This window comes from Megalobrama amblycephala, linkage group LG2, assembly GCF_018812025.1.
Source record: "Megalobrama amblycephala isolate DHTTF-2021 linkage group LG2, ASM1881202v1, whole genome shotgun sequence".
Classification (NCBI taxonomy): domain Eukaryota; kingdom Metazoa; phylum Chordata; class Actinopteri; order Cypriniformes; family Xenocyprididae; genus Megalobrama; species Megalobrama amblycephala.
The window spans coordinates 9,570,215-9,642,303 of record NC_063045.1 but is presented as its reverse complement, the minus strand read 5'-3'; the positions used below and the strand labels follow the sequence as shown (position 1 = coordinate 9,642,303).

The following is a 72,089-nucleotide window of genomic DNA, read 5'->3' as shown; positions in this document are numbered from 1 at the left end:
AGGCTATATATGTTCACACTGCAAATTTAGTGCTGTTTTTTTTTTTTTTTTTTTTTTTTTTGTGTAGCTGTTAACATTGTGGTTTAAAATGTGGCCAATTCATAGACCTGAACTGACCCGAATGTGCAAAAGAACGATAAAAATAGATGTCACGCAGCATGCTGTCATACGGCAGTAAATGGAGGATATTAGAGTAAGTAATTACAAGTTCATTTATAGTGTGATCTGCTGCCGAAGCCAACAAATTTACGAGCAGACAATTTAAAAAATCAAAGATCATTGAGTAGATTCGAGCAACACGATATTTTCCACAAAATCTAAATCTGCAAATCGTCCTCCGTCTCGTCGCTGTAGGCCGTGGTCGCTGTGGGCAAGGCTTCGTCCCATAAAAAATAAGGAGAAGAAAGAGGAATGGCGACAGCACACAGCCCTGCTTCACTCCTGTGTCAATGAGGAAGAATTCAGAGAAGTCTTGGTCAGTGCGGATGCAGCAGCTCGATTCATTTTAAATGTTGCAGAAGAGGGCAATGAAACAAACCAGGATGCTGTATGAGCGAGCAGTTTTCCAAAGCGTACCACAATGTATGAATGAATAAATGAATGAATGAGGCATTTATATAGCGATTTCCGATGTTCACATTGAATCTCAATCAATGTTAAGGATGCCACATTTTTAATATAATAATTTTATTGGCATTATGTCTTGTGTGATGTTTTTACAGAAAGTTAAAGAGGGGGATCATGTGGTGTATACACCTGTCAACACGAGAGGATCACAAATTCTGTTGCCGGAAGCCAGTGGTTATAGTTTATAAAGTTTTAAATATGGATATTTATGGATATATAAATATGGATATATTTCTTACAAAAACCCATCACTTCTCTTCAGAAAGCCTTTATTAACCCACTGGAGTCGTGTGGATTACCTTTATGATGAATGGATGCACTTTTTGGACTATTAAGAGCCATTACAAAGAGCCAGAATTTTTTTTTTATAATATATCTCTGATTGTGTTCGGCTCAAAGATGAAAGTCATATACACCTAGGATGGCTTGAGGGTGAGTAAATCATGGGGAAATGTTCATTTTTGGTTGAACTGTTGCTTTAAAAGGATACTCATCCTCATGTCATTCCAAACCCATAAGACTTGTTAATCTTCAAAAAGCAATAAAGGTATTTTTAATATTCTATCATCATTTTATGTCCATTCTTTGAAATGTTTTGACATTCAAGAAGAACACACCTCATTGGTTCCTGTGCATCAAGTATGCAGATTTGAGCTTCTAACTCAACTAATTATGGCCATATCTGTACAAAACATCCCTGTTTCATTTTGTACAGAAATAGTTTGATCTGTTGGGTGGACAGACAGCTTCTGCATGAGCGTGTGACTGCTGTGAGATGTTTGTGTTTGAGGTGTGAGGCGTGTGCCATGCGGTTGAAGGGTATTTTTTCCATTTCTGCTCATATGAAGCTCAACATTTCCGCTCTGCACAGTTTTATTATGTAACACTGATTTTGACAGATAAAAGATTCTGTCAAATTAGACGGTGACATTATTTTGTATATTTGTATTTATATTTGTATTTATTTTATATCCAACAAAAAGTGTTGTTTGGTCTTTGTAGGTATGTAGCCTGATACTGAGCTGTAAATATCATGTGACTGATGACAAACGATACTTTTGTACTATTCTATGCCATTTTGTAGTATAAGGGGCTGTTTACACAACACCATTTTCAACTAAAAACAGAAAACTTTTTATGTGTTTTGGCCATTAATTTACACAACAATGCTGTTTTGGGGGCCTGAAAACACAAACGTTTGGAAATGGGTTTCAAAGTGCAAGTTTTTGGAAACGATATGGGTCTCGTCTCCGTGTAAACTACAAAATTTGTTAAAACGGTATTTATTAAAACTGTGAAGTCATGTGCATTATATATTCAGTCAATGGGGCATAGTGTTTATTTACAAAGTGACATCACCAACTGGCCTAACTTTAAAGCTTACTCTATTCTTCCCCAGTTCACCGACTCACTTTCATGTATTTCGGGAGAAGTGGATGAATACACGTGTTGTAAATCCAACAGATTGCACAAACTAACATGGCGACGCCCATCGAGCATAGCTCATCTGTCATGATCATTATAAAGATGTTTAAACACCAAAACACATCCACTTTTACATATTTGGCAATCGGAATATCAGATATATCATGCTATATTTAACAAATTTGTGAATATTTTGAATAAAAAAAGGAGAAATTAAATAAAAGCAGATCATCAGTCATACAGTGCTGAGGTGTGTCACAAAACAAGCAATCGATGATGCGTCACCATGGAAACAATAAAGTGATGCGTTCTAAATAACGGTCGCCTTAAAAAAACTCACGCTGCATTCACACGGGGCGCCGGCGTTAACGCTTCTCATTTACTTTGAATGGGTAACGTCATGCGTTGCCGAACTGAATTGTGGATTCTGTCGTGTCACTTCACTTGCGTTGCAAGCGGCAGAAGTTGAAAGGTGTGTTCGAGCTCATGCGGCGCTGCAAGGTTTCCCGCTTGCAGTCGAGGGAGGAGCTGAAGACAGAGCCGTCAAGTCGGACAACCTGGCTCCCGTAGTTTCCTGCGTTTACGTCAGACATGGCAGATCACGCGGTGTTCGCTTTCTTTATAGCAGACTAAGTAGAAGCGATAGAAATTCCATTATTGTTGCATGAAATTGAGCACAACGATCACCTAAGGTTAGTAAAAGGTTTAATGTAATAATTATTTTTTTTTTCAAATAAAGAAAAACAATTCTGATGGATTTCAATTCTGATTTATATATCAGCTCCATAAAAGTGACCAGAATGTGTTCCTGTTATTATGTCGAAATTGCAGTCTAAGTTGTCAGCAGTTTGTTTACTATAAAGATAAAGTATGATCCACATAGCTATGAACAAATTAAGGAGTGTAATGTTGAGTAGGATTAGACACTATTTTGCCCACACACACAATAAAAAACGTTTGTAAGGTTGACATTAAGTTATTATTAAACAATATTTATTTTAGATTATGCTGTTGAATATTGTAAAGGATGTGTATGAAGAAAAAAGGGCAAAATAAACCTATAAACAAAAACTATATTAATAATACTATAAATATTAAATAAAAAACAATTAAACAGGCATTATAATAAACGTAAAAGCATGTGATCATGGTCTGGCCAATCGTAAACACATGTGACATCATCAGAACTCTATGCAGCCGCTCTGGAGATTCTACGTGGGCTGAGCCAGCCAGCTACTCTCGAAACGCTCGCGCGGTACTTTAAAACCATACGTCACAGTCACATGCCTTCAGTGCCAGCTCAAGTCGGACAAAAGTACTAACCGGAATGCACTGCTTCAAGTCAGCCGCCGATCGGTCTGCGTACGCCGCATGAAGTCGAACACACCTGAAGATTTCTCAACTTTTCAAGCGCCAACGCAGGCATCATCCAATCAGATCGCCCTATGAAAATACCCTAGAGCAGTCGCTAGCCAATAGCGCTCGTGCAACACCGGGAAGTAATGTGATTGGCTGTTATCACTAACGGTCGCGTCAATACAAGCTTCAGATACGCCCTCCGTCAAGCGTTGGCGCTGACGCCTCGTGTGAATGCAGCGTCATGCTGGGGGGTCAGCCAGAATATTTTAAACTGGGTTACATGCGAAAGGGTTAATCGATTAATTGTTAGCCTTAATACTGCAATAAGAGAATGCTGCAGTGGCATATAGTCAACAGCATGACAGGGTGCGCAGTGCTGCTCAAAATGCCATGTTCCACACCAAATGAATGAGAAGGGTTTAAATCTAAATAAAGAACAAGTAGGAACTGGCATAAAGTTGGTTTGACATTGGATGTTCGATATTCGCAAATTTAGGGACCGCCTCGAAAGTTACATCTGACATTGGTATGCATGTTTCTAACTTCAATAACTTTTGAAGAGAATGACTTACAGTCATAAAACCAACTGTAAAGTGTTCACCTAGGTGTCAGCTATGATGCACACCTTTTATATTTTTGTGCCTTTATGCCAGTAACTGACTAAAGGTTCTAACATGCTCATTATGTGCTGTAATACTACTGAAAAAATAATGATCCCAAAACTTATTATCCATATGGAATTGCCAGACAGCAATCTTTTATGAAAATCATTAGCAATCATTTATTGATGTCTGACTCCATGAGGACGGATAGTGTACGCCGTGATGTTTTAAAATATCGGTTTAAATGTGTGTAATAAATGTAAAAAAAAAAAAAAAAAAAAACTATTCCTAAGGTCATGACATAACAAGCGGTATCTCTTGAAAATGACCAATCACAGGAGCGGAGACATCTGACATTTGATCCCCACCTCCAAAGTCTCAAAAGTCAGCTTAAGATGCGTTCACGTGGCCTCGTAATTCCTGTAGTTACGAGATTCTAGCTTGTAAAAAGCGTTCACGTCCTCGTAGAGCTCGTAATTACAGATTGTAAGCTGGGATTTTTTTGAAAGCTCCCAGATGTACCACGTGGCCGCTGTACCACCTGACCACTGCAGATTCATAGGCGTTGATAAGTGGTGCCATGGAAACGTACAATTCCCAGTCCAAGGACATGAACAACTCCGAGGCTGCGTTCCACTCCAGTTTTAGACACGCACTCGCGAACTTCCCTACACACTTCCCCTCGGTGGAATCCCTGCCGCCATTTTGAAGTGCGTTCCACTTCGTGAAGTGGACGAGGGAAGTTTACATGGACAGACCCTCGCTCCCTCGATTTTAACCGAGGGAGCGAGTCTACTTCACATGTTCACTTCAGGCAGCTCCATAACCCACAATGCAACACAATTATGACGTCACCGCATATCGCGTTTAATTCACCCTACCACAAACAATTCTATGATATATTAATTATTTTTTTTAAACATTTAAAACACACATATATGCATATAGAATGCTGAATTAAACAAATTTGTAAGGGGAAAAAATAAATAATAAATCAGCTCCATTGCAGATTCCAAGTGATCAAGGGCTTAGGACGTTCCAGTTCAGCCCATTGCAAAGGTTCCGCAAGAAGTGGGCACCCGTGCAACGTAAGCAATGACGTACATCCGAGTCAACGAGACCGAGGGAAGTTAGCGAGGGAAGGGCATTTAAAAACCGAACTGGAACGCAGCCCGAGTATAATGTCACGTGTTGTCATCTCAAGATTCCGGTAAATACGAGGTGGCGTGAACGCAGCATATATGAGCGAGGAGGGGTTGAGCAGTTGAGAAGGCATAAAGAGGGTCGAACGCAGGGTTGCCAGGTTTTCACAACAAAACCCACCCAATTGCTCCTCAAAACTAGCTCAATCGCATTTCAGGGGGGTCCCACGGTAAACCGCGTTCCGGGGGGTAAAATTTGCATTCTAGGGACTAAATATCACATTATTTTGGGTCGATTCAAAGTTCTGCATAATTAAGGGTGTGGTCACTTGAGTGACAGGTCAATTCATGGATTTAACACTTTTGTGGACAAAAAGTACTGTTTTTGTTTTTCAGTAGACGCTGATTTTGCATGTCCCACACAAATTACAATATTATTGCAGCACGGAGCATCTATCGTAAAAAAGACACCATAGATTGACAGTATAAAGGCCCCAGTATACTTCAAACGAAATCAAAGAAAGAACTGATGTGATGTCATTTCGAACAAAATCAGGCCAAAACGAAGTTCGTTTTGTGTCCTTTTTGGAAGTTCAAAACGGCTTGCCAAAGCAAACTTTCAGGAAAAGTTCATTCCAGCACCAAAACACCTTTGGTCCGTGATGATAACGTAACAGGAGGTGTGCGCCGAGGCTCCGCCTTCACTCGCGTATGAAGCGTCTCTGACTCATTTGATCTGTAGAGTTGTTGAGGTAAGATCTTATGGAGTTTCTTTTGTGTCTTTTTTACTCAAACAAACATATTGTGTTTGAGAGTAAAACTAATTATTTTGTAATTAAAAAATATATATATTGCAAAAAAAGTCTTCTTAAGGCTCAAAAATAAAGAAGTTGATAACAGAATTATTTGCAGTGCGTGTAAATCTTTGAAAACCTTTATTTTTCCTTGTGCACTTCGAGAACTTTTCATCCCAAACCCACACATTTTGCTCTCTTTTCTGCTGTCTTTTTTGCGGGTCAAAATATTTTGCTTGCGAGGTGAATAGGTTTGCAAGCTGAAAAGTTTTGCAAGTTGAAAAGTTTTGCGAATTGAAAAGTTTTGTTTGCACGTGAAGCTGTAGCTCAGTGGGCGGTCTCTACCAACCAGGATGAAAGGCATTTTTCTATTGGTCACCCTCGATTGAAGTGACAAGTTGGCCACGCCCACTACAGTTTCCAGCCTCTGCTGCTGCCACCGAGAAGATAAGAGAAGCGAGAATGGCGAGCAACAGGTCGTTTACTGGGTAAGATAACTAATTTAATATCATAAACGCAGTGACAAGTGAACTGAATGATTCTCTCTTCTTATGCTGTCCCATTTAAATACTTAACGTTGGCTAGACCAGTCTGTAGTAAAGGTTGACATAATGTGGTGTAATACTACAAAAAAAAAAAATTATAATCATAACCTTTATCTCCATACCAAAATCCCAGATGGCCAGACAGTGATTCATCTTTTATAAATCGTTAAAATATTAATGTCTGTGACGCTGTGACCATGGAGACTGTTGACTTGGGTAAAGTTGGTTTTATATTCGCACATTCGGACATCCGTATTCAATAGCCTTGTTAATCACACTACATTGGACATTCAGTGGACATTCACAAGTAAATATGCCATTAAAACAATACTTGCCTATTTTGATCGACTGTGAAAAATGTTGTAAGTTGACAATCGTTGGTTGTCAATATCATGTCGCTGCTTAAAATTCGCAAACATTAATATATTGCACATTTATTGGAAAGCCTGAATTTATCAGAAGTCTGAATGTGCGAATATAAAACCAACTTTACCGAAGTAGACTGTTGTATAGACTGTAAGTATTTTAAACGTGTAACTTTAAAATGATAAATGTTTATTATGAATAAATAGCGCTCATAAACGGCCGCGGAGATGGCATTCTCAAGTCAAACTAGCCGGGGCTTGGACCACTTGGGTAAAGTTGGTTTTATATTCGCACATTCGGACATCCGTATTCAATAGCCTTGTTAATCACACTACATTGGACATTCAGTGGACATTCACAAGTAAATATGCCATTAAAACAATACTTGCCTATTTTGATCGACTGTGAAAAATGTTGTAAGTTGACAATCGTTGGTTGTCAATATCATGTCGCTGCTTAAAATTCGCAAACATTAATATATTGCACATTTATTGGAAAGCCTGAATTTATCAGAAGTCTGAATGTGCGAATATAAAACCAACTTTACCGAAGTGCTTGGACCCAGAAGCGGCGTTCCTTACGTCACGAGTTAACAAGCGGATATTTTTACCCCAGAACCTAGGCCCAACTCTACGAACATCGAAAATAGTGCCTCTCAACCTTTACGCTGAGAAAATCCAAATGTGATTATGAATGTCAGCTCAGCTAGCAACATTGGACATCGACCACACGGCAAACGTTACTAATGGTGGCTCTGGCTGCTAGTGTTGGCTAACGTTAATAAAATCTAGTCAACGGCAGCATAAGAAGAGAGAATCATTCAGTTCACTTGTCACTGCGTTTATGATATTAGTTATCTTACCCAGTAAACGACCTGTTGCTCGCCATTCTCGCTTCTCTTATCTTCTCGGTGGCAGCAGCAGAGGCTGGAAACCGTAGTGGGCGTGGCCAACTTGTCACTTCAATCGAGGGTGACCAATAGAAAAATGCCTTTCATCCTGGTTGGTAGAGACCGCCCACTGAGCTACAGCTTCACGTGCAAACAAAACTTTTCAATTCGCAAAACTTTTCAACTTGCAAAACTTTTCAGCTTGCAAACCTATTCACCTCGCAAGCAAAATATTTTGACCCGCAAAAAAGACAGCAGAAAAGAAAGCAAAATGTGTGGGTTTGGGATGAAAAGTTCTAGAAGTGCACAAGGAAAAATAAAGGTTTTCAAAGATTTACACGCACTGCAAATAATTCTGTTATCAACTTCTTTATTTTTGAGCCTTAAGACGACTTTTTTTGCAATATATATATTTTTTAATTACAAAATAATTAGTTTTACTCTCAAACACAATATGTTTGTTTGAATAAAAAAGACACAAAAGAAACTCCATAAGATCTCCGCGGGTGAAAACATGAACAGACTAGATAGCTGCTTTATAGTACAAAATGAAGTTGCGCTTGTAAAAAAATGAGGCACTAACACTGTTTTTCATGTTTGATACTGTAAAGCTGCTTGATTTTGAGCAATCCATTGAATAAAGTGCTTTATGAAGACGTGACGTGACTGGAGTGCTAATTTGCAGAGCTCGTGCTAACATTCCCATGCTGTTATGATTAGACCCTTTTCTTATGCTTTCTATAATAAATGCTTAGTGTTTTCTCATTTTTGTTGTGTTTATTTTGTTACTGAGAAGAAAGTGCACGGCACATATTTACATATTCATCTAAACGTCGCTTTTAGCAGTGTGGGCGGCGTCAGATGTTCGTTTACAGTATATCGCTGGTCATGCATTTCGAACTTCGTTTTACCCCTAAACGAAGAACGAAAAAGAAATTTGTTTGAAGTATACCGGAACCTTAAACCTTTAGAACTTCCTAATGATATAACTTGTTATCTTTATTATTATTTTAGATAGTGTCTAAGATAGATAGACAGCTTGCCTGCTAACATGATCACGTCGAGCTAGGTGGATGTGGTTTCAGTAATCAGTCACCTCTGTTGGGGATGAACAGTTTAGGACCCTTGAAACCAGATATGTTGAAAAAAGACCCGGCGTCAGAATTTAAGAAATTAATAAATTGAAGAAAATTTTAATGAAGAATAGTTTGCAGTTTCATCAGCAGAAGCCAGCTTCAAGTCTCACAAGGAGTCTGTAGGCCGCTCTGCGTACATTCACATTTCCACAACAATTATACTCTAACAGAGTCAACTAACTACGTCATTACTTCAGGTTGGATGATTCTGATTGGCTAAGAAAAATAGACAAGATTAGAAATTTTCCACACGTGGAGAGATATTAAGAAGCATATCTCCCTTCGTCACGGTGATGACGAGGGGGACTCTGGATTTAGGTACCGGATGTCCTTTTGGGGTCATGATGTGGAGTCTGCTGGTCTCAAGCAGAATGCCAGTTGGCCAGTACAAAGGGACCTGCACAAAACTCTTAGCACACATACACAGATACACATGATTCACAGCTTCTTCAAGGCTGAAGTTGATCTGAGCTCTGCTCTGAGCAGGAAACTTTCCCCAAAACATACTGATAACATGTTCTTTTCTCTCAGTGAGAGGTACAGAGGAAAATAAATGCTTTAACATACATTGAAGAAGTCATTCAAAGAATTTAACAGAAATATAAATGTTGATTAATAACTTAAAAGATATATATTGAAGTGGCAGTGGATTCCAGAATCCACCCCTTCACCTCAGTTCCAACCACGCCCCGCCTCTTTGCCCATTTTCAGTTATCCGGGAGTGACGTGCGGTGACGCTGCTTCATTTTAGCTTGAAAAATGCTCTTCAGAAATCTACGGGTGACATCACTGACACTACGTCCATATTCTTTTACAGTCTATGGTATGTGGTTAAAAATAGCCTAGAGCACCATCTGCTGTAAAACTAAGCTCAGAATATATTTGTGATGCATTTGGAAAATATCAGAAATTGTCCACGAATCGTGGATGCATCAATATATTGTCCCAACTCTACTAAATACCCATTCTCTCACAAAACAAGTTTGTCCACCAACAGATCAAATTTCCGAAACCAACCGCAGAGGTTTCAGTATGACTGAACTTCAGTAAAACTGGTACTGTGAGATGGCAGAGAGTTTTAACTTTGTACTTTGTTATATAGCCTACAGACATTTTTAATTCATAGGAGTTAGGCTCAACTTCACACACTACTTTTATGTATTGAGCATAACTATTTCTTTCAAAAATGTATTTAAATAGATAGTTTAGATAGTCCACCCAAAAATGAAAATTCTGTCATCATTCACTCCCCCTCAAGTTGTTCCAATCCTGTATAAATTTCTTTGTCCTGCTGAACACAAAGGAAGATATTTGGAAGAATGTTTGTAACCAAGCAGTTCTCACCCCCAATTGACTGCCATAGTATTTTTTTCTACTATGGTAGTCAGTAGAAAGTGTGATCTGCTTGGTTACAAACATTCTTCCAAATATCTTCCTTTGTGTTCAGCAGGACAAAGAAATGTATACAAATATAGAACATCTTGAGGGGGAGTAAATAATGACAGAATTTTCATTTTTGGGTGAACTATCCCTTTAATAGAAAAAAATGAAGAATATCTTCCACCATTATGAGTTCATATGGGCATTCAGATAGATAGGTAGATATGACATGTGTTCAAAACACATTCAGAGCACGTGTGTGTAAAGTAGGAGGGTCAAAAGATTCACACACCAAAGAAGCAGGTTGAGTGTTTTAGCAAGACAGTCTTATCAATTAAATGTTTCGATGAAGAACTGAACAACATTTTTCAGATGTTTTTTTTATTTTGTTTGTGCTGCTGGAGTTTGATGGGTAAGTAAAAAAAAATCTTTTTATGGTTTAACTTTCTTGAGTTTCGTGGTAATAAAGCAGCTACAGTTCAGATTACATTATTTCCTACTTTTATATGTTCCAGATCAATATCATGAGATTTGCTTACAGTGAATCCAGGTCTCTGTGTTTAATTGGAATTTTAAATGTAAATTTCCAGACCTTTTATTGTGAATACATTTCTCTCGCTCAGAAATCCAAAGCCTCAATTGAACTGCTTTCAAATATCTGGTGTTTTTTGTTTTGTTTTGTTTTTTCAGTATCGTAATTTCAAAGATTACAAATGCACATTCTTCCCAGCAATTTAACAGAATTAAACTTGTTTCTGTCAAACTGTAATTATTATCATGTAATCATTTGCTTTTGCATCTCTGGATGTTCTTCAGTTCATATTTAAAATATTCAGTCTACACCCCATTTCAGGCTTTGTAAACCAACAAGAGCTTTAATCTGTCTCTCTTCTCTTCTTCAGGTGTGTTTGGTGCTGAAACAAATGAAATACAGTCAGTGTCAGTGATGGAGGGAGATTCTGTCACTTTAAACTCTGATCTTACTGAAATACCCGACGGCTCCATAATATGGCAGTTTGGAGCTGAAAACTCTCTGATAGCTAAAATCAAAAGAAAGAGACAAATCTTGTCCATATCCAATGATCTTGATGGGAGATTCAGAGACAGACTGAAGCTGGACGATCAAACTGGATCTCTGACCATCACAAACACCAGAACTGAACATGCTGGAGTTTATAAACTACAAATGCTTGCAGCTAAACAGTCATCAAAAATGTTCAATGTTTCTGTCTATGGTGAGTAGAGATCACCAATCCTGCCCTCTACACTCCTTTAACTATTTATATATTTAAATGTTTAATCATTTATATTTGGAGATCACAGACACACTTATTAACCATCAACACACTAAACACTCACTCAACACACTGATCTGAAAATATGATTGTTGATTAATTGTTGATTTCTCTTGATTATCTGATGTTTTTCAGCTCGTCTGCCTGTTCCTGTCATCAGCAGAGACTGTTCTTCATCATCATCATCAAATTGTTCATTGGTGTGTTCAGCTGTGAATGTGAGTCATGTGACTCTCTCCTGGTACAAAGGAAACAGTTTATTGTCCAGCATCAGTGTGTCTGATCTCAGCATCAGTCTCTCTCTACCTCTGGAGGTGGAATATCAGGATAAAAACACCTACAGCTGTGTGCTGAACAATCCCATCAGCAACCAGACTCAACATCTGGACATCACTCACCTCTGTCACACATGTGCAGGTACGGCAGAGCTGATATTAGCATTTATGCACTTATTCATTGACTATCTCTCTTTATCTTCACAACACACTCTCCTTCACTTCATCCAGTCTCAGACTCTCAGGTAGTGCTGATCTCTGTTGCTGCCGCTGGATCTCTGTTGATTGTCGCTGCAGTCGGGATCTTCTTCATCTGCAAAAAACAAAGAAAAAAAGATCAAGAAGGCAAGTGTTACCTACTGCTTTCAAACAAGTATTATAAAAATATACTCTAAATATTTTAATCAGTTGATAGCCTTAATTATCATTTAATCACATTTATTCTCCTAATTTTAGTAAGTAATGCCCTCTAGTTTCTTTTTAATGAAAGAAACTGAAATAATGTGTGCAGTGACTGGGTTTCGGTATGTTTGCATATAATGTTACTGGACCACATTCTTTAGTCGACTCCCATTAGTCGAAATAATAAAACAACTTTCTCTGGTTTATGAACATAATCATGTGTAAAGATTCAGCGTTCTGCTGGTGAATGTGTTTCATTTGTTAAGTTTCACTGAAATTGATGTGTATTACTGCATACTCTGCTGTAATGTCAAATTCATGCATGCTATTTAATCTATTATTATTATTATTATTATATAAACAGATCAGGCTTGTGATGTAGAAATAACGTATGCTGACATGATCTGCAAAGGAAATGCACACAAATGGGTAAGAAAAGCAGTAATCTCTGCTTTTAGTCTCTGTATTATTTTATCAGCGAGTGAGATTTTGTTGTGTGTTTTTGTCTGTATCTTTCACACATTACACACAACAGTTTCATATCAGATATTATAAAAGCCATAACATTATCATTCATTGTGAAAACTTCACTACCAACACTTTTAAATAACTGTAAAATCTGTGTAGTCAGTAAACATGTATACATTCAAAAACTAATTAAACAAAAGAAAACATTTCCACACAATTCAACAAGACCAGAACAAGACCAAGTTTCTGTTGTCAGTTGCTAGCTCTAAACATAGCTAGCTCTTGCCTACTAAACATAATTTAATTGAATGATCAAGTAAATAAAATGACAACTACAGAAAAAAAAACCCTCAAAAACATAACATTGTCAAATCGCCATCATAACTGAACATTAAACACTAACATGTCTGTCCCTTTGCTGTAAAAACACAAAGCATGCTGGGAACTACAGATCCATTGCTCCGTTACGTTAACAAAACGCTGACTTAGTCGTGGTATGAGACCCAGAGTATTTGCAGAAGACATGGTTGTTGGAAGACGTTTAAGATGTTTGCTAATGCTTGCCGACAATTTCCAAGTCTCTGTGCATAGATGGCCATGGGTCTGTCGATCAAATTTAGAAGTCAGATTTTTGCTCCTAGGGCGATAGCATTAGACCTCCAGATCAACCGTAGTCGCTCTGTCACAATGCTGTCTAGATAAGTAAACTGATCAACAACATCCAGAGGCTGTTGGGTCAACGTGTACTGGAATCTGCACACAGAGGTAGCCTATATGAAGGATCTTGCTCTTGGACGCATTTATCCGGAGTTTGACTTTTCCTGCTTCGCTTCCCAGCGCAGCCGTTAGCTCACAGAGTGATCGCTTAGTAGATTCGAGCAACACAATATTGTCCACAAAATCTAAATCCGCAAGTACTCTGTCTTGTCGCTGTTGGCCATGGTCGATGTGGGCAAGGGTATGTCTAATGAAGAATTTCATAATGAGAAGGAAGAGGAATGGCGACAACACACAGCCCTGCCTCACTCCCATGTCAATGCAGATGAATTCAGAGAAGTCTTGTTCGGTGTGGATGCAGCAGCTGGATTCATGATAAATGTTGTGGAAGAGGCCAATGAAACTAACAGGGTGTCATATGACCGAACAATTTTCCAAAGCTTGCCATGATGTACACTGTTGAATGCTTTTGTAAAATCGATGAAACTGACCAACAGTCTCTGTTGTAGTTCAATGCTTTGCTCGATAATTGCTCTTAAGTTGAAAATTTGTTCCGAGCAGGATCAACAGTGTAATAATAATACTTCATTTCAATATTTGATTTTATAGAAATGATTAACAATTTTGTTATTTTGCTTCACCATATATATATATATATATATATATATATTCACATTGAATCTCAATCAGTTTTTAGAATGCCACATTTTTATAATTTTAGAAGTAATATATATTGTGTGTGTGTGTGTGTGTGTTTTTTTACAGAAAGTTAAAGAGGGGGATCATGTGGTGTATGCACCTGTTGCCATGAGAAAATCCCAAATCATTGTTTGACACATTGGAAACATTTTATGTTTGACTAATTTATATAATTGACTTGCTCTCAAGCTATCCTGGGTGTATGCCTTTCTTCTTTCAGTTGAACATTATCGAGTTTTCGCGTACGGCCGTTGCTGGAAGCCAGTAATTATAGTGTATAAAGTTTTAATATTGATATTTTTCTAACAAAATTCCATCGCTTTACTTCAGAAGGCATTTACTAACCCACTTGAGCCGTATGGATTACTTTTATGATGGATGGATGCAAGTTTTGGAGCGTTAAAAGCTCTATTCACTCCCATTATAAAGTTTGGAAGAGCCAGGGTATTATTTAATATAAATCTGATTGTGTTCAGCTAAGAAGAAAGTTATATACACCAAGGATGGCTTGAGTGTGAGTAAATTATGGGATAATTTTCATTTTTGGTCGAACTATTCCTTTAAAGGGATAGTTTACCCTAAAATGAAAATTGTCATCTCACCCTCATGTCATTCCAAACCCATAAGACTTGTTCTTCTTTGAAACACAATAAAGGTATTTTTAATATTATCTCATAATTTTATGTACATCCATTTATAACAGCTATAGAAATTATATTGTTAAATATAAATGTATAAAATGTATTGTTTAGTACAATTGTTTAGTAGAAATCACACAAACTTGTTAATTTACATATACCTCATGTAGCTGCCTGATTGAAACGAGTGCTTTCCCCTTTAATTGTTGTGATGTCATGAGCCAACATAACTTCCTGTTCCGTCTCCTCCTCTTCCCTTTTGCATTGTAACTGAATGGTAGAGGTAGGTTTCTTTTGAATTCTGAAGTTTATTGTAATTATTGCTATTATCTATATCACTTTAATTCATGTGCATAATGTTATTTTACTTGTGTGTACATCATGTTTATTAAGTGCAATTCACTCAAAGAGGCTGCTAGTTTGTGTTTTATATCAGGTATGCTATTTTCTTGTGTAATGTCATTTTTCTTTGTCTCCTCTCCTTCTCTTTTGTATTGTAACTAAATGGGAGAGAAAACAAGGGTGATTCACTCTCAAAGAGGCTGATTATTTTCTCTTGTATCAGGGGAATAAAACATACAGTGAAACTGCCGCATCTGTCCCGTGTCTAACTCCATAAAGCTACACAAAGCAAAATCAAGTGTTTTATAACTGGTGTCGCTGGCTGCATATCACACTTGGTACCGTGAGCCACTGGTTACACACTGAAGGTGTATTTTCAAGCTTAAAAAAAAGATTTGACATGCAAGAAGAACAAACCTCATTGTTTCTTGTGCATCAGATCAAATTTCAGCTTCTAACTAACTTAATTGAGACCATATCTGTATAGCTGGAAAACATAAATGTAAAATGTTCATCAAAACAAGTCATCCCTGCTTCAGAAATGGCTTGATCTGTCGGGTGGACAGACAGCTTCTGCATGAGCGTGACTGCTGTGAGATGTTTGTGTTTGAGGTGTGAGGCGTGTGCCATGCGGTTGAAGGGTATTTTTTCCATTTCTGCTCACATGAAGCTCAACACTTCCGCTCTGCACAGCTTTATTGTGTAACACTGATTTTGACAGATATAAGATTATATCAAATTAGACAGTGACATTATTTTGTGAACATGAAAGTTGCTTCTATATCCATCTCTAGCAAGTTATTTCTAGAAAGCTTCAACTATTCTTGATCTCACACCTATAGCCCCCATATCCTGTACCTTTTTTCTAAAAATCATATTCATATCCAACAAAAAGTGTTGTTTGGTCTTTGTAGGTATGTAGCCTGATACTGAGCTGTAAATATCATGTGACTGATGACTCAATATTACAACTTCCTTCAGCAAACAAGGGAAAACACAAGTCTATTTTAAGATGAAAAAAAAAAAAAAATCCTGTTACTGATGAAACATCATCTATACTTCAATGAATACATAAATGGCTGTCGGTGTACAAAGAAGCTTTTGCCACATCTAACAGCAGGGATGGTTTCCTTTTTTTTACTGTAAAATTTACATGATCCAATTAAATGATCCAGACAGACCCTTTCGTCCTCAAAATTATGCCGATTTCCCTGCTTATTTACTTATTCTTTATTAGTTGTGCTTGTGAAGCAAAGCATCACCATTGTTATCATCTCACATGCTTCTTCGTCCATACATACTTTGGCATGTAACTAGTCCAACTCCATTTGTTGTAGACCCATGAATGAGATGTTCAATTGTGTGGCTTGTTGAGGAGAGCTGTGCTATGACTTTTATAAGCAATTGGGCGTACAATCTTTAATAGCTCTACACTTGAACCATAGGGAGCATTATAAATAGATCTCACAGTAGAGCCAATAATAAACACTGTATGAGCCAAAACATTATGACCAATCACAGGTGACGCGAATATTGTTGATCATCTCAAGGCCACATATTAAGGTCTGGGTAGAGCAAATAATCAGTTCTCATAGACAACATTGAATAAATGGACAGGATAAATATCAGTGCGACTTTAACAAGGGCTAAATTATGGCAAGGCGACTGGGTCAGAGTATCTCTGAAACAGCAAGGCTTGTGTGTTGCTCCCGGTCAGCAGTGGTGAGAATTTACCAACAGTGGTCCAAGGAGGGACACAAACCAAAACATAGAGAAACAAAGGCTATAAGGTTCCAAGCGAGCCATATACCGATAATAAATATGGCATGTATAAACTGCAGATCACTGATTGGTCAGAGAGAATCACCATACCAGCATCATTGGATTTGTGACACAAGACACCAAACCCGCTAGAAACAAACTTCTTCGTATTGCATTGAAAAACATCCACATGCAGAGAATCATGAACACCATTCCATCGATATGCTCCATTGCTCTTGTGTTTGTTTGTCACATTTACAATGATGTCACAGCAGTAGAGGCGGTGCAACTATACAATCTTTCTATAATCCCACCCTACCCACTTTCCACTGCAGTTCGCTTTGCACCGCCTCTACTGCTGTGACATCATTGAAAATGTGACAAACAAACACAAGAGCAATGGAGCATATCGATGGACTGGTGATCATGATTCTCTGCATGTGGATGTTTTTCAATGCAAGACTGTAATGATGGGTCGACAGAATGGGGATCCATTTGCATCTTTTATTAAGATGTTGATCAATGCAGACAGGGGCAAAGACAAAGACATAAACAGGGACAAGCAATGGTCATGGCAGGTGGCAATCAAACAGAGTCGGGTCACAGGCAAGGATCAGGGCAGGCGGCAGAGAATCACAGGAGATAAACAGTCCAAACGGCAACAGAATAACAATCCACAAGAAAATGCTCAGAAATGATCACCAGGGCAAATCAAGACTTCACATTGAGTGTGTGTGTGTGTGTGTGTGGCTTAAATAGCCTATGGGAAATGCAGTCCGAATGGGTGACAGTCAATTTTCAGGTGACAGCTCCCTCCGGTGGTGCGGAGGAGGAGGCGTGGAAGCTACATTCGTGACAAAGACTCTGCGATGACAGGAAGCAATGACAGGCCCAAGCACGGTTGCACCGCCAACCCGGTGGCTTCAGGGCAACTGTGCACGGCGGGCAATAGGCATTAAAACGGGTAAGCATAAAAGGACAATTTCAAATTCATTTGAATACACCACATTTACTGCAGCAGTTGGTGCGCAGATGATCACAAACCACAACAGCCACATCCATGAGATTTTTTTTTTTTTTTTTTTTGGCACAAAAAAAGTATTCTCATCACTTTATAATATTAAGGTTGAACCACTGAGGAGATGGTGACTTTGCTCTCAATAAAAAAAAAAAAAAAAATTAAAAAAAGACTGCCAAAGACATACCATACAACTGTATGGTAGGCTGGAGTTTGTAAATTAGGAAAGACCTTTAGAGTTCAGTGAGTGGTTAAATGAAGCAAATACCAGGTGCTTAGCCTACAAGAAATAAGACAAACCATCTCCAAAGCATCTCCAAAGCACTCTTATGTACAGTTAAGTAAATCATTTTAATCTGTGCATGGGGAGATAATACATGCTTGATATTCAGAAATGTCAACAATCTATTGTAGTAATTTGTTAATCTAAAGCCGTTTATTCATTCAGTAACATTTCTCTGATAATTTCAGATTCTCATTGTTTCTGTTATGCATCCACTGTTGTTTTACTGTTTTCCTTAAAATTTAAAATTTGCTTAATAATGAATTACTTTTGAATTTAAATTTCAGTGTGATGTGGCAAAAAGAACGGTCCACTCATTTCTGTCCTCATGTGTTTTATCTGTGGCAGCACAACTGCCTATTATGCCTGTTATAAATGTACCCCAGAATTCCATTTTGTGTAATAAACTCAAAATTAAATTTTAACTGTTCTCAGCATGTCTAATATTCAGGCCATTGTGGCTCTCTACTTCAAGTTAAACTAGACACTAGGGCTTTTAAGGGCACGACAATATCAGGAGTTTAAAGAGCACTGGCTGAGCCCTGCCAAAGCACCACATACAACATTTCTTCTTTACAAATGATTTATTATTAGCTTTTAAGGCAAAAAGTATTCCTGATAACAGTTTAAAAACAGAAGCACAGGACCCTCAACTGCAAATTATTTAAGGCAAGGCTTTCTTTTCAGGCTTTCTTTCCAATAGTCTGGAAAAGAAGGAAAAGAATAAAACATCCAATGCAAAAAAATGAAAAAAAAAAAAAAAAAAAACACACAAAAAAAAAAACTATATTTACAATAGGCCAATCCAAATGTTTAATACTAACAGTAACACTATAATAATACTAACAATAATACTAACATGTGAGAAAATCAATAAAACTAATAACAACAATAAAAGGATGTGTCTCTCTCCACGTAACAACACACAGGTCCTCATCTTCCTCCTCAGAAATACTGTAAATGAAAGAACTCTGAAGTGAAATAAACTGATCAACACTTAAAGGCAGGGTAGGCAAAAAAATGTATAAAAAACTTTTTTTCAAAATTTGTTTAAACTTTATTTATATATCAATACATAATTAAAATGTAAGTACTCTGAAAAAGAAAGTATAAAAATCGAGTGTCTGTAGACCTCTCACGACTGTTTTAAAGACAGCTCATTATTTCCATTCACTCCACCCCCTCCCTTCTGGGCTCCTTCCAAAGCCACGCCCCCAAAACGCATGAACGTGTGACTCCGACCACTGAGCTGGAAGACGCATTATTTACCTGAGACGAGCGGAGAGGAAGGAGCACAGTGCATGTAGTGACATCATGTCAGAATCACATGTAATAAAAATAACTTTAAAATTATGAAGATAAACAAACAAGATGTATTTTAGTACTCACTATCAAGCTAGCATATTGATATTGGTAAAGTTTAAAATATATATTTTTTGATTCGCTAACGAGCTAGTTATCTATAAGGCAAAGCTAAAAACAGGTTGCATGATACACGTTTTTCCATTACCATCATTTACACTGTGATGAAGATGAATTTCGTGTAAGATTCATAACATATACGTTGTTCTACAGATCAACAGAGTAACATACACTCAAATATCAACTCACAACTGCATTGCAGACACAAAATAATAACACACACATACAACAAAGTGTGTACGACACACACAGATACAAGATAAAGACATCAGTAAACATAGGTAGAGAATATAAAAACAAAACAAAGGCGAAAAAAACGTGCAGGTAAACTTGCAGGTGAACATGGTAAAAGACTTAGACAGAGGGTAAAATTATGCACAATTCAACACTATAGCTATCATTATTTATCGTCTCTACTACGGCTCGCTAAGTAATGTTATGTTAGCTATATTACGCAGCTACGTGTGCTAATGACACATGCTTCATGAAAAAATAAACAAAAAAATATGTATGATCAAAATACAAAAAGAAAGATTTACCTGTCCAGCAGAAATAAAGCCATCAAGGAGTCACTTTTCAGCCCCTTGAGTTCCCTCAGTTCTCGCCATCGCTGGAAAGCCACGCCGATATTAACTCGCGTTTTATTTCTTTGTTTATCCAAAGACTTTTTGTTCATTGCCTTTTCTTGTACTGTTACTGTCTTCCTTTTTTTGCCTGGTTTGCCTTCACTAACTGCATAGGCCGATACTGTGAATTTAGCTTGCTGTTTCTCTGCCATTGTTTTGGTATTCCTAGGATCCGTGCCTCTTGGATTCCCCAAATCAAACGTGCGCGCGCAAGTGGGCAGGTCATGTGTGGCAAAAGGGTGGTTGCCATGGTTGCGAGAGAGTGACAGCCGCCTAAGCCAATCCTATGTTTCGTCCCGGATGGAAATAATGAGCTGTGTTTAATACAGATTAAACGGTCTAGAGTCACTCGATTTTTATACTCTTTTTACCAGAGTTCTTACATTTTAATTATGCATGTATATATATAGAAAGTTTAAACAAATTTGGAACAAAATTTCTTACCTACCCTGCCTTTAAATATTATAAATGTTTTGTTCACAAACATGTTTGACTGTTTCAACAATTTGTGTGGAAATCGTGCTGTAACACTTCTCCTGACAATCACATGAAGTATTTTCATTAGCTTAACACTAGAGTAACAACTTTACCACAGTTCATAGTTTTTTTTTCCTTTTCTTTTTTTTTCTTGATGAAGAAGGTTGACCAAAGGCACCTTGCTGGTTAAAATAGTTAAAAGCTCTAGGCACATTAGCAACACTGTAAAAAATGACCGTGATTTTAACAGTAAAAGTCTGTAAAAATGCTGCGGTGAAAAACTGTTGATTGGTTTACAGAAAGTTTCCGTACTATATACGGTGAATAACTGTAATAGATCTAATGGTACATTTAATGTAATTTTACGGTAAAATACCGTTAAATTCACAGTTTTTGGAAGTGAAAAATAACAATTCATTGTAAAATTTACAGTGAAAAACCGTATATTGACATTCCCACAATTCCCTGCGTGATACTTCACATTTGATATATTTTCGTTGAAATAACTCTGTTTCTTAGTTTTTCTCATTTTTTTCTAATCAGTTATGTACATTAGGGTTTTATGTTACATCTAATGTTGTTAAATTAATGTTTATTGCATTTTTAAAATTTCATGCATGTTACCATGATGGTGTTTAGTGTGTGTGTGAATGACACTGTGTGCACCTTCTATATATTAGTATTGTTCTTCTCAGCTTGTGGAAAAGCTGCTTGTGATGAACTTTGATTCATCATGTGACTTTCATCACCACTGTGTTTGGTGACTGTCAGTGTATTATAAAGGTACAAAACAGATATTAGTACTTCATTAGGTTAGTAAATTAACATTATATCAGTTAATGAAATATGTTATTTTACCGTAAATTTAACAGATTTAAAATGTAAAATTCACATGTAACTCCGTAAGTATGTTTACGGTTTGATGTCATTTTTACAGTATTGTTCTGGTAACCACAGCTGCCGGTATTTTTCCGTAGAAACAACAGGATTTTTTTTTACAGTGAATATAAAAATATCTTTTTTTTTCCAGTAACAGGAATGATACCAGTAACAACATACAGTATCAGCAGATACAGACTTAATTCAGAACCTGCACTGTAAAAAATGACCGTGATTTTAACAGTAAAAGACTGTAAAAATGCTGCGGTGAAAAACTGTCAATTGGTTTACAGAAAGTTTCCGTACTATATACGGTGAATAACTGTAATAGATCTAACGGTATATTTAATGTAATTTTACGGTAAAATACCGTTAAATTCACAGTTTTTGGAAGTGAAAAATAACAATTAATTGTAAAATTTACAGTGAAAAAACGTAAATTGACGTTCCCACAATTCCCTGCGTGACACTTCACATTTGATATATTTTCGTTGAAATAACTCTGTTTCTTCTTAGTTTTTCTCATTTTTTTTTCTAATCAGTTATGTACATTAGGGTTTTATGTTACATCTAATGTTGTTAAATTAATGTTTATTGCATTTTTAAAATTTCATGCATGTTACCATGATGGTGTTTAGCGTGTGTGTGAATGACACTGTGTGCACCTTCTATATATTAGTATTGTCCTTCTCAGCTTGTGGAAAAGCTGCTTGTGATGAACTTTGATTCATCATGTGACTCTTATCACCACTGTGTTTGGTGACTGTCAGTGTATTATAAAGATACAAAACAGATAATAGTACTTCATTAGGTTGGTAAATTAACATTATATCAGTTAATGAAATACGTTATTTTACCGTAAATTTAACAGATTTTTTTTACGTTGCTACTGTATTTTTTACGGTAAAGTTCTGGCAACCACAGCTGCCGGTTTTTTACCGTAAATTTTACTGGGATTTTTTTTTACAGTGTGACTCACAGCTGCCTTGAAAGAAAAAAAAAAAAAAAATACATATTTGTGTACATGCTTCACTGTGAAGAGCAGTGGGGTTTTCCAGAAAGCAGGTTATGCAGCATTTAGAACTTTTGGATACAAAAACTGAGATAACTTTCAGTGTATTAATGAGCGTTCGGGGTTAGTGGATCCATGGCTTTGGCATGTACAGTCTGTTATGTTTCGTCATCATTGTCCTGCATTCTCATTGGTTTCGTCTATAGGGAATTTCATGCACAAGGAAAGCTAAAAAAAATGTGCTTTACTTCCAGATCTCAATCAACGAAAATCACATAGTATTTGATACAAAACTAAATAGACTAAATCAAGTAAAAAAAAAAAAAAAAAAAGTCACGACTGAAACTATTTTCATTTCATTTTTTCCATAGGGAATTTTATTTTTAACGAAAAACGTATAAACTTGTTAAATACAGACCCACTGTAACTATCTGAGGCTGACAATCGATAGTCTGTGCGTCTGTTAAAATCATCAATTTGTATTATTTCAACTTTTTTTTAAAAGAATACTTTTTATAATGCTTACATTTATTTTAACCTTTTGAGCCATACGGTCCCACATATGGGATTTTTATTTCTGTGCCCCTGGGCGTACGGTACCACATATGGGATTTCGAACGTTCAGTGACGTCACATAACTGCCAGATTCAAAATGTGCTTTCTTGCTTTGGCTGCGAGATGGACGCGCGCAGCTCTTGTCATATATCACAACTATGCAGTGTTTTCAGCCACATAACGTTTCTTTTAAGGTTTCAGACATTTAAATACGCATAAGCACCATTAAAACAATATATTTAGAGTTTATAAAATACACACTGATGTCAGACTTAAGTGGAAGGAGCAATATTAACAATCCATTCAAATACAATTTGCCAACATTTATTCATATCAGACACACATAATGGGGCCAAGTAACTACAAAGTTTACTCTATTATTCTTCCAGTTCACCAGCCACTTACTTGCATATATTTCGGGAGAAACCGATGAATTCACGTGCTGTAAATCTGACTGACAGGAGTCTGCGAACTGCAGGGCAAACTATCTCGCGTTATAGATCAAGATAAAGATCATTTATAAAGGCTTTTAAACGACAAAACACACTCACTTACACATATTTGAGGATCGGAATATCAGATAGTTAATGACATGGTAAGCAAGTTTGTGAATATTTTAAATAAACAAGGAAAAACAAAATAATAGCGATCCATTTGTCATACAGTGTTATTGTGGCCAAAGTCCCTTTAAGACAAGTCATTTCAATCGGCGGCCATCTTTGAAACGCCTCTCGGGCATCCTGGGCATCATGCAATCTCTATGAATGGGGAAACATCAAATTCTCCAAAACTGTTCGTCAACCTTACGATTAAATTTCATATTTGAAATCACCAATGAAATCTAACAACAACCGGCTCATAAATTTAGTTTCTAAACGCTCAAATCATGACAAAAAAAAAAACTATTTTTCAGGCTGGATCAAGCTAATAAAGACCTAAATGCGCGTCTCTTCGGAGGCGCGAGTCTGACTGTTTCTATAGAAACCAGTGATTCTAACGGCCGCTGTGACGCGATGACTTTACCAGTCGGCGATTGGCTCTTATTTAGAAGGCGGGACTTATTCCGCCATATTGCGCGTTACACTTTCTCCCATTCAAAACAATACGAGTGACACGTGTTGTGTTATTCTGTAGTCTTTGTTGTGGCTGCATTCAGCGCTCTTGACACGCAAAACGCGTCGCCATGGAAACATTAAGGGCCGTTACATAGTCAACGCGAGAAACGCGAGCAAGCAACGCGAGCGACGTGAGCGACGCGCTCCCTTTCATAGTCTAAACAGTGGACGCAAGCGTCACGGGCGATGCGTGTATGCATTACACCGCTCAAGCAACAGGGGGTAGTAGAGTCCATGTAGAGTCGGGTGATATTAGTAGAGTCGGGTCACGTGATATTCAGATCAAAATGGCAACTGAAGAGGAGTGTATTCTGTTGCTGATTTTACATCGGCAGCAACAAAGGCAACGCAGAGATAGACGGTGGTATGTTCGCCCTTTAAATCAAAAAAGAGATCAGGATGGGGAGTTTGTGTCTCTGGTGCTTCCCATGCGAATGAATACGGTATAAGTTCGCATAATTTTTCCTCTTCGCCCGCCATTGTATTCAAACCTTCTTCTTCTGTAAACACAATATACTTGAATTAATGTACAATACTTGCAATGTCGCCCCCACCGACAACGCATAGTATTGCGTGCATCGACGCGTTGTGTATCAAAAACTAGGACGACACATTTGGCTACGCACCGACGCATAATGGCGGCCGAAGCGTAACGATGCGTAGCCTCGGGGACGCGTATGCGTACAGATGCGTTGACTATGAAACGGCCCTAAAGGCAAACGTTTTAAAATAACGGTCGCCTTAAAAAAAAACTCACTCTGGGGGGACAGTTAGAATATTTTAAACTCACGCTCGAAAGGGTTAATTATATTTTACTTATACTTTATTTATAATAGGTTACTAATATTATACTTAATTTTTAAATTCTTAATAAAAAAAACACACCTGGCATACATTTAAATTGACACCTGCCATGGTGTTTCTGTCATCTGTGTGTCCTCAGACGACGCGCTTAAATGTTAAGCATGTAGTTTCTGTGACATTGGTGCCACCTAACTGAATTACAAAAATAAAGCATATTTTGTAAACAGCCCTTTCTCGTGTCGTGCATGACTCAACTCAAACACAACTCAACAGCTTTTATGGGTGCTTGTGAAGGCATCAACAGGTGAATGTAGGCTACTTTCCATAAAAGTTCAAACATTAGGAAAACTTTAGCTGTTGCTATGTGTCATGAGAGTAAAGAACTGAGCAGCTAACACTGTCTAGAGTGAACATGAGCATCTCGCTTATTATAAACCCGTCCAACGTATCTGATCAGTGCCAGCAAGTGCATTTTTGACATAACGTGCCATCCAGCATAATTGGTTAAAAAAAGGTCACCGCTCACCACTCCCATCACCAATTACTGGCCTGGAAGCAAAATATGATTTTAGTCGTTTTCGCGAATCCATGTGAACAGGGATCATTTTGACAATGTTGAAGTTTCTGCAGCAACTTAAAAAAAAAAAAAAAATGAAAAAATGACTCTTCAGTAAATAAAAACAGGTTCCCAACATCTGCTCTGAAAAAGTCGAGAACTATTACTTGTAGAGTGCTTCTTTGTTCCTCGTTACTGATATGCTTTAAGAAATGTTAATATAATTTAAAAATATTTAGGCAACATGATTTATTATGTAAATGAGTAATAATGAATATCAAATTATTTGTTGCGGTGTTGAAATTAGTGTGAAATTAATTTGACTGGTATTACTACTGAATAGGGAAATGTTGGTATCATAATATTTCTCCGTGAGTTTCAGCTGATGCTTTTCTCTCATTTTCCTCTGCCTCTTCGCTGCTCTTTCAATGAAAGTGTCAATGTAATAAATGATGTTATATTGACATCTCACTGGCAGACGATTAGAGGACGTCCCATCGATATGTTAAACAGTATGTCTCAGTCTCATGGGCAGGAGTCCTCACCTAGGCATCATTCTGATTAAGGACGGATCATCTTGATCCACCTGTAAGAATATAGAGATTCAGAGATGGTAAAAGAGAAAAACAGGACTGATGATTCAGATACACACACACAAAACTAGAGACCAGGAACTGTGTATTTCTTTAAGTGTTTGCAAATTATGTAATAGTTTTATTTCCCTAAATATTAAACACATTGAATAAGAGCCATTGAATATCTGTTGTAATTCCATTGTTGGGCACTGGGTGGAGTGTGGGTCTGATTATTAAATAGGAAGCCAGAGAGTAAGAGAAGTCAGAACAATGCATAAGTCTTTTATTGCATATTTACAGATGGATCAAAAGAACCTAAGAGTGGAAATACTGGCTTTGCTTTTGTTATATTTGAATGTTTCTGTATACTTTGCAACTATTTCTGGCATCAAGCCAGTATTGCCTGCTGTCAGTAATGGGAATATCGGCGTTAGCCTATAAATAAATAGGCTAACGCCGTTATTTTTCAGTAATGAGTAATCAAACGAATTACAAATGACTTTTTCTCCCGTAACGGTAACGGCGTTTTCTCCTGTTACAACGCTGTTACCGTTACTGGCAAAAAAAAAAAAATGCCGTGTTACTATAATTGAGCTCACTGAAGCGGTTTTCTTCCAAATATGGCACAAAATATGTATATGTAACTCAGTTACTAACTCCGTTACTATTTGTGAGAAGTAACTAGTAACTATAACTAATTACTTTTTTAAAGTAACGTGCCCAACACTGACTGTTGTCTATCACAGCTGTTATATTGCTAACACCTGCAATGTGATTACGTTTAATTCTTCTCTGTATGTGCATAATACTATATTTTGCAGTTTGTTATCTGTTATTATAATAATGCTGCATAATGTGATTTATGTTATTATATTCCTTTCCATAGTTTATCCCTTGCTTTCTTTATATTCTAAGTATACATATGAGAGTTGTAGATTTTAATTTGTGATTAACTGTTGAATCATAACAGTATGTAGACAAGTTATTGATTTATTTTTGATTTGTTTATTACAGAAACTAGCTCAGTTGTATACTGACATGTGTACAAGGTTGAGTTTTGCACAAATAAAAGGTGGAAATGAGATCTGATGGCTCCTCCTCCCTGATCAGAGTGCTGAAGTGGTTAACACCATTAAAGAACTGGCATTCAATGGGGCAGCCCCATAAACTTCTGTCCTGATTTCTTAGAGGAAGAAATCAAAATTTCAAATTAAAATTTCCTGATAATTTACTCACCCCCATGTCATCCAAGATGTTCATGTCTTTCTTTCTTCAGTCGAAAAGAAATTAAGGTTTTTGAAGAAAACATTCCAGGATTATTCTCCTTATAGTGGACTTCAATGGGCACCAAACGGTTGAAGGTAAAAATTACAGTTTTACAGCGATCCCAAACGAGATATAAGGGTCTTATCTAGAAAAACCATCGGTCAAAGTTTGAACTAAATTTCTTATACCATATGCTAATGCAAGTATATAACAGTTAGTTCAAACTTTGACCTGAGGAGGGCAGTAATACACTTAGCAGTGTCTACACTGTTGGAATTCTAATAAAGAAGAAGAAGAAGAGAGCTAGTTCAAGATGAGCATTTATTGTTAAGATGTATATATTTTTATGTATTTTTTTTATTTATTTTTTTAGAAAATGAGTGATGGTTTCTCTAGATTAGACCCTTATTCCTCTTCTGGGATAGTGTAGAATGCTTTTGAAGCTGCAATGAAACTGTAATTTTGATCTTCGACCGATTGGGCTCCATTGAAGTCCACTATGGGGGTGAGTAAATTATCAGCAAATTTTAATTTGAAAGTGAACTAATCCTTTAATACCAGGTAAAAACAGGGTCTTATTGCAATACAGATGTTGTCTTATAAAGCACGGTTGTCTTATTATTTTGTTCTGTCATCTCCGCTGGTCTCAAAGTTTAATATGTCTGCATAATATTGTAATATTCTGATCGACCGGCACTTTGCAACAACACAACCTTGTATCTGCAGCAACTTTCAGCATGTTTCCTATAACAGCATCTGACATGTTTACATTTCACATGGCATGAGATGCAACCACGCAAAATCTGATGAGAGCGGTCAGACTGAAATGGATCTCCACAATTGCGATTGGAATAGGATTTCAAACCACATATGAACGTAGCTCGGAACTGATTTGTAAAAATTCCATTTCATGTGATTTTTTTTTTTTTTTTTTTTTTGTCATTCACACTTGCTGAATCTGATCGGATTCCAATCGGATATGTACAAAATCTGATTTGAACAGAGTCTGAATGAGGCTTTAGTATCTTACCTGATCACTCTGCTGCGTCCTGCTGTCTGTTTGAAGAAAAACAACAAACTCAATTAAACACAATCACTTTGGTTAATCACAATAAAAATACATATTTTTGCATCTTTCAAATATTCTTTACACACAATCTCCATCTTGTTAAATCAGCTGTATGTAATACTCACTTTCTCTTCTTTCTTGACGTTTGCAATAGAAAATCACAGCAAAAGCTGCTGCAATGAGCAGCAGAACAACAATAGCAGCAACACTTATTCCTGCTACAACACCTGAAGACAGACCTGAATCACCCAAAGACAGACCTGAATCATCTGAAGACAGACCTGAATCTGGAACAGATAAAGACAGGCAGTCATTATTACTACAGAGAGAGCCACTGATAACCAGCTTTACCAATATATTTGTCAGATTTTTACACCTTTGTACTTTGGTCATCAGTTGTATGACATTGATTAATAAATGGCAGAACCTTAAAAAAGAAAATCAAAAACATCAGCTGAAACAGTATCAAAGCACTGTGAGCTCAGAAGGAAACATCATCATGTTCACAGAAAAGATCATTTTATGCAGTTTTCATGTTAATAATTTTAGACTTGTTAACAGCATGTGTTTGTTGTGTCATGTAACTTGATGTGCATGTGAAGATGATGGAGATGTTCTCAATTATAGTTTAGTGCCGAGTGAAAAGGTCATTTTCTCTTATAGCCCACAATAAAAACATTTACTGGATAGATAAAAAAAACAACTATATTTTAAAATTGCTCAAGGGAACTAAATTATACTCACTGACAGTAACTCTGAAGCGGTTCTTAATCACGCCACTGTTGATGCGACGAAGGCTTCTGCTGCTGATCTTTAGATTATATTCTCCAGAGTCTGTGTTTCTGGTGTTCATGATGGTCAGAGATCCAGTCTGATGATCCAGCTTCAGTCTGTCTCTGAATCTCTCTTCACATTGATCATCTTCACAGATCTTACTCTGATCTCCAGTGATTTCAGCGATGAGAATATCATTAAAAAACCACGCCATCACATCATTTGGGTTTCTTATTTCATCAGGATCTAAAGTGAGAGATTCTCCCTCATTCACTGACTTTTTATCTGGTTCTGTAGCAGGAAAACCAGAAACACAAACCAACAGCTGATTGAAGGATATTTTTGAAAACAAAAAACAAAACAAAAAAATGAAAACACTGTGGATATGAGAACAATTGCTCATGCTCTTTAAAAAACATTTATTTTTTTGCACACATTTTAATTTTGTTTTTACATTAAATCCTTTAACAGTAAATGTGTTTCAAAGACATTCATTATTTACTGCATTAAAATAGAATAAGGTCCTGTTTACATCTGGCATTAAGATGCATTTTGGTCGATCGGATCACAAGTGGACGACTCTAAATACAGGTTTAAATGGGGTTGTTACGTCACCTATGTGACACTGAGTTGTGATTTGTTTGATTTTTTTGTATTTTCCCTCCCGTATCTTTTCTTCTCATGCTCTCTCTCTCTCTCTCTCTCGCTAGTTCACTTTTAAAAACAATTTACATCATTTATATTATAGAAGTAGATAATGGTTTATGTGTATGCCTGGTTAAAGAGCAGTGTTGGGCACGTTACTTTAAAAAAGTAATTAGTTATAGTTACTAGTTACTTCTCACAAATAGTAACGGAGTTAGTAACTGAGTTACATCATTAGAAAAGTAACTAATTACCAGAGAAAGTAACTATTGCGTTACGTAAAAAAAAATTAAATATGTCAAATAACTTGAATGCCCCCAATATTAAATATAAGTCTAAGAATAAATTATTCTTGATTCGACTCCTGACTCATGATCCGCTCTTGCTTATGAAATTTCTCTGTACTGTACAATACGTGTTGGTAGCCATTAAAGAAAATGTAGTTTCATATTTATGTTTAAATAGTCCTATGTTATGTTTTAAATTAATTTACTTGATTATGAAAAGTGAACAGCATGAGTAAGATGCATATAAGATGCGCAATATATAGTCATAGTCATGGAGTGGCTCAGACATGATTGTGACCACTTCATTAAGTTTTGTTTCGAAGAAAGCCTTTCTTTAAAGTGAATTTCGTTTTGTAAAAATTGTATCTTAATTTTAATCAATGTTTCATCAACCAATTGCCTGGATTTAATAAATAAGAAGCAAATATATCAGACAATATAATCATGGCAGGCGCGGGCGCGATCACTGGCGCGTGAACTGGAGCGCGACTTATCGGCTAAATGAACCGAAACTCAGCGTCTGCTTGCCTCACATACATGAGAAATATATCTGTAGAAAGCTTGAAATATCTAAAAACGAAAAGAAATAGGCTACTCTGATTACGTAGCCTAATCCGAATGAAATGTACATTCTCTCTCTAGGCGCGTCCAGTATCCTGAGATGATGAGAGTCAGCAATGTCAACTTCATCTTCGCAGCCGACACTGATTCAGAAAACATTACTTTATTAATAAACAATTCAAATGTCTCCTTGCTGTTTTTGTCACATTCATAATCATTCATTTTGCCAGTTCTTTGTGGCAAGCTTTATGCATGCGCTATAGTCTATATTACGATCATTATTATGATTTATTCTGTCCAGTATTTAAGAAATTAAATTAATATAAATGCGATTAGTCAACTAATGGCTTAAATGAATAACGTTTCTGGAGGTGCTGACAGATTGGAGTTGCTGTTTATTGCAGTAGATAGGACCTTCGAACCAGAAAGACGCTTACATTTGACTAAAAGGTTTTTGTCTTTATGCTCAACTAAAGTGAAATAAGGAGCATATTTCCACTTTGAGAAACTCGTCTTGTTCTAGTCTTGACTTGCTATGACTGCCGCACATACTTGAATAAACGGAAACACGCCCACAGTGCGTCTTCGTGTTTACAGTGGTTGCCAATCCTACAATATGTCGCTGCTGTAAACAGGTTATGCTGTAGGCTGCACACTTCAGCCAAAATTAATTAATTAAAAAAGTAACGCACAACGCACCATATGGCAACGGAGTTAATTTATTTAAAAAGTAATGTGTTACAGCATTAGTTACTGTCAAAAGTAACTGCGTTACAGTAACGCGTTACTGCCCAACACTGTTAAAGAGATGCGTTTTTAGTCTAGATTTAAACTGACAGAGTGTGTTTGCTTCCCGAACAGTGATAGGAAGACTGTTCCAAAGTTTAGGTGCTAAATAGGAAAAGGATCTGCCGCCTGCAGTTGATTTTGATATTCTAGGTATTATAAGCTGTCCAGAATTCTGAGTTTGCAATACATGTGATGGACTATAATGCGTTAAGAGCTCGCTCAGGTACTGGGGAGCTAAACCATTCAGTGCTTTATAGGTAAGCAGCAAGATTTTATGCAACGTTTAATAGGGAGGAAATGCAGTGATGACAGAACTGGGCTAATATGGTCATACTTCCTGGTTTAGTAAGAACTCTAGCTGCTGCGTTTTGGACCAGCTGTAGTTGAGTGTGCTGACGTGAAGGGGTTGTTCTCCAATTGTCTCGCTGTTGGACGCCTGGGGGTGCAATACAAGAGAAACGCCAGTGCAGTAAAGGCAGCCAGCGTTTGTGTGCACTTGAGCTGTGATTTTGTTTCCTTTTGTATCCTTGTTTTCCCCTTTTGTTCTTTTTCTCTTTTGAGCTGAGCTTTGTTAATGTGCTGTGACAGCCATGTGAACGTTGCTTATCTGGCTGTCCTATAATTTCTCATTCACGAGTTGCTGAAAGCTTTAAAAGGCTTCTTGTGTTGAACTGGACAGAGAAGGGATAGGTAAGCTCTGTCATGTGATATACATGATATACATTTGTGCCACCGCCTGTACTTCTGTTTTGTTAGCTAGTGCAGGTAAGATACGACGTCTTGGATGTTGAAGATTTTGCTTTATTTTCTTTTGTATTAGTTAGGTTTTGTTCCTAAATACTGTAAATTTGTAAGACATTTGTAAATTTGTAAATAAATATTCTTTATTATATTTTCCTTGTAAAAATAAGTTCTCTGGTTCTCGTTTTGCAGTCTCCTACTTCTCTCATAGGTTTTCAGTGTTTTTACTGGTGACAACTGTCACGACTGGCCTAAATGTTCCTCTTCTTATTCTCTAGACATTTAAAGGATTAGTCCACTTTTAAATACACTTTTCATGATAAATTTACTCACCCCCATGTCATCCAAGATGTTCATGTCTTTCTTTCGTCAGTTGAAAAGAAATGAAGGTTTTTGAGGAAAACATTCCAGGATTATTCTCCTTACAGTGGATTTCAATGGCTACCAAGAGATTGAAGGTCAAAATTACAGTTTCAGTGCAGCTTCAAGGGCTTTAAACGATACCAGATGAGTAATAAGGGTCTTATCTAGCGAATCGATCGGTCATTTTCGAAAAAAATACAACCGTTTATGCTTTATAAACAAAATATCGCCTTGAACAAACTTTCCGCTTCCACATTCTTCATAACGCTTACGCTGTTCATAACGAAACTGGCGGCGCGTTCATTCCGTAAGTAGAATAGGGAAGGCGTAGAACATTCAACGTAAGCGTTATGAAGAATGCGGAAGCGGAAAGTACGTTCAAGGCGATATTTTGTTTATAAAGCATAAACGGTTGTATTTTTTTCGAAAATGACCGATTGATTCGCTGGATAAGACCCTTATTACTCCTCTGGTATCGTTTAAAGCTCTTGAAGCTGCACTGAAACTGTAATTTTGACCTTCAATCTGTTGGTAGCCATTGAAATCCACTGTAAGGAGAAAAATCCTGGAATGTTTTCCTCAAAAACCTTCATTTCTTTTCGACTGACGAAAGAAAGACATGAACATCTTGGATGACATGGGGGTGAGTAAATTTATCAGGAAAAGTGTATTTAAAAGTGGACTAATCCTTTAATAGCCAAAGAAGGGTCGTAACAGTGGTCTAAACATTTTGGGTTTGTCCACTGTTGACCACGTCCAGAGGTAGTCGAAAATGCATTTGACCGGATTGTTTTTGTAGTGTAGATGCTCATGTGGTCGAATGCGTTCAAACATCGACAAAAGACCACCTTCTCTCTGTCCACTGACCTAACGTTTAAACATTATTGAAAGCGCGCTAGCCAGATGGGATCTAAACTTAGTCGGCTGAGGACTTAAGTTCAGTTTGAAGACGAAAAACATACCAAGCACAATGTTCTCTCACCATTCCTGATTTTTAACAGAAACTCACACCTCGGACTCGTGGCTATCAGAGCAGAAGCTGCTGCTCTCTGTTTTCTAATGTAAATTGCACAAGCTGATTCTGTCCATTAGACCGAAAGATCTGAAAAATAACATATACATTTACCCGTCCATAAACCCTCCCCTCGAAGAAAGTGGACAAAAGAGACTAAAGATTAAAACACCAGGTGTCAATGGGAATGTGTCTCCCTCACCTGCTTGTCATCTGATCGACCAAAATGCATCTTAATATCAGGTGTAAACAGGGTCTTAGAGATAAGAACACCTCTGAATGTTACTGCAAAAAAATCGAACAATGATGTCATTTAAACCTGCTTTTAAACATTCATTAAATTACTCACCACGGACAGTAACATTGAAGATCTTTTCTCTGATGAAGTTGTTGATGAGTTTTAGCTCGTAGAGTCCAGAGTCTGTGGTTCTGGTGTTCGTGATGGTCAGAGATCCAGTCTGATGATCCAGCGTCAGTCTGTCTCTGAATCTCTCAGTACCTTCATTACACTGAACATCTGTACAGATGTCACTGAGATCTCCACTGATTTCAGCTATTCGAATGTCATTAAAATACCATTTAATCTCTTCTTGTTGGTTTGTGTGAGTATCAGTCTGTAGTGTGACTGAATCTCCCTCATTCACTAACACACTGTGATCAACATCAAACTTACCTGAAAAACAAATTAATAGTTAATCGTGAACCAAACAAAACTAAACAACAGGAAAGTGCTGTGAAATGTTTTTTTTCTACAGATCATAGATTGTGAGTAGAGAAATCTGTCTGATATTTATAATGTAACATTCAAACAAACAGCAGAAGAACATCATTGATTTACACATTCACTCATCAGACAAACATACACGAGTCTCATGGAGGATCCTGAACATCCTAATGAACATCATACAAGACACACACACACACAAAATAAAAATAAAAAAAGTGCTTTTAATCACAAAGCACTGTTTTCATTTTCAGTAGGGTACCACAAGGCTAAAGGCTCCAGGGGGGAAGAGGCACCTTTGATTTTTCTGTCCTCTATCCACTAGATGCCACAAAAACTTTCCAAAACATTCGCTTTTTAAGGTGCACATGGAAATTTGAGTGATCCTCGATGTAATCGCGGGCAGCAGCGCAAAGTTTATTCTACGCTGAAGACTTATCTGTTTAGCTTGGCTTTTTAAGTAGTTTCTGTTTAATTTTTGTACTTGTATTGTATGTCTACTGTGTTTTTATTTCACACTGTGAAGCACTTTGGGCAACGAAGTTGTGTATAAATGTGCTATATAAATAAATTGAAGTTGAAGTTGAAGTACGCTAATTTGATCTAATATTTGAATATCATCACTCAATTAATGTATCAATAACTTTTACACTACTTCAGTGGGTGGAATAAAAATATGGCAGGACTTTTACTTATTGACCCCTGGACTTTACACCTCTGCAGAGAAGAAAATTAAGAATAAAAACTATAGAAGATTTAGCCTACCCATTTAAACTTGTTTTTAATTAATCAGTTTGGATGAAAGTATGATGGATTATAAAAAAAAAAAAAAAAAAAAGTAAACTAGCCAGAGAATATGATATATAAACATTATTTTAGTTATTACACAGAGAGGTATATACCCTGCAAACAAGTCTTTTTTCGCCGAGTGTGCCATCTTGTAAAATGCACATGGCACACGATTCGTGTGCATCACGAGGCATGGCACGAGGCTTTTATTTATTTTTATTTATTACGTTTACTTGGGAATGTTGCACAACATGTTTTAAAGACTATCAAGATTATACATGACCAACTTATATATAAAAAAAAATCTATAGCTGTCTTTGTAAAGAAATGGTCACTTTACAGTGGCGTGCCCTGTACAGTTAAAGTGCGCATTGTGGAGCCCCCGCGTTCCCATTTCTCCCGCTCCTCGGAACGCGATTCATATCGAGGGTGTCATTGTAAGTAACATATAAATGTCTTACCATGGTCGAATGAAAACAGTAACAACAAGAACAAACTTAACAGAACCGCCATTAAAAAAAAAAAAAAAAAAAAGCAATCCTTTTTTATATGATTGGCAGGTTTACAGCGTTTTCTTCCCCCTTCCTCTTGGGCAAACTACTTGTGGTTTAGCCATGCTTGAGTCTGTTGTTTACTTCTACTTCTTCTTCTTTTTGGGGGGGGGGGCGCGTTGCAGCCTGTGTGCATATCGCCACCTACTTTTGCTGTTATGCAGTCATGGTGTATTTTTAATCAATTTCTTCCTTGTTTTTGTCCTTTTCTAATATTTCACATATACACACATAGCTAAACAAATATTCATAGTTATATAATTGATCAATGCTCTCCCATTGCTTCTTCCCTGTACCCACCTGGCACTGCGTGTTAGAAGAATATATTTCACTATATGTGTACCGTATCTGATCACATATAAATCTATATATTATGATGTGTATTACTGAATATAAATTTACATTGATAGATATATTGTCACATATTTTTGCAATTCCTTATGTATATTATTCAATATATTGTAATATATTTACGCAATATATTTTTATGTATTTTTCAAATATACTATTAAATCATTTAATATATTGATCATTCATATATAGGGAAATATATTTTCTTTTCATAAAGATTCTCATGATTATCATTGCATTAGTTAAGCATGAATTAATGCATAATAGTGCACCAATATTGAGTGTTACCCTTTTTTATAATGCTGCTTGACACTGACATTTTTACACTTTAACACAATAAAGCTCATTATTTTTATTTTGATGTATCAGCTGTAATAGTTACACTTTTGATTTTTCGATAACGTTTCCTGCACAACAGGAACAGACACGACCAAGGACAACAGAATTGCACTAAAAACAACTGCTTTCCTATCACGAGATCCAGTGCTGGAGTTTCCACATGTGAATCTGTAGTGATTGGGATACAGTCATTATTCTGATTGGTAACAAACACTAAATCATCAGTAAATCTGAAAGATTCAGTTTGAAGTAGAACATCCTGCTTCAGAAATGCTCTCCATGAAGGAAACTCTCAGTCATGTGATTGTTCGGAGATTCAAGATTTTCCCACTTCATGAGCTATCACTACACTGTAAAAAAAATCCCATTGTTTCTACGGAAAAATACCGGCAGCTGTGGTTACCAGAACAATACTGTAAAAATGACATCAAACCGTAAACATACTTACGGAGTTACATGTGAATTTTTAAATATGTATATTTAACATTGGATTTCAGTACACTGTAAAAAAAATCCCAGTAAAATTTATGGTAAAATAACATATTTCATTAACTGATATAATGTTAATTTACCAACCTAATGAAGTACTAATATCTGTTTTGTACCTTTATAATACACTGACAGTCACCAAACACAGTGGTGATGAGAGTCACATGATGAATCAAAGTTCATCACAAGCAGATTTTCCACAAGCTGAGAAGGACAATACTAATATATAGAAGGCATTCACACACACACTAAACACCATCATGGTAACATGCATGAAATTTTAAAAATGCAATAAACATTAATTTAACAACATTAGATGTAACATAAAACCCTAATGTACATAACTGATTAGAAAAAAATGAGAAAAACTAAGAAGAAACAGAGTTATTTCAACAAAAATATATCAAATGTGAAGTGTCACGCAGGGAATTGTGGGAATGTCAATTTACGTTTTTTCACTGTAAATTTTACAATGAATTGTTATTTTTCACTTTCAAAAACTGTGAATTTAACGGTATTTTACCGTAAAATTACATTAAATGTACCGTTAGATCTATTACAGTTATTCACCGTATACAGTACGGAAACTTTCTGTAAACCAATTAACAGTTTTTCACCGCAGCATTTTTACAGTCTTTTACTGTTAAAATCACGGTAATTTTTTACAGTGTATCATTTAAGTGTTTTTAGGACTTTCCCAGTAATTTCTGATGAAAGGACTTTTAAAATAATTTTTATAGAAATTGCAATCGCAGCTTTAGATGAGGGAGGATTGAACAATATAGGAAAAAATGCATATTCACTATAGAACTTTCATCTTTTAAGATTTTATTAATTTTCAAAATTCTAGATCAGGCAAGTTCTGCATCATAACTGCATCCTTTACCAAAAATAAGTATACCTCAAGATTGTTTTATTGAGTTTTCTTAAGTAAAGTTCAAGTATATATTATTAAGTATACTTTATGTAGTAAGTTACTAATTAAAGATAAATGTTTTGTCATAAATCCCACTATGTGCTTTGAGAGTTATGTGATCATGGCCTGATCTTGTTTTTGATTTTGATTCAGATTGATCTGATCATCATCACTAGAAGCTCCTATGAAAACTGTCAGTATATTATTCAGTGATCTGCAGTGTGTTTGGTCAGGAAATATCAACAGACTTTATTATACAGCAGCTCCATTTCCTCACTGAACTCTGATTAAATGTCTTTAATGTTTATCACAATGATGGTGTTTGAAATCCTTGTGTTTCCAGAGATGGATTCATGAAATTGTCTACAAAATAAGCCTACAATGATATTCATATTACATAAAACTGCAGATTTTTCATTTTATTTTATTTGACTAGTTACCTATTCTTTTCAGATATGCCTACTTTCATGCCTCTCCTGATAAAGATTTATACTGCTTTTTTTTTTGGCTGAATATGGAACCATATCCTGTTTTAACTGCACTGTGATATTTTTAGGCCTTCAAAAGCTGAAATGTGGAACTAGTGGAAACTTTCTCAATAATCACTTTTGCTTCTTTGAATGTTTGAACTGATATACTTTGCTCTTCCACATGAACATTTCGAATAAATGTACACTTCACATGTGTGATGTGTCTCATCCCAAGTGGCCTACTCCTCGACCGAGCTCAATTTTGGAAAGAAAAGAAGTGTTCGTGAGGCCAGCAGAGGCGCAGCTCATCCTGTGTCTGTCTGTGCAGGTCTCAACGCCTCATAATGATGATTGGCTGTAAAGAGTTCTTCTAGCAGAGACTTTAGGTTCAGACTCTCTGCCGTCATTAAAAGTCAGTGTTTTCTGAAGAAAGTAGGGATCTACCTGTTATTATTACAACGTTAATGTTGTATTTATTGTTGCCTTGTCAAAACTGAAGTTGTTCTTAAAACTTTTCGGCTTTGCTGAAAATAGATAAATAATGTTTCTCTCGATTGTCTTCTGTATGTGCTCTTGGCGTCTGGTCGGTAAGTTATAAATGTGTTTTCATGCTTTCAGTTATTTTGGTTTTAGTGCAGATTAAATACCGTTTACCAAATCAATGGGATGATTAAGATGCGCCTTTAATGTCATAAATAATTGATAAATGTTTGCTACTTGGGTAAAGTTGGTTTTATATTCGCACATTCGGACATCCATATTCAATAGCCTTGTTAATCACACTACATTGGACATTCAGTGGACATTCACAAGTAAATATGCCATTAAAACAATACTTGCCTATTTTGATCGACTGTGAAAAATGTAAGTTGACAATCGTGTCAATATCATGTCGCTGCTTAAAATTTGCAAACATTAATTTATTGCACATTTATTGGAAAGTTGGAATTTATCAGAAGTCCGAATGTGCGAATATAAAACCAACTTTACCCAAGTATGTGTAGCTCACAGATCGGTCAAAGTTTGTAATGTATAGTTTCAATGAGTTTGTTTTATCATCACTTAAAAGCATCTCTGTTGATCTAAGATGTCCTATTTATAGAAATACTGCAGATTCAGCTAATCTGAGATATGTGTCATTTTGTGCTCACTGAGATGTTCTTTCTTTTGCTCATTTAAAATAGTACCAAATCTACTTAAACTCCAGAGTTTGTTACTGTAGTACAGTCAGGTTTGAGACTTATGTGCTTAAAACAGCTAAACAGAGATGCTGTGAAGATGAACAGAGTGAACTGACTTTCCTTTGGTTTCTGTCTCTGTCTGTTTTTCAGGAGTGTTTGGGACTGAGTCTGTGTCTGTGATGGAGGGAGATCCAGTCACTCTAAATATTGATTTTACTGGAATACAGAGAGATGATATAATAATGCTGAAGTTTGGACTTAAAGACGTGCTCATAGCTGAAATGAAGAGAGAGGAGAATCAGGTCATGTTAATTGATGATGGTGTTCATGAGATGTTTAGAGACAAACTGAAGCTGGATCATCAGACTGGATCTCTGACCATCATGAACACCAGAAACACAGACTCTGGAGAATATAAAGTCACCAGCATGAACAAAGGGACTCAATTAAACAAATTCAGTTTTACTGTCTATGGTGAGTAAACAGTTAGTAGATCTGTTTGATTTATATGTAATCACCTTTTAACATTGTAAATATTATGAAATGATAGATGATGACATACAGATTAATTTGTGTACTTTTGTCATAAATTCCATTTTAAATATGACCATTGCAAATATCTGACAATATTGAAGCTCTTATTTGCTGAATTTTGAATTATTAACCATATTTTCAGCTCGTCTGCCTGTTCCTGTCATCAGCAGAGACTGTTCTTCATCATCATCATCATCATCATAAATAAATATGTCATAAATAATTGATAAATGTTGCTCACAGATCGGTCAAAGTTTGTAATGTATAGTTTCAATGAGTTTGTTTTATCATCACTTAAAGGTGCTAAAGAGGATGTTTTGTTTTATACATTTTTGCAATATTACTTGAAACTGTCTTTACTAACTGATAAAAGACTATTTATTAGGTGCACTGAAAGGAATAAAATTAATATACATCATCTGTGCATGAGGTAGGGCCTTAAAAACATCAGCCAATCGTTTACGCGATCATCGTGTAAACGATTGGCCCTCTGGCTTGTCAATCACTGCCGTGACGTTCCTTGTGAGAGACGAACATGGCTGCGCGCTCCAGTAACTTTCCACACTCCACAGGCGCCGCATGCAATGTTTTTGTCAGGAGACAGGAGTAACAACTGCAGATTATGAGTTACCTGCGGTGAGTCCGACATAATGAATCCACTAACACGATACAGCGAATGCCGGTGGTAAACACTCGTGCACGAGTTTTGGGAGGTGTTCCCTCGAAAGGAGGGGGGTTGTTCTTACGCATGCGCTCATTTAAAAAACTCAGTAACAGTCTTTGGTTTCTCAGTTGACGAAAAGATCCTTTTTATCACCTTTAAAAGCATCTCTGCCGAGCTAAGATGTCCTATTTATAGATATACTGCAGATTCAGCTAATCTGAGATATATTGTGTCATTTTGTGCTCACTGAGATGTTCTTTCTTTTGCTCATTTAAAATAGTACCAAATCTACTTAAACTCCAGAGTTTGTTACTGTAGATACAGTCAGGTTTGAGACTTATGTGCTTAAAACAGCTAAACAGAGATGCTGTGAAGATGAACAGAGTGAACTGACTTTCCTTTGGTTTCTGTCTCTGTCTGTTTTTCAGGAGTGTTTGGTACTGAGTCTGTGTCTGTGATGGAGGGAGATCCAGTCACTCTAAATATTGATTTTACTGGAATACAGAGAGATGATATAATAATGCTGAAGTTTGGAATTAAAGACGTGCTCATAGCTGCAATTGAGAGAGAGGAGAATCAGATCATGTTAATTAATGATGGTGTTCATGAGATGTTTAGAGACAAACTGAAGCTGGATCATCAGACTGGATCTCTGACCATCATGAACATCAGAACCACAGACTCTGGAGAATATAAAGTCACCAGCATGAACAAAGGGACTCAATTAAACAAATTCAGTATTACTGTCTATGGTGAGTAATTTGTGTACTTTTGTCATAAACTCTATTTTAAATATGACCATTGCAAATATCTGACAATATTGAAGCTCTTATTTACTGAATTTTGAATTATTAACCATATTTTCAGCTCGTCTCCCTGTTCCTGTCATCAGCAGAGACTGTTCTTCATCATCATCATCATCAAATTGTTCATTGGTGTGTTCAGCTGTGAATGTGAGACATGTGACTCTCTCCTGGTACAAAGGAAACAGTTTATTGTCCAGCATCAGTGTGTCTGATCTCAGCATCAGTCTCTCTCTACCTCTGGAGGTGGAATATCAGGATAAAAACACCTACAGCTGTGTGCTGAACAATCCCATCAGCAACCAGACTCAACATCTGGACATCACTCACCTCTGTCACACATGTTCAGGTACAACAAAGTCACTATATATATTATTCATAAATCATATTTCTGTTTTCTAATGTTGTTAATTTCTTCTCTCACAACAAGACTGCATCTGCTACTGTGGTTTTACCGAAGCCGTGATCCGATTGGCTCTCTCTGCTCTGGTGGGCGTGGCTACTGTTGCTGTGCTGGTTTATGACATCAGATCCAGAAGTCTTCAAGAGAAGAGAAGCGAGCAAACAGCAGCATCAAACTCTGATTAATCAGATACTCAGGAAGGTGGAGATGTTCTTAAAATGTGCTGCATATATATTACAAAAAAATAATGTATACTATATTCTGTAAAAAAAAAAACAGAAATAAATAGTTTTTTTTTTTTTTTTTTTTTTTTTTTTTTTAAGTATTCCATTGTATTATTGTAAGATAAGTCTTGTTGTAGGGATCATGTGAAAGAATCAGAAGATGAGGATAACAAGATACAGCAAACCAATCATTGTTTTATCATTATGTTGTACTACTTCACTTCGATCAGACGTAAACAAACGCTCTCAGTTCTCTCGTATGTATTGCTGGAAAATCAGATTTGTTGTAGTGAATCAGTTTGTTTGGATGTTTCTTGTAAATAAACAGATTCCAAAAGATTATGTCTGGTTACATGGGACTAAAAGTTTTTTTTTTTTTTTTTTTTTTTTTTGTATCTTCAAATCAGTTACTTAACCCTCATGTTGTGATTGGGTCATTTTGACCTGGAGAGGATTTTCCCGTACCCGAAAATGCTAGTTAATTATCGCATTGGACTAAAATTTCCTGACTTTACTCACCCAGGGTCTAACAACTTCCCAAAAAAATTTTGAGAATTTTTGTCATTTTTTGTGGGTTTTTTCCGCATTGTAACACTTGTGATGTTCCTGGTCAAAAATGACTGGCCTACAAAAAAATTGCTTATAAATCTCTCATATGCTACATTATCACTAAATAGCGGATCGATCATAGGCCTCATTGATCTGAGCTTATGTACCTCAGTTTTTGAGTGAAAAAAGCATTTTGTGGATAATTTTGTCAATTTTACAAAAATAAATGTAAAAATGTTGCACTGTTTATCACTCTAGTGTGCTTTAATGTTTAAGCAGGAAATTTCTTTTGAAATGTTTTTTATTTTGTTTTTTCTTTATTACAAAAAGGCATAAAATCACACTTGTGTTCCCAGTCAAAAATGACCGGCCTACAAAAAAAGCTTTTAAATCAATTGTTACGCTATGATCACCAAATACTGGATTCAATCTTTTTATCAACTTGTTTTCTTTAAATTAGGACAGGTTTTATATTTATTTTTGAAACTGATTGACCATAGACCTCAATGATCTGAGCTTATATTGGTCAGAAAAGATCGCCCATTGAAAATGAATTCAATTCACATTTCAGTTCACATTTAATTGTATAGCGCTTTTCACGATACATATCGTTTCAAAACAGCTTTACAGAGAATGCATGTCAACATTACAATTTAGAGAATGCAGTTAGCTAATAGCGTAATAATTTAGGCAATTTAAATTTACAATCACTGTTAGCAGTTTAATTACAGGTAGAAGCAATGAGCTCCTGGAAATAAGGAATTACATGGGGGATTCAAAAAACAGTGAAACAATTAGTGTTCATCATGATCATGTTCACATATATACATGTGGGTGAGCAAAATAAATGCCTCGGACCTGTGCATGTGTGGATTCGTGCATACTCATGCATCCGTGCACACGCACGCGTTCATGTACACAAAGAAACTATTTTGAGTATTACAGGCTTTCTTTTACACAGAGATGAACTTTATCCTTAAATCAGTGAGGCTGAGATCAATGAGGCCTATGATCTATCAGCTTCAAAAATAAATACAAAAAAGTCTTTTTATTTATTTATTTAGCAGACATTTTTAGAAAATACCAGAGGTACAATAATACAACACTGTGACAAAAGAAATATAAAATAGGCCTACATATGACTTAGATACAACTATTACATGAAAAGAAATGTCTTTTAAAATGTGACAAACATTAATCTCCTTATGGCTGCGTGTGTTTCTGTTGAAAATATGCTGTTAAACAGTTCTAAGAATATGTTGACCACTAGAATAGAGAACTTGAGAACCTGAGAAGAAAAACAACGTAGCACAGTCACGAACACAAAAATAACTGTGTGAACTTTACTCAGTGCTTCATTTGATCTTTATCTCTCATCACGACTATATATGACTGAACACCATGATCCACAAATGTTTGGCCTGATCAAGTATTTCCATTGTTAAATTAATTTCCAAATTCAGTGGTTTTCTGCTCTCCACAAACAATTAAAAGTATTTGCACGCAACATATAAAATTGCAAATTATACTTTTTTTTTTGATGCTTTAAGATGACGATGTATATTTCATGAATTCTGTTCGAATGGTAGTTTGGTAAATTTGTTGGTGATCAAATATCCCCTCTTAATTCTATTAGTATATTCTCCATCAAATATTCTCTTGAGTCTCTCCTGATGCAGATGACGCTTCTTTAGCTCCCCCTTTTGACCTTGTTATGATATTAAAATGCAGCACTGTTCGCTCTGTGATGGTTTCTTCTGTAAGTTTATAGATCAGCACCTCCTCCATGACTCATTTTTGCCTTCATAGACATTATAAAGCAGTAGCTTCATGTTATTTCCTGGGGACCCACTAACTGTATGTCTCATATCTGACACACTCAGTTCAGTTCATAAATCTTTGTTGTGTGTGTGTGTGAGCATGTTTTTGTGAAATATCAGGACACAAATGTGTATAATGACATGGGTATGACATAGGTATTACAAGGAGAGGGTGATTTATGAGGACATTACCCATGTCCCCACATTTCACAAAAACAAACATGAGTGTGTGTCTGTGTGTGTTTTAATCCCTGGCCTAGAGATTCATGATGGTTTCACTAATAGAAAATGTTAAAGTGTAAATAATTTGGAAAGAATTCACATTGTTCTCTTTTTTTCTGTCAAACAGTCTCTGAAGGGAGACGCTACTGGAGGAGATTATTCACACGGACTGAAATCACTTTACAACAGACCGACAACACATTCATTGTTTTCAAGAACGGCAGGACTGGTTATTATAATGTTGACGAATTGCTGAAATTTTTTTTAGGGATTTATTTTCTTCTGTTTTTTGCTGGTGGAGTCTGTCTGGTAAGTATTTTATGGCTTCAATTCTGTTTTTATGATCAATTGTCCACATGCACATAATTTTGTTGTTTATTATTTGTATCATTCAGTTTTCCTCTAATATTTTTTTATCATCAGACTAAAATAATTCCTGAAGCTAAAATCAACAGACAGAACAATAAGAGCATGTTTCACAATGATAGTGCTGATGGGAGATTCAGAGACAGACTGAAGCTGGATCAAACTGGATCTCTGACCATCAACAACACCAGAAACACAGACTCTGGGGTTTATACACAAAACAAAATCTCCCGTATTAAATGAACTCTTCTGGGAGTATATGTGAGATACTCGAGATTGTTGAAGTGTTAAAATAAGAGTGTTAAATGAACACTGAAGCGGTGTTAAAGTTAATGAGATGATTAAGTGATTAATTGAGTGATGATTGAGCATTATTGAAGACACCTGATGATAACAAGCAGAATCACCAAAGGAGAAAATCACAATTTAAGTCACCATCATGGTAACCAGTGTTTACTTTAGTTGAGCTCTTGACCTTTGACTTTTTAATATTATACAAGCAAACAGAAAAGATGGTCAGGTGGTGTTGGTTATATTTTCACATAATCATTATTTGATCTGAATCACTGAACTCATTTAGAGCCCAATCTCTGAGTTAGATTTACATTATTGATTACAGCAGCACTGTGATTCTACAGCACAAGATCAACTAAATCACCTGATCTCCATGGTGGTGACTTTAAATTGTGATTTTCTCCTTTGGTGATTCTGCTTGTTAACATCAGGTGTCTTCAATAATGGTCAATCACTCAATTAAACACTTTATTATCTCATTAACTTTAACACTGCTTCAGTGTTCAAATTATTTTAACACTGGAGTTTTTGCTGTGTAGCAAATGAGAATCACTAAAATTATAGAATATATTTTGAGACAAATGTCTTGTTAATGATTTTCAGTGATATTTGGGGTAAAAAGCGCCCCTTCTGTTGGGGCGAAAGGCACAATAATGAACATGATAATAAACAACTGGCTGACTTTTCCATTTGTTGACATGATATGGTTAGATTCATATGGTAGGCTGAATATTATATATTAAATTGGGTGTCCACCTTAGATAATATCTATCTAGCTTACTGCAGTGTGCAACAAGTGTCTCATAGTAATCGCTGAGCGAACACATGGAGTAGCATTTTAACAACTTTCAACACACAAAATGTATTTAATATGATATAATATGCATGAATAAGTGGTCATCTGCAGTGTAATAAAAGTTCTGCTGCTCTCGAGCCGTGTGTCACACCTGTCTGTCATTAGCGATCATTCCAGCGGCCTCGTTCCACTCCAACAGCTTTCATTAGCAACATATTTTCCTACTATGGAAGTCAATGGCTTCCATCAGCTGTCTGGTTACCAACATTCTTCAAAATATCTTATTTTGTGTTCAACAGAAGAAACGCATACGGGTTTAGATAGAACAACTTGAGGGTGAGTAAATTATGACCATCTTAATTTTTGGGTGAACTATCCCTTTAAAACAGACTGGGAATATAAGAAAAATTATGTTTTCTTGAACATCATTTAAAGCATGTTAACCTATTCTATCACACCCAAACAACTAAAAATAATGAATAAAATAGAATCACATGACCTATTTAAAAAAGCCTGGCAGTTACACATGCAACATAATGTTGTCATAAAACAGGAGGTGAGACATGGAGATGAAGTTAACAGGTCTTTATTCACAGATAGATTAGATTGTGCAGGATCATCAAACAGGCAAGTGATGAACATAAGGATTTCGATGAGCAGTAGCACTTAACTGAGGAGCCTTTGTTTCTTTGCAGGATGGTTAGATGAGCAGACAGATGATGAACAGTCTAAAGGATCGATGGATGGAGGAAGACGAAGTAGGTAAGTAATCACAGGTAGTCAAGTAGGTACATTCTTTTGCAGAGACTGACAAGACCAGACAACAGTTGAGTGTGTGCTGTGTGCTTCTGATGGGTGCTGGATGAGGGTGTGACAGGTTCATATTCTGGTGGGTGGAGCTGAAGGACCTGGTGCCGATGGAATGCAGGCTAAATCCATGACATGATCCTTTTCCAGCAGATTTATCAGTAGTGCAGAGTTGATTTATATTGTTTATTTGCATATTTGTGCACATAATTTGCATGCTTGCATATTGCAGTATGACACTGTGTGAGAGTAATAAAATACACTTCTTGGCCATAAGGAAGGAGGTACTAAACTGCTACAAAAAAAAAAGAAAATCTTTTAACATCATTAATACACATTAATACAAAACATTAAGCATTCACTGTTCTATTGCTGACAATGTGCTTCTTTCAAAAATAGATTTTGGCGACATGCTTTCATTTATTTAAATAGCTAAAAAAGGTGATGTCGCTCTGGCAGCCTCAGCCGGATAAGGGGGCGATTCATTGGCAACAGTCAACACTGAAATCTCAGCCTTATTAGTGCACGAGTATTCAACATCATCCTCCTGTAAGAAAACACAGATTCACAGAAGATAAATGAAATAAACAAGACTGATGGTTTTCTATTCCAAAAAAAAAAAAGATAACACAATGTCTTATATATTGGACGTTTCTTTGGATGAATATTCAGTCTTATAACTATATTGCATCACGCATGTATACAAATGCGATGACATACAGATTCAACAACCACTTTATAAATTTAAAGCATTCAAAACTTTGTGTGCACACTACATCTTCTTGCATTTGTGAAACATATATTGCAAACATAGGGCCAGATTTACTAAACAGGTCAAATGCAGGCAAAGATGCGGATTTATGTGCAAGTGGTTTTATTGAGCTCGTCTGGTGACTGATCAACAGACAATGAGCAAATTAAAGAACAGATGCAGTACAGAATTTCCATAATGACAGACAAAATCCCCCAAGAGCATTGTAAATTAGTGTAGGGTCGCAAACAAGCAGAGCTGATGATAATCAGATGTGGGCAATTTACCATCAGCATCAAATAAAAAATAACATGGCTTGAGAAACAACATTTGAGTAACGTCTTCATCTGGCATTAAAAATTAATGAATACGAAGGGTAAAATTTATCTCCCAGCTCCAGCATGTCAAGAGAAAATGGGTTAAGACATGGGAGGCGGGAACGCTAAAAAGGGCTGCAGTCTGCACGCCTCTTGAGGACAGGAGAATGAGGTTTACATTCACATCTCTTATTAGCTTGCCTCCATTACATTCACCCCCCTAAACCTCACTCCCATCCGGGTCACGGCACCAAATGTAATCAGTCCTACTCGACCCGCATCGAGCGGGACTCAAACCGGTGTCTTCGGCATGGGAGGCGGGCACGCTAACAAGGACGCTAAAGACCACAGTTTCTAGCACACCTCTTGAGGACAGGGGAATGAGGTTTACATTCACAGCTCTTACTAGCGCGCCTCTCCGTTACACTTATTTGGGGTTTGGGGTATTTTGGGAAGGTGCCATTGAACGTTTTTTTTACAAGATGTAATATAAGTCTAAGGTGTCCCCTGAATGTGTCTGTGAAGTTTCAGCTCAAAATACCCCATAGATTTTTTTTTCATTAATTTTTTTAACTGCCTATTTTGGGGCATCATTAAATATGAGCCGATTTATGCTGCGCGGCCCCTTTAATTCTCGTGCTCTCCGCCCACGGAGCTCACGCTTGCCTTAAACAGTGCATAAACAAAGTTTACACAGCTCATATAACCCTCAAATGGATCTTTACAAAGTGTTCGTCATGCATGCGTCGGATTATGTGAGTATGGTATTTATTTGGATGTTTACATTGATTCTGAATGAGTTTGAGGCTATGATCCGTGGCTAACGGCTAATGCTACACTGTTGGAGAGATTTATAAAGAATGAAGTTGTGTTTATACATTATACAGACTGCAAGTGTTGAAAATGAAAATAACGACGGCTCTTGTCTCCGTGAATACAGTAAGAAACAATGGTAACTTTAACCACATTTAACAGTACATTAACAACATGCTAACGAAACATTTAGATAGACAATTTACAAATATCACTAAAAATATCATGGATCATGTCAGTAATTATTGCTCCATCTGCCATTTTTTGCTATTGTTCTTGCTTGCTTACCTAGTCTGATGATTCAGCTGTGTGCTGCTCCAGACGTTCTGCCCTTGTCTAATGCCTTTCATAATGTTGGGAACATGGGCTGGCATATGCAAATATTGGGGGCGTACACCCCGACTGTTACGTAACAGTCGGTGTTATGTTGAGATTCGCCTGTTCTTTGGAGGTCTTTTAAACAAATGAGATTTATATAAGAAGGGGGAAACAATGGTGTTTGAGACTCACTGTATGTCATTTCCATGTACTGAACTCTTGTTATTTAACTATGCCAATATAAATTCAATTTTTAATTCTAGGGCACCTTTAAATAAAACCACAAATCCTAGTAAATTGACAACGGCAAACTTTAGTAAATCACCTTGCATGCTTTATTTCAATACTCGCCTACAATGTTTGAAAGGGAAATGCCTACAAATGCATAAGCAATAAGGAAATTCTTCGCTAATGTCTCACTGCGTGTTATTAGTAATTCCTGACATTCATTTTTTCAAAGCCAAGAGAGGTTTTTCAAGCTGTTAGTAAATCTGGCCCATATTGTTTTATTTCATACATGTGAATTAGTTTAAAACCTGATTATATAATTGTGTATAACTCAGCTGTATGTATGTGATACTTGCATTCTGTCCTGCTTTTTTAGCTTTATTATGGTGACAGTTAATCACACCAGCGGTGTGATTTACAGCTGCAGAAACCAGCAGAAGAACCCCAACGCCAGCACATATTACTGCTACAGACTGACCTGATTCTGTAACGGTAAACACAGACATACATAATCACTAGACATCAAATGATAATCAACTTTACTGATATTTTAAACTGATATTTACCCCTTTCTTCTTTGATCATCAGTTGTATGATATTGATTGAACTGATAGATGTTTTTTTTAAGAACAGCAATTAAAAAGCATGGAATAAGCAGAGGTCACCAGAAAACTGAATACTGTCAAAATGTTAATGAGTCAAAGCTCCTTTTTTTTCCTTCAAACAGTTTACACTGAAACATTAAAATTTAATTGAATAAAATTATATACTCAACCAATGACGGCAACACTGAAGCTCTTAAAGCTGCTGATGCTGATGCTGCTGCTATGGCGACGACTGATGCTGCTGCTGCTGCTGTTTATCTCCAGTTTATAAAGTCCGGCATCTGTGGTTCTGGTGTTTGTGATGGTCAGAGATCCAGTCTGATGATTCACCTTCAGTCTGTTTCTGAATCGTCCATCAGCGTGTTCACACTGATCATCCGTGCAGATCTTACTGAGATCTCCAGTGATTTCAGCGATGCAAGTATCATTAAAATACCACATCATCACATCATTTGGGTGTTTTACTACACCGGGATCTAAAGTGACAGATTCTCCCTCCTTCACTGACTTTCTCTTCACTTCCTCCAGTTCAGCAGCAGGAACATCTGAAACACAAACCAACAACTGCTGGAGGATCTTTTGGGGGAAAGTGAATTGATACTAAAAATGTACAATTATAATACTCAAAGCAAATTGCATAATTACATGGGATTTTTTGAATAATAACTTTTTTGTCAAACAATTATGTTGTAAAAAATCATGTCATGAGCTCTTCCTTGACTTTCAATTTAAACACATTTTAGACTGTCCGCCAAAAAAACCCTACCCTGTAGGTGGTATTTCAAGCACCTTATTACGACCTATATTTACGTTTTAAAGTCATGCGCCCTCTAGCTGGCGTAAAAATAATGACAGTGTCGTGTTAAGTCAGTCGTCATGAAATCGTTTCCAATCAAAATGTGTGTTCATTTAAATGCAGTGTGTGGAGAATTTACACCATTTCTCGTCTTTATTAACGACTACACGGCAAAAGCATGACAATATCAATCAAATGATTCTTTAAAAAGCCTAAATTACTGCAAGAAACCAAGTTTAGCTATGAATATGCCCCTCCTTACATCTCTGCTTAGCGGCTGAGAGCAGAATTGTAAGACCCAAGCCTAACCAGTCCCCAAAGCCCACCTTAAAACCATATCTTGCAATGGTCAACGGCTGATGCAAATAGGTCAGTGTGGGCTCTTCCAAACTTGGACCATATAAGATGCACCACCTCTGTGTGTAAGTTCGGCCCAGTTCGGGAGAGGACATTGGCTGCCCTGTTTACTACTCTGGTTATGTACACAGCCCTGAGTGAGGCGAGTCTTGGGCAGACCCAAAACAGAAGTCTCTTGGTTTCCTGGAGGCAGCGCAATGACCTGGTTCTCCTCTTGATGGTTGATTAATACACTGCCAACACAGATGTCAGTCCATATAAGGACATGCTTGTCCTGAATAGAATCAAATCTCTCAAAGACAGATAGATTGCTCTCAACTCCAGTACATTGATGTTCTCCATGGTCCAGGGGAACACCATGAGCCTTTGACTGTTCTGCCTTGCCAGACAGCCCCCCAACCTGTCAGAAGAGCATCCCATGTCACCACCATTTTCCTTGCTTGTATATTCCCCCCCGAGGTTGAACCCTTTGGTTCAACCTGTTTTGCTTATCTATGGACGCAGAGCCTGAACACATTTCTACACCTCTGCAGTGGTCATGCTTTGAGCAGTCCCAAAGGCACTACCTTTATTGGTGCCAATATCATACCCATTCATTTTTAGAACTGTGCCAACTCCATTCGCTTGCCTAAGCGCACTGTGTCAGGGTAGATAACCTCTTTACCGTCTGCTGTCATTGTCGGCAACAGGGATTGAAACAGAGGGTTTGGACATGGTAGCATGATAATAACGGCACAGTGATTGACTCACAGTGATTGTGAGACAGCCAGCACACATGGTGATGAGGAGGTCAAATGTACGGTAATTAACACCTGTCTCTAATTCCAGTGATTGGCGAAAAGACAGGATATAAGCGCCGCACAGACCTGGGACAGAGAGAGAGACTTAAGCCCTAGGTATGCTTTGTTTTTTACATGTACACAGTCAAACGCATAGCCATGGAAAATATACTTAATTTAACTTGTACGCATGCAGGTGTTCAATGCATGCACAGTTTTGAGCAATCTCAAAACCCAAAAAATTACATTTTTGGGAGTCAATAAAGACTGTTTGCTTGCCACACAGATCTATTCAGGTTTAGCTGGGGAGGGTGGAGGGTTTCTGAAAGTGCGCTGATACTCCGCACCTGCCTGTAGTTTCGCACCTGCCTGTAGCTTCCTAATCCTGAAGATATTGATTAGCTTGTTCAGGTGTGGAGATAAACTCTGCAGGCCTTCCAGGACTGAAGTTGCCCATCCCTGTAAACAGCAAATGCTGACAGAGTATTTGAAGGTTGAACAGTGAGCTCATTAGTTGCTGATACAACAGGAACCAATCAACTGTACCCTACAGAGAATCATGTGATTACACACAGATTCAGCCTGCGCCATCTAGAGTTTCATGACAGAACTTTGATATTTCTTTGTGTTTGTCATAATTGTTTATAGGTTGTTTTGTTATTTGCTATTAGAAACTTTGTGCTGCTTTGTACTTTGCATGCTGTTTTCATACTCTACGCTTCATACTGTACAATTTCTGGCCTCACCCCTGGTTCTGTGTAATGAAGAAAAGTGTGATATTTATACAAATTCCATTTTCACAGCAAATTTGATTTTAAGGAAGTTACCTATTTACTTAAAATACAAGTATAGAATAGCTGTGATGGTCACAGATACAGTATAATGAACATATCAATAATAAACACAACTCACCACGGACAGAAACACTGAAGGTCTCTTCACTGTCGCTGCTGCTGTCGATGATCTTCAGTTCATAAAGTCCAGAGTCTGTGGTTCTGATGTTTGTGATGGTCAGAGATCCAGTCTGATGATCCAGCTTCAATCTGTCTCTGAATCTCTCTTTATCATCATGGCTTTGATTATCTGCACAGATCTTACTGGGATCTCCATTAATTTGAGCTACACAGGTGTCATTAAAATACCATTTAATTCTCTCTTGTTGGGTTTTTTTAACACTAATGTGTAGAGTGACGGAATCTCCCTCCATCACAGACACTGTGTCTGTAACAACACCAGACACATCTGAAGAAAAAATAAGCAATTATAAATCACAGAACAGAATAATAAATTATGCTGATCATCCAGTCCAGAAATCAAACTGCATCAGGTCGTTCTATTAATTAAAACTGGATAACTGAAGCAATAGATGATATTTACTAATAATGATAAAAACAGCAATCAAATATAGGCTATAAAACAGTTTTATTTCTTTAATTTATAATAAGTGATCTGTTACTTATTTTATATATATATATATATATATATATATATATATATATATATATATATACTGCACATCTTTAGCATTTATTAATATTTGTTAATGCTAATTTCAACATTTAATAATACATTATTAAAATCAAGAGTTGTATTTGTTAACATTAGTTAATGCACTGTGAACTAACATGAACAAATTATGAACAGCTGTATTTTTAACATAAACAAACATGCTCATGGTTAGTTCATGTTAGTTAATACATTAACTGATGTAAACAAATGAACCTAAAGTGTTACCTAAATAGCTTTCATAAACGTGCCTTTGGAAAAAAATTAATGGTGTGCATCTTTAGACAAAACAATGGCATTGTCTAACATATTTTAAAAAGTAAAACAGCTCAAATATGCATTTTAGTCTGGGACTATACTGAAGCCTCGTCTGTGAAACCGGGTAATAATATGGTAAATAATTAAGAAATAATATGAATTACTGCTCCTGATTCCGGATTGGAAGAGAGATACACATTTTAACAAAAAGTCTACGTCTTACCATGCACGAGTAAAACACTCGATATGTGCAAAATAAAGAACTTCATCCCTCTGAAAATGAATGGATGTTTTGTGGAATATCAGTCGTTCAAAAAAATGTTATTTTCTGTTCTTGCGCAGACGCGTTTTGCTGCATAGGCTGAAAGCGAAAATAATCCAGATACCACTCTGAAGCTACGTAAACCGATCCGCCGCTTCTATCGATGGTTATATTTGCCGCTTGTTGTGAGATATGTGGGGGTTGTTATTGGGGGAGAAATAGAGGGTGCTTCCCAAACGGAAGGCCGCATCCTAGTGAAGCTGTGTCCTTTCTAGCCTAGTCCTTCAGATGCTTGTGTCCTCTTCAGCACTGAACGCACTTGCTGATGTCCTCTGCTGTGACGTACGGTCCTGCGCTTCTGCTGCTGGATTGGGCGAGACTCCGCTGACTGCGCACGCGGCCGCGCGCTGTCCCCCAAACGGATTGAGGCGTTTACGCGCTCGCCGTTGTGCTATTTTTTATTAGTTCTTGTTTTATTGAACATATATAAAAGCAAATACACAGTTACACCTTATAACAGCATTTAATAGCAAAAATAACATTATAACCAAAATAACCAGTAAAAAAAAAAAAAAAAAAAAAAAAACTTTGAGCCAGGGTAACATATAATTTAAAATAAATTAAATTTGAGAGAGGAAAAAATGCCTTTGAGTCCTTTTTTTTTGCACATTATAAAAACATAAATACCATAGGCCAACTTTTGCACAACGTAAGGGTTTTTAAAGCTTTGATATTGCTAGAAGAAGAGAAAATATAAGTTTATAATATATATAGTTTATTGTTACTACTATAAAATCACAATTTAATAAGAATGTTTTTTTTGTGCATTCTTCTTAATTATTAAAAAAAAAAAGAATGACATTGCAATACAAAATGTAAATGAATAATATGCTTTCTTGTCTTTGAAGAATGTATAAGAGATTTTCTGAGTGTTATTTTGATAGTGGTTTCTGATAAGGCATTACCACAGTTTTACTTGTTGGCCTAGTAAAATCACCGAACACTTTGGCTGTGTGCACTGGTATTGTTATAAACTTCCTGACATTTCCATACAAAAGTTTGTAGGTATTCTAAAATCATATGCATACTATCCCACTGGAGTGCCATCAAGTGTCCTAACTAGTTCACCTTTCCAGGAATAACCTTCATCCAATATAAAATACATGAAAGCTTTTCATTACACCTTATTGTTTAGAAACAGTGTCAACATAAACCATCAACCCATGTGCTTTTAGCTCTCCATTATAGCTCTGTGTTCTTTTTACCCCTTTAGTTGCTGGGAGAGGCTGCTCACAACAGAGCAAATGGGTGGAGCTTATGTCTATCTCCTCCAGACATCCGGAGAGGAGGAGCGAATATAATTTGGGCCTGAAGGGTGGAGCTAGAACATCCAACCACACCTTAACCCTACCTGCAAACCATATCCCTCCACATACAGATGTCCAGAGAGGCGGAGCTGGATGTCATTTGACTCTGCAGTGACTATCACTTGGTTTCTTGCACATTATATATACTCATTTATGCGATTGAACTCTGCACCTGTGTCTCATTCACTGGCAGCGACAATAACAATCACATCTGTGGGACTGGCATTTGTGAGGAGTTTAGTGTATGACAGTATTCCTCTGGCTCTTATGAATTCATTTTAATAAAGTATTTACATATTTACAATGAGCACCAAACAAAAGACAAGTCCAAAATCATGGAAAAACAGACATTTTCATGACATGAAATATTTGTTACATAATGCATAATAATTGCATAAATATTTTTTCACAATTTCAGGTAAAAAGACTGAATGTATGATTCATTTTTGCACATTTCAACAATGACAATATATATTAAAAATCAATGAAGGCTATAAAAATGTTTTTTTCCTAAAATCACACCACCAGTTACATCAGCAGCAAACATCAGCAGAACAGCAACAACTATTCCTGCTACAGCACCTGAAGACAGACCTGAATCTGCAGCACCTGAACACAGACCTGAACCTGGAACACCTGAGGACAGACAGTCATTATTACTAGAGAGTGAATGATTATACATGCAGTATTTATCAATATCTTTGACAATATCTTTTACACCTATTTTGACTATCAGCTGTATTATTATTTTACCTAATAAATGGCTCCATCTAGTGGGATTTTGAAGAACGGCAGCTAAGCAGCATCACAGCCCTGCTAGCTCAACAGGAAAAAGTAGCACTATTTTTATGCATTTTTCCTGTTAATAACGTTGAATCTAAAAAATTGCGAGATTTATAATGTCACAAAATGCAACGTGAAGTCAGCGCAGACAGTCTCATGGGCAGTGCACTGATATACAGCTGTCAGGAGTCTGTTTTTCGTATTAGTGTCATGTCTTTTATTTTTTTAGTTTTATTGTATTATTCATGATTTCATGTCTTTTTGTAGACTTGTTGCCAAGTCTGTGGTTTTCCTGCGGAAATAGGCTGCTTTTGTTGCTGCCGGGTTTTTTTGTTTTGTTTTTTGTTGTTTTAGATGAAGCGATTTTTTTTTTTTTTTCATAAGTCTAGACACATTCTTCCTCCACTGACTGGTTCTTCGTGTTATCTTGTTCTGTAGCAAGAACCTCTGAAACCATTTTTTCCCCTTCAGACTTTATTGCTGAAAAAACAAAACCCTACATAATCCGTGCGAACTGATTACACAAGACCTTTATTAATTTAAATCTGAGGGGAAAAAACAAAAATAAACATTTATCCATGTTTTGTGTTTATGAACATATTTTAATAATTATTTTACATCAAATAATAATCAGAGATTATATGATGAGAAAGTCTTTACCAGAACACACCTGCAGCTATTTTATAAATCCAAACTAACCACTAAAATTAAGTTCATCAATGGTAATTATTGAGTTTTAAATAAAAATGAATTTACTTTGTAGTGTAATCAATGAATTCCACTAAGTATTTTTTATGAAATGATCTATTCGCTGTATGTGAATTAATATACAGGTACACACACACACACACACACACACACACACAAAAATAATAATGATATGATATAAAAATATGTACTCTGCTTTTAAACATTCATTAAATGACTCACCACTGACAGTAACGTTGAAGAGCTTTTGACTTTGGATGTTGTTGATCAGTACTAGTTTATAAACTCCAGAGTCTGTGGTTCTGGTGTTCGTGATGGTCAGAGATCCAGTCTGATGATCCAGCTTCAGTCTGTCTCTGAATCTCTCATTACCTTCATTACACTGAACATCTGTACAGATCTGACTGAGATCTCCAGTGATTTTAGCGATGCGAGTGCCATCAAAATACCACATAATATCTTCTTCTTGGTTTGTTTCAACACTAGTGTTTAGAGTGACTGAATCTCCCTCCATCACTGACACTGTCTCTATATCAACACCAGACATACCTGTAGAAGAAATGAACAAATCATTATAAATTACTTTTTGGTTAATAAAAAACATTCCAAACAAACTGCAGAAGAACATCATTGATTTACACATCAGACAAACAGACATGAGTCTCATGAGGATCATATACAACTGAACATCATACAACACACATTCTGATTCATTTTTTACTCTCTTTAGATATATTTGTGAATTCATGCAACCAAGTATTTACCCAGAATATTACATAGATGAACAGCCTATTACCCATTAAAAAAAGAAAACCTTGAGGAAATTGTGCAGCATTCTATTGTTCTAAACAGAAAAAAACTTTACAGTAGGCCTACACTTAATTAATGGCAAGTTGTTAGGCAGAGATTTAAAATCTGAGTTGGCGTGTCCCAGTGCTACTTGGGTAAAGTTGGTTTTATATTCGCACATTCGGACTTCTGATAAACTCAGACTTTCCAATAAATGTGCAATAAATTAATGTTTGCGAATTTTAAGCAGCGACATGATATTGACAACCAGCGATTGTCAACTTACAACATTTTTCACAGTCGATCAAAATAGGCAAGTATTGTTTTAATGGCATATTTACTTGTGAATGTCCACTGAATGTCCAATGTAGTGTGATTAACAAGGCTATTGAATACGGATGTCCGAATGTGCGAATATAAAACCAACTTTACCGAAGTCCAGTGCTCCACCTAAAGCTGATTTTACCTGATTTTCACCTGAATCACAGATTTTTGGTAACATGGATTTAACATATAGCTTTAAGAGTCAATGATTTCAGAGTAGGTCAGAATAAATTCAAACAATTTATTAACCAGGTAATTGAAAGAATGGGTGTTTCTAAGTCGTGCAGTGAAAATGATGCCCCTATACCTGACCCTAACCTAAACACAACCATCGCCGTGACATGACCAAATCATGCAATGGGATTGTCCCTTTGTTACAGCCCCGCACAACGGTCAGGTTATTTTATAATTATCCCATAGTTTATGCACATTTTTAATGTTTTTTACCCCAGCTAAAACCAGCCTAAGCTGGTTGAATGGATTTATCTGGTCTCTAGTTTTAGAAGGGTTTTGGACACTTTTAATATTTTAGCTGACCAGGCTGGTCTTAGCTAGTCAACCTGGGAGACCAGCTAAAAGACCAACTTAAACCAGCCAACCAGCTTAGGCTCGTTTTAATGTGTTTTTTCAGCAGGGGTGTGTGGGACTATTATTTTGAAAACGCATGAAATTGAGAGCATATTCCAGGAAAAAAACCGGTGAAGACTAGAAGGGATACAGCTAAAATTAATATTGGGTCATACTGTATTTGCATTATTGTAAGGGTAGGTTTAAGGTTGGGGAAGGTGTAGTCGTTAATAAAACACAATCTGATAAGTAGCAAATTAATTTACTGTTATTTTATCGTAAAATTTTGCCTCACATCCGGCTGTTGCGGTAGTCTAGACAACCGGAAAAACGTTCAGCAGTCGACGCCGGTGTTACAATATATTCGGTTTCTGAAATATTCTGTTCCACTGGGTGGCGCTTACGCGAATATTCATGATATCCTGCTATTGTGGGCGTGTCCTTGAGACAACGCGCAAGTGAATGGAACTGAAAATATTAGTACACGCTCCTCAAATTGCAGCTGTTTCATATATTATTTCGAAATGTTAATAAAATATTCTTTTGAAATATAAACCTTTGGAGCTTTGTTTTGATGTCAGTCGTCATGCCAGCAGCTGCTTAAAGAATGTTATTTTTGTTTAAAATATTATAATTATGATAGGAAATTATAGTTCCCTTTCGATACTTCACTCGTACTGCGTACGGGAAAAGGTCTCCCTTTTTTCCCCGCTGCTGAAGCCTTTTTCAATAACGCAGTGTAACTGCATCGTCATTGGTTCACTCATAGACAAGTTGTTGAACCAATGGCGGCGCGGCATAGCTGCGCGGCCTATGGCGACAAAGCGCGCGAATATTCCCGCCGAAATGGGCGGGGTTAGGGGCTATATAAGCAGGCGTTTCTCCATAGGATTTCAGTGTTTTCTCCTTCAGCGACGACTCTACTTCTCTTCGCTGATCTCCGCCTGAAGCCGAAGAAGCTCGCCGCCTTCCTGACAGCTCTCGCCGCCGTCTGAAGAGGCTCCCGCAGGGGACTCGCCTGGATTCGCCGGACGAGGACAGCGCCGGCGCCTTCACTGACTGCAGCTGCAGCGCCGTCGTCTAGCCGCCGCCTCCCGCTTCCCGCTCCCGGCCGCTTCCTGTGCGTCCCCTGCCGCCATCCGGCGCGCCGCCTGAGAGCTTCACCCGCGGCTTAACGCCGCTCTAAAAGAGCGTTTCCACAGCGGTTTCACCGCTTCTAAGAGCTTCCGCGGCCCTCGCCGCTCTACAAAGAGCCACCCAACTGCCGTTTTCACGGCACCGGCATCTCCCGATGCCCCGTCACTCATGTGCTATGTGCAGGGCCCCCCTGCATGATAGCGACGGACACAGCGAGTGCGTCGCCTGCCTGGGCAAGCCCCATGCGGACGGCGCGCTTGTTTATTGTCCCAGAAGATTCCACCCCCTCCTGGTGACCAGGTGATGACGCTGACTCCGGACAGCGTGAGGAGATCCTTTAGCAGGATCAATGCACGCAAAGCTCCGGGTCCTGACAACATTCCTGGGCGTGTACTGAGAGACTGTGCAGCAGAACTCACTGATGTCTTCACAGACATCTTCAACATCTCACTTAGTCAGGCTGTTGTTCCCACATGTTTCAAAACCACCACCATCATTCCAGTCCCGAAGAAGCCATCTCCATCCTGCTTCAATGACTACCGTCCTGTTGCACTTACTCCCATCCTCATGAAGTGTTTTGAACGGCTAGTCAAGCACCACATCAAGTCTGCCCTCCCCCCCTCCCTGGACCCATTCCAGTTTGCATATCGGTCCAACCGGTCGACCGATGATGCCATCTCAACTACCCTCCACTCAGCACTCACACATCTAGAGAAAAAAGACTCATACATCAGAATGCTGTTCATAGACTTCAGTTCAGCATTCAACACAATCATCCCTCAACAGCTCATTCACAAACTGATCGAGCTGGGGCTCAACACTTCGCTGTGCAACTGGCTGTTGGACTTTCTGACTGGAAGACCTCAGGCAGTACGGGTCGGCAGCAACACATCCAGCACCACCACACTGAACACTGGGGCCCCCCAAGGATGTGTGCTGAGCCCCCTCCTCTTCACTCTGCTGACCCACGACTGCATACCGTCACACAACTCCAACCTCTTTATTAAGTTTGCGGATGACACGACTGTGGTGGGTCTCATTAGCAACAGAGATGAGACAAACTACAGGAGCGAGGTGAACCGCTTGGCTGGGTGGTGCAGTAACAACAATCTCTCTCTGAACGTGGAGAAGACAAAGGAGATTGTTGTTGACTTCAGGAGAGCGCACACTCAGCATGTTCCTCTGACCATCAACGGTGCGACTGTGGAGAGAGTGAGCAGCACCAAGTTCCTGGGTGTGCACATCACAGAGGACCTCTCCTGGACCGACAACACCACAGCACTGGCCAAGAAATCTCAACAACGTCTCTACTTCCTCTGCAAACTGAGGAGAGCCAGAGCCCCACCCCCATCATGTGCACCTTCTACAGAGGCACCATCGAGAGCATTCTGACGAGCTGCATCACTGTGTGGTATGGCGCCTGCAATGCGTCCTGCCGGAAGACTCTGCAACGCATAGTGAGAGCAGCTGAGAAGATCATTGGTGTCTCTCTTCCCTCCCTCCAAGAAACTTACGGAACCCGTCTCACTCGCAAAGCCCTCTGCATCGCAAGTGATCCCACCCACCCGTCACACAGCTTCTTCAGTCTGCTGCCATCAGGGAGGAGACTGCGGAGTCTCCAGGCCAGGACCAGCAGACTGAAGGACAGCTTCATCCATCAGGCTGTCAGGAAGCTGAACTCGCTCCCGAACTTGCCTCCCCGTCCTTTTTCTGCCCCAGGCACCACTGAACTATGAACCCTTTTGTCACTTAATCAGAATGAATAAGCCAATCTTTTTATCTGCACTGTTTGTTCACTGGTTTGCACTCTATCTGCCATGTGCCTTGCGCTGCTTTATTTAACTTTATTTATTTATTTTTATATATTTTTTTTTTATTATGTCTTTTTTACATCCCCTTATTGTATAGTTATATCTTATATTTTATATTGATCTTGTATAGTTATATCTTATATCTTATATTTTATATTGATCCAGATTATTAAGCTCTACTGTTAGTGTTATCTGTATGCACCGCGGGTCTGAGAGTAACGCAATTTTGATTCTCTGTATGTATGTACTGTACATGTGGAAGAATTGACAATAAAGCAGACTTGACTTGACTTGACTTGACTTGAGACTCATGCCCGCACTGCGAGTGCATGAGTCTCAGTTCCCTGCGCTCGCGGGTCGCCTTCTTCATGGAGGGCGATCTCGCCGCTCGCGCCCTCCCGTCTCCTTCCTCCTGCGAACCGGCCAGGAAGAGACAGCGGGGTAGAGCGACTCAGCGCCCGGAGTTAGGCGAGCTCACGCCGGCCCAGCCCCCGCGTGCCTCGCCTTCTCCTCCGAGGGAACTCTCTCCCGTTCTGTTCTCTCGCCCTGAGCAGCGTCCCTCTGCCGAAGCAAGTGACCTCGTCTCATTCGGAGGAACAGACGACGAGCAGGATGACTCCATGTCACTTGCGGCTTCGAAGCGGAAGCATGGGTTGGTGAGCCGGATGACCCCGCTCCCCCGCCTCCCTTGGAGCCCATTGAGCATGGCCAGGGCATGGATGCCGAACTATTCCGCATCCTGTCCAGAGCCGTGGAAGAGCTGGACCTCGAGTGGGCCCCTCCAGAGGAGCCGTCTCGCAGCCGCCTGGACGAGTGGTTCCTGCCAGGCCGCCGCCAAGCACCTCGCCAGCGCTCAGCGCCCTTTTGCCCCGAGGTCCACGAGGAGCTCACGAAGTCGTGGTGCGCTCCGTATTCCACCCGCCTTCACACAACGCACCGCTCCACCCTCACCGCCGTCGATGGCGCCGAAGAGAAGGGATACGAGCACCTGCCACCCCTAGACGAAATGGTGGCTGCTCACCTCTGCCCTCCCGCGGCTGTGGGATGGAAGACCAAGAGGGCCCTTCCTTCCAAGCCCTGTCGGACCACCTCTACTTTGGCTGGACGGGCTTACACCTCGGCGGGCCAGGCTGCCTCCGCGCTTCATACAATGGCCATATTTCAGGTCTTCCAGGCCAAACTCCTCCGCTCGCTGGACGAGTCTGGAATTGACGCGCCGGCTTTCAAGGATCTTTGCAGCGCCACCGACCTTGCCCTGCGAGCCATGAAGGCCACGGCCCAGGCCATCGGGCGTTCCATGGCCAGCCTGGTAGTTTTGGAGCGCCACCTGTGGCTCAACCTTACGGAGATCAAGGACCTGGACAAGACGGCCATCCTAGACGCCCCAGTCTCTCCCTCTGGTCTCTTCGGGCCTGCAGTGGACGGCTTCACCGAGCGCTTTACTGCTGCGCAGAAATCGTCTCAGGCTATGAGGCATTTCTTGCCTAAGCGCTCCAGCTCTGCTTCTGCGTCCAGCCGCCCCAGGACTGCGCCGGCTCAGCAGAACAAGCCAGCTCCACCCGCAACACAGGCAGCGCCACCCAAGGAGCATCGCCAGCGCTCGCGCCCTGTTTTCACGGCGAACAATATTTTACCTCATCAAAAAGAGAGCAAATTTCCTCTTCCACCTCTCTCGGTGTACGACCCCCTCAACGGCGGTCTGTCGCCCGATTTCATTCAACCCCTTGCCACTTGGGCCGAGGCCTGGCAGGCCATCCCCGATGTGTCAGAATGGGTTATGGGGATCGTAACCCAGGGCTACTCGCTCCAGTTTGCACGACGGCCCCCTCGCTTCGGCGGGGTGCTTCAAACCTCGGTCAATCCGGACGACGCGCATGTCCTCCGAGCCGAAGTCATGACGTTGCTAAGAAAGGGAGCTGTGGAAATAGTTTCCCCGACAGAGAGCGAGTCAGGCTTTTACAGCCGCTATTTTCTGGTCCCCAAGAAGGATGGTGGTCTCAGACCCATTCTAGACCTCAGACTTTTGAATCACTCCCTCATGAGACGGAAGTTCAAAATGCTGACGCTGAAACAGATCCTTGCGCACATTTGCCCCGAGGACTGGTTCTGCTCGCTGGACCTGAAGGATGCGTATTTTCACATCCAGATAGCCCCCCGTCACAGACGATTCTTGAGATTTGCATACGAGGGAGTGGCGTACCAATATACGGTCCTGCCCTTCGGGCTGTCTCTGGCTCCTCGCACTTTCACCAAGTGCATGGACGCGGCGCTTTCCCCTCTGAGGCAAATGGGAATCCGGGTCCTAAATTATCTCGACGACTGGCTCATTCTAGCCCGTTCGCGAACCGAGCTGGAACACCACAGATCCGTGTTCCTCAGCCATTAACAATGTCTGGGTCTCAGGGTCAACTTAGCCAAGAGCTCGCTGTGCCCCACCCAGCGAATCTCGTTTCTGGGGGCAGTTTTCGACTCAGTCCGCATGACGGCAGTAGTCTCGCCGGAGCGTGCTCTAGCGATTCAGCAGCTCACGGCCTCAATCAAGAACAAAGCCTGTCTCCCTCTGAAGTTTTTCCAGAGGCTACTAGGGCTGATGGCTTCCGCCTCCCCGGTGCTGCAGCTCGGCCTTCTTCGGATGCGGCCTCTTCAGTACTGGTTGAAGTTCCGGGTTCCTCCCAGCGCCTGGCGGCACGGCCGCTTATGTCTCAAAGTCAATCAGGCCTGTCTTCTAGCCCTGAAACCTTGGATGGACCCTATGTGGTTCAAGCGCGGAGTACTCTTACAGGCGGTCTCACGAAGGACGGTGCTCTCAACGGACGCTTCCAACTCGGGTTGGGGCGCTGTGTGCGAGGGCAGACCGGCCTTCGGCTCGTGGAGTCACGAGGAAAGCCGTCTACACATCAACTGTCTAGAGATGCTAGCAGTGATGAAGGCCCTTCAGTCTTTTCAGGCTCACTTGACAGGACGTCATGTTCTAGTCCGATCGGACAGTATGACAGTGGTGTCATATTTAAACCACCAGGGCGGTCTCTCGTCCAGCCGCTTATGCGCTCTGGCGAAACGTCTTCTGGAATGGGCTCTTCCGAGGCTTCAGTCGCTCAGAGCGACTCATGTTCCTGGCAGGAACAATCTGGGCGCAGACATGTTGTCACGGAGCAACATCCCCTCCGACGAGTGGATGCTCCACCCCAAGTGGTCCTCAAGATTTGGGAGTTCTTCGGGAGGGCAGAGATAGACCTCTTCGCCTCAGAAGACAGCTCTCATTGCCCAACATTTTTCTCGAAGGAAGTCGATGCTCTGGCCCATACATGGCCCAGCACGCTCCTTTACGCCTTCCCTCCGATCGCACTGATCCCTCAGGTCATCAGGCGCATCAGAGAAGACCAACACAGAGTCCTTCTGGTGGCCCCGCTCTGGAGGAACCAGGTTTGGTCCTCGGAGCTGTTCAAGCTCTCCCTAAGAGCCCCGTGGCCGATTCCCCTGAGACGGGACCTCCTCTCTCAGGCAAACAGAACGATCTGGCACCCACAGCCTGGAGCTTTGGGCTCTGCACCTCTGGTCCCTCGATGGGAGCCGACCAGCCTCCCCGGGGACGTCCTAAATACCATTTCTCAGGCTAGAGCCCCGTCCACAAGACGCCTCTATGACCAGAAATGGTCTGTCTTTGTTGATTGGTGTTCCTCACGCAACATAGACCCTGTGGAGAGTGACGTATCCTTCATACTGTCTTTCCTCCAAGAACGCTTGGAAATGGGGCGCACCCCTTCTACTCTTAAGGTTTACGTAGCAGCCATTGCGGCGTTCCATGCTCCCATTGCTGGCCAATCAGTGGGACGTAACGGCCTTATAATCCGTTTCCTGAGGGGTGCTAGGCGATTGAATCCTCCTCGCCCCCTCACCGTTCCCACTTGGGACCTCTCACTGGTCCTCAGGGCCTTAAAGGGAGCCCCCTTTGAGCCAATGGGTTCAGCCGATCTCAGGCCCCTAACGCTAAAGACCGCTCTGCTGTTAGCACTGGCATCGGTTAAGCGCGTTGGCGATTTGCAGGCCCTCTCTGTGAGCCCTGCATGCCTTGAATTTGGGCCTGGAGACTCGAAGGTCGTTCTAAAACCTAGGCATGGCTACGTTCCTAAGGTGCTCTCAACCCCGTTTAGAGCTCAGGTCATCTCGCATTCTGCTCTTCCTCCCTCAGTGGATGAACGAGAGCTAGAGCTACTCTGCCCAGTCAGGGCATTGAGGACCTATGTGGAGCGATCGCAGCCTTTCAGGCAGTCGGATCAGCTCTTTGTTTGTTTTGGTGGCCGCACCAAAGGGTCTCCGGTCTCAAAACAGCGCCTTTCCCGTTGGATAGTGGACGCTATTAACCTGTGCTACTCCTCACTGCTGCAGACTGCCCCATAGGAGTCAGGGCCCACTCCACTAGAGGAATGGCTTCCTCGTGGGCTTGGTCCAACGGAGTTTCCATTCAAGACATCTGTGAGGCGGCCGGCTGGTCTTCGCCGTCCACTTTTGTCAGATTCTATCATCTCGATGTCCCGACCTTGCAAGCTCGGGTTCTTTCAGTGTGATTAAACGGCCTCTGGCGAGTTCCGCCTCACACAACCCCAGGAATTATTTCCTTAAGTGTAACTAGGGTTCGATTAAGGCTTTGCCTTCTCGCTTGTCTTTTGGACCCACTCCCATGTGTCCAATTTCAGGCTATATCGTTCCCAGCCGTGGCACGGCGTGGTTGAATTCGTTCCCCATACGCAGTACGAGTGAAGTATCGAAAGGGAACGTACTCGGTTACTAACGTAACCTTGGTTCCCTGAGATACGGAACGAGTACTGCGTCACTTGCCGTGCCACGAGGCTGCGGCTTCAGGGTCGTCGCTTCAGTCGATTACACTGAAATCCTATGGCGAAACGCCTGCTTATATAGCTGCTTATCCCGCCCATTTCGGCGGGAATATTCGCACGCTTTGTCGCCATAGGCCGCGCAGCTATGCCGCGCCGCCATTGGTTCAACAACTTGTCTATGAGTGAACCAATGACGATGCAGTTACACTGCGTTATTGAAAAAGGCTTCAGCAGCAGGGAAAAAGGGAGACCTTTCCCCATACGCAGTACTCGTTCCGTATCTCAGGGAACCGAGGTTACGTTAGTAACCGAGTACGTTTAGTTTCGTTTTATTTAAAGTTTAACAAGGCAGGATATTGCAGCACAAAACCCTGAAATGTGTCAAACATAACACATACTCAAACAACCTTATGTAGCCTAATTTAAAACAATTTCAAAAGCAGTCAAATAAAATAATTCTGATAATAATATAATTTATTTCTATGAGGTAATGCACAGAAAAAATAGACAACTACTTTACAAGATGACGTTATAGCCTACTTGTTATTATAAACAATGTCATAATATGGTCTTGTTTTGCTTTTGTGATTCCACATTATACTCATCATCTTGAAAGTCGCTGTCTGTTTCAGATTGGATGTGAGAGCTGAAGTCTTGGCAGTGTGTGATCTGGACATGCATGAAGGCTGTTCCTGAGTGTCAAGGCCCTGTTTAAATATTTACCTCAGAAGCTCACATTTTGCATTGCTTCATTTCACACATTGTTTTGAATTTCAATTTGAGTTACATTCATAGAGTAATTACTTCTGTACTTGTTATAATATTTAATGTAATTAATATTTATAAAGGCTACAACTGGATTTGTTGTTTTAAAAATTAAAAAAAAAAACAAAGAAAAAAAAAAAAAAAAAAAAAAAAAAAAAAAAAAGTAAATTTTCATAATTTTTAAAGATAATTTTGTACAATCCAAATAAGCTTTACAGATCTTTAGAAAGGGTTTTAACAATGTTTGTCATGTTTTTCAACTGCACATGCACCTATAGGTCAATCAAGGTCAGTTACAATAACTTAGGACACTAGAGACCTTTCTACTGACTCTAAAAAACACCAGAATAAAGATGCCCAGGGTCTCTGATCACCTGTGAACGTGCCTTAGTCCTGCTGCAGGAGGTATGAAGACTGCAGATGAGAACAGAGGAGCAATAAACTGCAATGTCTGTAAGATACCTGAGACAGTGCTACAGGAAGACAGAAGGACAGCTGATTGTCCGTCCAGTGCCAAACCACATGTAACTATAAGTCCCACCAGACATGTTTGAGAATGTGAATTGCCTTGATGGAAGAGTGGAACATCTCACAGCAAGTTCTAGCAAATCTGGTGCTGAGTGAGACATCAGACTTTCAGATGTTCATCAAATGTCTATGAAATTTGTTCAGTTTATGTCTCAGTTGTTGAATCTTTTTGTTTGTACAAATATTACACGTTAAGTAATTTGCTGGAAAACAGTTGAAAGTGAAAAACTCAATGTGCACCAATATTGATTGAATAATAATCAAGAAATTAAGGTTGACATCGAATATTCACACCAGTCTATACCTTATTTTTATTAGGACACAGATACATTTTAGGTTTATTTCAAGTTGTCAACACTATGCAGTAGTCACAGAATGACAACGAAGAAAGCAGACTAATCAAACTATTCAAAAAAAAAAAAAAAAAAAAAAAAAAATTAAAGTCTCAAATAATAATAATAAAAAAGCTAAACATAAAACACATTAGTGCAAAACAAGATTATTGGCTCATCTTTGCTCTGTATCCTTACGTTAACCGTTTATCTGAATGCCTGTCCTCTACTCAGTCAGGCAAAATAGCTTAGACGATTTATCATATTACACAAACTATGCACTGTTTCGAACATGTGAACTGTTGACTAACATTGTATATTTTATTACCTTTTCGAAATAATCTATTAAACCGTTGCAAATTGAGGAGCGTGTACTAATATTTTCAGTTCCATTCGCTTGCGCGTTGTCTTAAGGACACGCCCACAATAGCAGGATATCACGAATATTCGTGTAAGCGCCACCCAGTGGAACAGAATATTTCAGGAACCGAATATATTGTAACACCGGTAGAGCAAGGTCTGTCTGTAAGTTTTGAGGAGTATTTTTGTGATGTTTTCTGTGTATGCTAATGATAATGCAACCAGATACATTTTTGTGTAAGAGTTTAATGCACATTGTTGTAACCGCTTTTATTTACTTTGCCTGGAGTTAAACGACTTGGGTAAAGTTGGTTTTATATTCGCACATTCGGACATCCGTATTCAATAGCCTTGTTAATCACACTACATTGGACATTCAGTGGACATTCACAAGTAAATATGCCATTAAAACAATACTTGCCTATTTTGATCGACTGTGAAAAATGTTGTAAGTTGACAATCGTTGGTTGTCAATATCATGTCGCTGCTTAAAATTCGCAAACATTAATTTATTGCACATTTATTGGAAAGTCTGAATTTATCAGAAGTCCGAATGTGCGAATATAAAACCAACTTTACCCAAGTAGTTAACTGTACACTTGTATGAATGTGTGATGAAAGTTACAATAAAACATCTCAAAATCATCAGTCAAGTTTTGGCCATTATTCGGGCTTCAATCTGAGCATGGACCACATAACGTTATATTTTGGCCATACTGTTGCCAATTTGATATAACTCACGAAAATGCATCACTTTTGAAACAACGTCACATTTGTCGTTTATTTTCTTTTACCAGAGGAGAGATTAGCCCATAACAAATACATGTCTTACAATGGTCAAGCAAAACTAAATGCTTTTCTGACGAATATAAAGATATTAGAGCTGGTACAAACCATAGATAAATACTATATTAAAATATGTCTTACCATGGTAAGGCAAAAACAAGCCCGCTGAGAAAAAAAATAGGAAGACGTTCATATTTAACAGCAAATAATAATAAAATAATAATAATATCTATTGTATAAGGTCGCTCGTTCCTCGGCAGTATGAGACGATTAAAAAATATCTCAGCTGGTGCGCGGTGGACCTCTGGCTGAGATCTGCCCCACCCACACAGCGTGGGCTTGAATCTTGCTGATAGCGCTAGTTTTGTTGTCCTTCTGAGACCCAGAACTATACTTTTTGTCTACTGTAGTGGAATTTATATTTTAGTGAGTTTCTCTGACACCATACATGTCACGGTTTTAAGTCTGTATGTCCTGTAAAGAGCACATTCAGGGTTTAATATGACAACAAATCCTTGGTCTTTAAAAATGATTGGGCCATTCCACTGAATGGGTGACTTTTGTTGGTTGTAATTAAAGGATAAGTCCACTTTTAAATAAACTTTTCCTGATAATTTACTCACCCCCATGTCATCCAAGATGTTCATGTCTTTCTTTCATCGATCAAAAGGAAATTAAGGTTTTTGATGAAAACATTCCAGGCTTATTCTCCTTATAGTGGACTTCAATGTCCTCCAGACGGTTGAAGGTCGAAATTACAGTTTCGGTGCAGCTTCAAAGGGCTTTAAACGATACCAGATGAGGAATAAGGATCTTATCTAGTGAAACGAAAAAAATACAACTGTATATGCTTTATAAACACAAAATATCACCTTGAACGTACTTCCAGTTTCCGCATTCTTCAAAACACTTACACTGTAGGTCCTCCGCCTTTCCTATTCAACTTAGGGAACGAACGCGGCGCCAGGTTTTTTTTTTTGTTTTGCTTTTTGTAAGTATAATAGGGAAGGCGTAGGATGACATGGGGGTGAGTAAATTATCAGGAAAAGTTTATTTAAAAGTGGACTAACCCTTGAACTCCTCAAAATTAAACTTTACTTTTTTATGTTTTCAACACTTATTAAAATAATACACATATTTAACTATTAGTCAGTCTCTGGTTACTTTAATTTTTACAAGGTTTTTAAGCAGAAGATGGATGCATGTTTTCTGAGTCCTGTTACCAAAACTTGTGTGCCATTTAAAAAGCGAAAGCATGTCAGTTAATAGCTTTGTTTTTCCCCTCAATAAAGCATTTGTTTTAAAGAAATTGATAGTCATATGTTCAAATAGGCTAATTGATATTTGTGACCAAAAAAAACAGGCAAGGTGTATTTCAATAATAATAAAAAAGGCTCTTTTTTCATTTTAAAGATGACAGGAATGAGATTTCTGTGTTGAAGGAATGTGTGTTTGTAGTACTTCACAGTGAATGAGGTGGAAAGAGGAGAAAAAGGAGAAGAGAGAGAGATAGGGAGAAAAAGGGAAGGAGAGTCAAAAAGGGGGAAATGCAGAGGGTTGTGGGTGTTTCAATCCTTGCATCATGCCAACCATGGGTGGATCTTTCCACATAGTATGGGTTCTCTCCATCTTCTACAAAAGATAAGAAAGACAAAGGCAAAAAGTTTTGTCACTTCGTGGAGGACTGGCTCCCTGCAAGTATTTAATTCATACTGTAAAACTAATCCTATATGTCTAGAATTTAAAGGTGCCCTAGAATTAAAAATTGAATTTATCTTGGCATAGTTGAATAACAAGAGTTCAGTACATGGAAATGACATACAGTGAGTCTCAAACTCCATTGTTTCCTCCTTCTTATTGTAAGAACTTAGCCTATTTATTAGCTCAATTTAATTGTTACAGGGAATAAGAATTGAATCAACTGTAAATGATTCACTGTAAATGATTCAGAATTAATATTTAACACTTCATCAATTATTCGTCCAGCGAAAATTAAGGTTAGAGTATTTTACCAATTCTGGATAAAATATTATTCTGCGGCCAACAGTAACAATATTTTATTATGATTATTGTTATTATTGTAATTATTATATTATAAGCAAGAGGTAACTTGATCTTTAAGTTTAAGACAGTAATTTGATACACAGCACAAGAAACTCGTATATGTGAAAATCAAAACAAGATTTATTGACTACTTCTAATGATTACAGGAAACTAAGGCTAAACACACACACACACACATACATACATGCACACACATTCGCGGAGTTGATGAGTTATGAAAAGTCCCAAGTTCAGTGCTAACTTAACTCATAACCTGAGGAAAATCACAAAAGCAGAGCTTTGGCTTGATTCTTTAGGTTTAAAGGAGTTTCACCAGTTTCCAGCAAGAGAGAGAGAGAAGTTTGCTTGTACCTGCGTTTGCTGTGACAGCTGAGGTAGTCGGGTTGTTCCGTGACTCGTGTACAGCGGAATCCCGTTCTGGATTGGCTGTCTTTCAGGTGACGTCTTCTCGGGAAAGCCCTGTGGGTTGCGCGGAAGCTTTGAAGGATGCTGCTGGCTGGTGTGGTGCCCTGTTCTGAGCGCCTGGCTTGAGCGGCTCTCTTCTTGGGAGACTTTGGTCAGATATTTCACAGAGGGTTGCGGAGTCTGGATGTGACGGCTGTCGAATGATCAGCGGCGCAGCTCGTGGTTGAAGTCGGGTGTTCGATGGAAAATCAGCCCCGGTCAATCAGTTATCAATGACCCATGCGACTTTTCCGCCGTGGTCAAAGTAGCGGTGTTTCGGCTACCGGCTTCTGACCGATTTCTGACTGACTTCGGACTTCCAGTTTCTGACATTAGCTTGTTCGGACAGCATAGTTTTAAGGGAGCGATCCTCCAATGAGACGTTGCTACGGAGATTAGACACGCCTCGTCTATTGTCTATTGATTACATCGCGTGATATCTGCAGAACATTCTCCTGTTTTATTAACAACTTTATAAAGTTTCTTAATATTTTCCTGATACTGAATTTCAATGTT

The 72,089-nt window shown here is 38.5% G+C and overlaps 3 protein-coding genes across 3 annotated transcripts; 1 reads left to right on the top strand and 2 right to left on the bottom strand.

Annotated features, from left to right (window-relative positions):
• Positions 1-18,732: 18,732 nt before the first annotated feature.
• On the bottom strand, positions 18,733-35,852 carry LOC125263493. The gene is made up of 7 exons (XM_048182489.1): positions 35,666-35,852; positions 34,041-34,364; positions 29,264-29,584; positions 28,645-28,806; positions 28,481-28,506; positions 26,155-26,195; positions 18,733-19,117 (listed from the first exon to the last, which is right to left on the bottom strand). Exons 1-7 carry the CDS (start codon positions 35,715-35,717, stop codon positions 19,018-19,020), a joined length of 1,026 nt encoding a protein of 341 aa, XP_048038446.1. The 5' UTR covers positions 35,718-35,852; the 3' UTR covers positions 18,733-19,017.
• A 2,633-nt stretch (positions 35,853-38,485) lies between these two features.
• On the top strand, positions 38,486-42,174 carry LOC125263494 (natural killer cell receptor 2B4-like). Its single transcript, XM_048182490.1, has 4 exons — positions 38,486-38,907; positions 41,128-41,451; positions 41,567-41,851; positions 41,933-42,174. Exons 1-4 carry the CDS (start codon positions 38,862-38,864, stop codon positions 42,088-42,090), a joined length of 813 nt encoding a protein of 270 aa, XP_048038447.1. The 5' UTR covers positions 38,486-38,861; the 3' UTR covers positions 42,091-42,174.
• A 4,572-nt stretch (positions 42,175-46,746) lies between these two features.
• LOC125263492 lies at positions 46,747-54,396 on the bottom strand. Its single transcript, XM_048182488.1, has 5 exons — positions 53,935-54,396; positions 52,860-53,189; positions 50,186-50,560; positions 49,767-49,894; positions 46,747-47,530 (listed from the first exon to the last, which is right to left on the bottom strand). Exons 1-5 carry the CDS (start codon positions 53,978-53,980, stop codon positions 47,408-47,410), a joined length of 1,002 nt encoding a protein of 333 aa, XP_048038445.1. The 5' UTR covers positions 53,981-54,396; the 3' UTR covers positions 46,747-47,407.
• Between the last annotated feature and the right edge of the window lie 17,693 nt (positions 54,397-72,089).

Excerpts from the sequence above, each read along its gene's own strand:
- LOC125263493 (XM_048182489.1), bottom strand. The coding sequence starts at position 35,717 with ATGGCGGTTCTGTTAAGTTTGTTCTTGTTGTTACTGTTTTCATTCGAC. Across the intron at positions 34,365-35,665 it reads ACTGTTTTCATTCGACCATG|GTAAGTTTGATGTTGATCAC; the intron begins GTAAGACATTTA and ends TTTGTTTTTCAG. Across the intron at positions 28,807-29,263 it reads CCGCTTCAGAGTTACTGTCA|ATTCAGGTCTGTCTTCAGAT; the intron begins GTGAGTATAATT and ends TATCTGTTCCAG.
- LOC125263494 (XM_048182490.1), top strand. The coding sequence starts at position 38,862 with ATGTTTCTCTCGATTGTCTTCTGTATGTGCTCTTGGCGTCTGGTCG. Across the intron at positions 41,452-41,566 it reads ATTCAGTATTACTGTCTATG|CTCGTCTCCCTGTTCCTGTC; the intron begins GTGAGTAATTTG and ends CCATATTTTCAG. Across the intron at positions 41,852-41,932 it reads CCTCTGTCACACATGTTCAG|ACTGCATCTGCTACTGTGGT; the intron begins GTACAACAAAGT and ends TCTCACAACAAG.
- LOC125263492 (XM_048182488.1), bottom strand. The coding sequence starts at position 53,980 with ATGAAGTTCTTTATTTTGCACATATCGAGTGTTTTACTCGTGCATG. Across the intron at positions 50,561-52,859 it reads CTTCAGTGTTTCTGTCCGTG|ATGTTCCTGCTGCTGAACTG; the intron begins GTGAGTTGTGTT and ends TTTGTGTTTCAG. Across the intron at positions 49,895-50,185 it reads CTTCAGTGTTGCCGTCATTG|AATCAGGTCAGTCTGTAGCA; the intron begins GTTGAGTATATA and ends TTACCGTTACAG.